Genomic DNA, 71,740 nt, shown 5'->3' on the forward strand with positions numbered 1-71,740 from the left:
GAGGACAGGAAGGTGGAGATCTTCCTGAGTTGTAACCGTTCTGAACAGACACCATCAAAAGGCAGATGGGATGGAGCAGGGATACGCCCTTGCAAACGCCCATGATCAGGAACAAGGTCAGCATTTGGAAGTGGATGCATCCTAAAACCAGGAACAAACACAGCAAACAAAGCTGTCCCCTACAGGGGTTGTTGCAAAGTGTTCATGATCATTTCGGTAGCACAGCAGAGGCAGCCTCACAGCTAACCTTGGGCCAGGTCATTTTGCCTCCTGGCCCTTTGCTTAGTCAACCAGGATAGATAGCCACGGTTACCAGCATGGACTTATGAGGCAGAAGAGCTAATGTATGAAGACTTGGAGTCCTGGGCTGTCAGATTGCCCTCTTACGTAAGATTTTCTGCAGGCAAAACACTAGTACCAACAGATCAACACAGACTTTGCCACAGAAAAAAAAAAAAAAAAAAAGAGGAGGGGGATATGGGTGGAGAGCTGGAGACCAGAAGAATGAATGGAGCCACCTTCTGCGGGACTTCACATCAACGTCTGGGTGGAAAGCCCAACACACTTGCACAGTTTGCTGCCCCAACTACATGTCACCCCAGGCTTCTTTTTTTTTTTTTAATGTTTATTCTTTTTTGAGAGAGAGAGGGGCAGAGCACAAGCAGGGGGAGGGGCAGAGAGAGAGGGAGACACAGAATGTAAAGCAGGCTCCAGGCTCTGAGCTGTCAGCACAGAGCCCGACGCAGGGCTTGAACCCACGAACTGTGAGATCATGACCTAAACCAAAGTCGGATGCTCAACTGACAGAGCCACCCAGTTACCCCACCCTAGACTTCTGGGTCTGCCTAGGCCCTGGGAGACCCGAAGCAGGGAATTTTGCAGACCTAGGGTAGGCAGTGAGCAGCCCACGGTGGCCATGCTCCCTCTGCCCCACCAAGTTGGTGTCCACAGGACAAAATAGTTGTCTCCCTCACAGGGCTTTGCTCAAGAACCAGTCTTTAAGGGGCGCCTGGGTGGCTTAGTTGGTTAAGCGTCCGACTTTCACTTAGGTCATGATCTCACGGTTCGTGGGTTCGAGCCCCGCGTCGGGCTCTGTGTTGACTGCCAGCTCAGAGCCTGGAGCCTGTTTCAGAGTCTGTAACTCCCTCTCTCTCTGACCTTCCCCTGCTCACGCTGTCTCTCTCTCTCTCCCCTAGAAATAAATAAAACATTAAAAAAAATTTTAGAAAAAAAAAAAACAGTCTTTAATTTTCTCTTTAAACTAACAGGATATAAGGGAGAGTTTACTCAGTTGATTAGTTGAAGAGCTGACTCTCACAGCCACACAGGCCCTGGAGGGCTTAGGGCCTAGGGAGGCTCTGCATGGGCCTGGTGGGGGCGCCTGGCTTCTCTGCTTCAGGGAGGTGGGGCTTTGTCTTCATGTCCTTAGCCCTGGCCCAGGACAGACCAGGTGGCCTCTCCCCAGGGTGTCCCTTCCCAGGTCCCCACATCCTTCAGCCAAGGTCAAGAATGTCCCCCGAAGCAGGACGGGAGACACTCTGGTTCTGCCAGCCTCCACTTGCGGGCCCTGGAGCAGCAATGTTGTCTCTGGGAGTGAGGCAGAGAGCAGGGGTGAGGAGGGCAGGGTCCCTCAAGGTACACATGATGAGGCCTCACCTCCTCCCACCCCAGACTCCCAGAGTCTCTACAGTGGCAGCCCATCCATGAGGGGAGCAGGGTGGCCAGGCTCTCCTTGCCATTTTATAGATAAGATAGTTGTGGCCCAGAGAAGAGGTCGCTGCCCCCTTACAAGTGGCAGATACTAACCTGGAAACCCACATCCCTTGACTCAGTGACTGTGCCCGCTGTGGCAGCTAGGACTCAGGCTGGCCCTGCACGGAGGACAGGAAAGGACCCACCTGCTTCCCAGCACTGGGGATTACTTACCCCAGTAAAGGTGAGCATCTGAGAGTGGGTGCATGTGCATATATGCACACATGCACACACACATGCACTCACGCATCCGCGTGCACATGTGCACACACCTGCACCCATGCACTCATGCACACACACGCACATACACGCACACGTACATCAGGGAAAGCCCAACCCCAGAACACAGCTCCACATGCGCACGCGGTGGCTTGGGGTGGTCCGCCTTGCTTCTGCCTAGAACAGAAGTGGACCCCCTTGCCCAACTTGGTTCTTGCCACCTCTAGGCCCAAGTGAGAGCGAGGCAGGACTTACATGGGAAATCACAGGGGACTTGTGCCGGTGGCCCTCCCCTTCCCCGTGGCTCCTTCAAGGGCCTTGACCTCCAAGGACAAAATTCGCAGAGAAGCTCAGATAATAGGCAACTCAGTTCAATGTGGGGAGGGGGGCGGGAGCGGAGAGGGGTTTCCACCCTATAGGAATGTCCGACTTCATCTGTGTTTTCTATTAAGAATGAAGAGAATATAATTCATCGAAAACTGAGCATTTGAAACTTTCCGTTCCGTAGACCAGGCAGTTATGGGGAGGGGTAGGGACAGGAAAAGGGGAGGGGGTGTGGAATACAAGGGGCTAAATGGGAAGAACAGTGTATCAGAGGGTGTCAGGCAAGAAAACAGGAACCGCTCTGTTCCTGTTTTCAGAGGGTTTAACGCGGGGAACAAGGTGCTGGTGACGCGGCCGGAGGGCAAGGATGGGAGGTCACCGGGGACTCCCAGGCCCACCCAGCTTTCAGCGGACCAGGAGCTGTCGCCGCCGCCCCAGCCGGACCTCATAAGAACTGCCAGACGTGGTCTGAGCTGCCTGCAGCCCTCGGGTGGCTGACTCACAGGACGGCCTCATCCCCTGAAGCCCGCACGCCCGGCCTGCTGGGGGCAGAGTAATGAGCCCCCTGCCTCGTCCACACGTCGCGGAGGTGCATCTCACAGAGGGCGCTCCAAGTGTGTCACAAGCTCTCCTGACACGGCTGTTCTCAGGCTTCCAGTCCCTTCCAGACAGGAGAGAATATAGAAGGAGTGTAAGGAGTGTCAGGTGCCAGCAGAGAAGAGAGAAACAGGGAGAGAAGGAAAGACAGGCAGATGATATGGAGAGCCAGAAGAAGAAGGAAGGTTCCAGTGGGGCAGACAAATGAGGCCTGGTACGCGGGCAATAGAGACAGAGGAGTACGACAGGAGAGGCGGAGGACAAGACAGAAATCAGGAGATCAGCACAGAAGGAGGACGTCGGTCCGGGGGTCTGGGCGATGGAGCCCTGTCATCGGAAACCCACTACCCCCGGAAACGTCGATTTGCCCGACACTGATATTGGGCCTGTAACTCTCAAACTTCATCAGGCATAAAAATCACCCGGGATAACATTTTAAAAAGCTTCAGAGATTCTGATCTAGAAAGTCTAGGGCGAGGCCTGGGAATCTGCTTTTATTTAAAGCTCCCTCAGTGATGCCTGTGGTCCTTGGGTGACCTTTCAGATGTTGCTGCTTTTGTAACAACACCCAGTGATGGAAGTGCCCTTGGTGGCAGCGGCCCGCATAGCCCTGAGATGCCCGATGGATTCCAGGTTAACACCTCCCACCTGCACCACCCCAGCCACGCTCTGCTGTCGGTGGATCTCCGGGAATCCCTCCTCCCGCCTCCCAGCTGCCTTCTCCCCGTCCTCCTAACTCCCCAGGGAACTGATGTCCTGCTTTATTTTTACCTCCAAACAAGCTAATTAAGCAATAATCCTAGAGGAATCCATCACTCTGACAAGGTTGTTGATTAACCATCCCCCAGCCAAGCTGAAAGCGCTTAATATCCCCGTGGAATGGTCAATAGCGGGTACAGCAGCCCTAGGCTGCGGCAAAACAGGTGACGGCTCTATCCGAGAGGGCAGATGCAGAACGGGTGATTGGGCCCGGCTTTGCAGCCTGGCGGAGGCCAGAGGAGAGGCACGGGACTGGCTTGAGGCCCCACAGGCTGGGTCATCTCTAGCAAGATTCTAGACCCTTCTTTCTGAGACCGCCCAGGGCCCCCAGAGAGTTCCTAGAGTTATGAACAACTCTGGTCCACGGGAGAAGAGCTGATGGAAGGGGGGTTGGACCTGGAGACATAATTCTCCAGCTTTACAGCTATGCCAATTATATAGCTGCTGGAGTGAGAGCAGAGACAGGCAGAACGATGAAATCACTGCCTTTGAGAGATCATTTCAAGTCCAGACGATATATCTTTCTCTTTTCCACACTTAGGCTCTCACTGTAAACACCCCCCTATTCCCCTAAAAGATTTACTTTCTTCAGCACTGGGAAAATACGCTCAGCGACCACGCAGGACGTGATAAAACACTGCCCCCTGGCGGCCACGGTTGTAGCAGCTTCGCAGCATCCACCTCCCGAAGGCTCCTTCCCTCTCAAGTAGCAGCATGGAGCTCCCAGCCAGCCTGCCCGGACCATGCACCATCTGAATTGCAACAGCTGTGGAACTGTCCCATCATCTGTCTGACTCCATTTGGGCCTGAATTCTGGTCTCCTTTCTGCCGTGTCTTGCGTAAAGAGTAGATGATATTGGCAAATACTCTGGAACGGGGAAAGGAAACTGAGCCCAATCTGGGCCACCCTGCTTTAGTCACTGACATACCATACTATCTTCCATCTTTAAGAGCATCCAATTTGGTTCAGCCACAAGGAAAAGAAAACAGCATATAGTAGGTGCTCGGTACATGCTAACGAGAGTGAACGAGTGAAAATATGTAAAGAAAGGGAACACGGTGGAGCAGACAGAGCACTGGACAAGGACTCTGGAGTGTAAGGTTCAAGTACCGGTTCTGCCTCCAGCCCGCTGTGTGTTTCCGGCCTTCTCTTTTTGGGCCCCCTTCTCTAAAATGAAGAGGCTGAAGTTGGATGTCTCTGAGGTCCCTTCCATATCACAAACTCAAAGGAGCTGAGTCCTAATGATTCTAATCCATAATCATCATTAAGGGGCAGCTATTAGCCAGGAAAAAGGAGGCTGTGGCAGCAACAACCCTTTCTGGGACCCACTCTCTGGAGAAATAAATTGAACAGTGCTCTCTCTCAGCCTGGGAGTCACCGCTCCTCTACAACGTTTGTGACCAAATTCAAAAGCCCCTTTCCTCTCCTGGGGTTGGCCATTAGCAATGGTATTGCCCTGGGGAGGCGGGATCAGGCCACAGCGGGGCCGCTGATGCTGGTGGGACAGTGACACCTAGTGGCCATCTCCACTAGTCACAGCCCAGGTCTGCGGCTCAGCACTTGCCAAGTCTACTCCCCACCGCCAAATACTAACCCCAGTGTGAGGAAAGAAGGGCCCTGGGTTATGGTCTCAGTCTTGCAACCGTCTCTCCATCTGACCTTCGTAAGTTTCTTCAAATAGGAGTTTTGCCTTTATATCCTTCCAATTGCCTTGTCCTCTGAGACCCACGGCTTATGGCTTATAGTCAGGGATGCTAGGCCCACACGAAGGGCAGGATGTCCCTGCTGGAAAGGCACAGGCCAGAGTTCACCACCGGAGCCCTGGGGTTCCACCGACGTGATCATGCCCAGTCCTGCCGCACACCCACTTCCACTCAGCCATGAGGCAGGACCACACAGACCGGCCATTGACTGCAGACGTTCTATGCCAAGGATGTCTCCATCCTGACTGCCAACTGCTGGGGTGGGGAAATGTAACAGAACCAGCCAGAAGGAAGCCTTGTTGAGCTAACTTTCTGTTGGGGTCAGGGGCAGCTCACCTGGGTTTGTCCCTTTTGGGTGTCAGAATTTTGCCCCATTGGTGGGGTCCATGGGGTTCATATATTCCTAAAGAACATTGCAGATGGATTCTTTTTAACACACTTTCCTCCCTGTACTGACTGCACAAACCACAAGGAGTGGGGAATGGATTTTGGGTAGAGGCTTCAAGACCTCCCCGCAGGGCCCAGGGGTTCACAGTTTTTTGGCAAGGCTGAGTACAAAGAGGCTGAGCTTGGTTGGGTCTTTCCTGAGTCCCACATTATTTCTGATACTGGAATAGCTGGGCTCCCCACCTCTTCAACCATGTCCCTTATCACCAAGTTTTGGCCTCTGGCTTATTAATTTTTCTCAAAGTAGAGTTTTTGAGTGGTGCGTGATTTCCACAGAAGACCTTGGTTTTATCCAATATGCAAACTGCAAAAATGCAAGACATGGCTGTGCCTGTTCCCTTTACTCCCCACCACCCCCCCCACACCGTCCCCAGGCAGTATACCGAGGTGGCACTCTGGAATCCCTTGGAAAAGGAAGTCACTGGTTCAGGCTGGGGATGCAGTTTCTAGAGATGTCACAGCTTTTGGTGGTGAGTGGTAATCTTCCCCGGTCATTAAATAGTGCACGCACTGCTTTGGAGATGGAGAGAAGGTGAACTGTCATAAAACACCTACTATCTATTAATCAGTATCCAGTCGGGAGACAAAAATCACACCTGCTGTTTGAATAGGGAAAATTTAATACAAAGAACTATTAGCTAGTGAAAGGCAGTTAACTACTAAAAGGGGCAATAGAAGACTCTAAGGAAGACAGGTGCAGAAGATGCAGGAAGCAACCGCCACCTCTAGGGCTGAGGGAGATTACCCAAAGACGGAACGAAGAAGTTGGAGGAGATTCAGACCACATGGGAGTGTAGTTGCAGCCAATTGGATACTGAAGTTCACTGGGGCACCAGCGGGCTGGAGTGGTGCGCAAGAGGCCTCCTTCTGGGTGCCGGGAAAACTCCGTGGAGAGAGCACCCCTGGGTGAGGGGGCCCAGATGCCACCAGCAGTCCACCTTGTAGGAAGAAAAAGGCACCCTGAAGCCAGGAGAGGGAGCGCTTGTCCGTATGCCTTGCAGTGTCCCTCTCGCGCCCTCTGCTGGCCACGTCTGGCATTGCATCAGCTGGGACGCCTTTACAAGGTCCAGTGTTAAAAGTAAAGCAAAGAAGCCCGGGTTTGGAGTTAGACACCTACTCCATGAACCATACAATCTCAAGCATCATTCTTTGAAACAGCAGCATTCCCATTTTAATATTGAGAAGGCCCTGAGAAGCCAAGAGTAAGCTGAGAAGGATAAGCAGCTAGTATACGTGATGCAGCTGCTCTTTAAACTGACTTGTGTGTGACTCTAGAATCTGGGTTTCCCCACCACGCTAACAGCGCCTCCTTCTGTAAAGGAAAGAGGACAGTAAGGGCCTGTTCTCCTTCCGCATTGCCTCTTAGGCTCTCTCCCTAGAAGCAGAGATTCCCAAACCAGAGACACGGGGAGAGCTGGTGAGAACGGAGGCTCCCGGGTCTACCTCTGCACTTTCCAGTTTAATAGCCTGGGGGGAGGGGGCTGGACTGGACACCCTACAAACTCCCCAGAAGGTCTGGTGCACACCAGGAGAGGAGCGTCACCTACACTGGACCAGAGGCAGAAAGCGAGTTGCCTTTGAAGGGGGAGGGGGCCTTCATGCTAACGAGCTCCTCGCAGCCCCAGCACCCCGAGGAGAGGTCAATATTGATACCTGGTTTCTGAAATGAAAATCAAATAGAGCTCATGGATCTGCTTCATGGGTGATGAAGTTGTAATGGCTGTAACCGAGGCAGGATTGATTCCTCTGTGTTGGCTGGATAATTGGAGGCTGGGATCCGGGACTCCTTGGGCCCTTTGTCTAACAGCCCCGTCAGGCATCTTTTTCTAGATGGGAGGTATTTCCGAGCTAGTGCTTGCCAGAGGTCATCCCGTCTGGCTCAGGAGCAAGACNCCAACCTTTAAACCTTCTCGTGAGCCGAAGACCACAGCTGTCCGACGAGGACGCTGACAGTCTTGCCCATGGCCACACAGATGTAAGAGGCAGCCGGGGCGTCACTCCAAAGCCATGCTCTTTCTGGGAGCCCACGTAGCCCTGGGAGAGGAGGCAGCTCCTGACTTGGGGAGAGCCAGGCCAGTCCTGAGAGGATGCTGCCCTGCGAGGACTGGTCAGCAGAGCCCAGGAGACCCCAGAAGTGTGCCCGTGGGGAGAACACCGACGTTGCAATATCTGATCAATCCTTCTGAGAAATGGCCACCTGTAAGATCACATCCAGGAAGGGGGGAAATCCAGACATGTCTCAATCAGCAGCCTGTGTTCTCCTCCAGANCCTATTGGCTGACTTGGGCTTGTCTGTGGCCCCGCCAGCTCCGCGTTCTCAGCCTTCTCTCCAGCGGCCACCTCTGCCACACAGGGCATCTTCTGCAGGAAGCCGTGTGGCCCCGTGTGGAGGGGGACGACCAGGTCCCGATTCCCGCCACCTCTCGCTGTGAGGCACGATCCTCACCCTCTGGGCCCCGCTGCCTTCATCCGGAAACAGGTGCCTCTGGTCCAAACTCGGAGAAGGTAGGCATCCGAATCGAGCCCTCGGGTAAACTGTGAACTGTGGGAAATGGTGACACCTCAGTGTAGGCTCGGCGAGCGTCACAAGGGACCCACTCTGGTGGGAGATGTTCATGGTGGGGAGGATGTGCACGTGGGGAACGGGTACGTGGGATTTCTGTGAGCCTAAAACTGTTCAAAAAACTGACGTCTATTTAAAAGAGAAAACATGCCGCCTCTTAAGGCTGAGGGAGAATTAAGGAAGAGAGTGACCTGGAAGGGCCCAGCCCTGTGGGTCCCACAGTGAGGCCTGTGGTAGCTGAGTGAGGGGTTTGTCTGAGGCCCTGGGCAGACCCCGGAGGGTCCCCATGGTGAAAGAAGGCAACCGCTCATCTCTGTCACCACCTTGGCTGCCAGGGGACCCTTCCGGAGGGTGGGGACAGGTGTACTGAGTGAATCGAGAACTGGGCCAAGCGACCTCGTTAATAAGTCAGGAGACAGGCAGCAAATGCAGCCCGGGGCTGGACATAATATCAGGCCCAGGACTAGGATTTGGGAGATCAGTTTGTCCCTTCCTCTCTCCAGAAAAAAGTGTTCGGAGCTGAATGAAAGAACAGGAAAGGCTAAAAGCACAGGTCTGGCTGGAAGTTCCCCGGCTCTAAAATCCACACTTGCTCCTCAGTGCCTTCGTCTGCACAGAGGCCTTCCCTCCACCTGGTGGACCCAACAGCCACTCTGAGTACCATTCAGGGGGTGGAAAGAGAACAGAGGGGTATCAGGAGACCCAAGTCTTTAAAAATATTTTTTAATGTTTATTTATTTTTGAGAGAGAGAGAAAGAAACAGAGCATGAGTGGAGATGGGCAGAGAGAGAGGGAGACACAGAATCTGAAGCAGGCTCCAGGCTCTGAGCTGTCAGCACAGAGCCTAATGTGGGGCTCAAACTCACAAACCACGAGATCATGACCTGAGCCAAAGGCAGATGCCTTACCGACTGAGCCACCCAGAAGCCTCAAGAGACCCAAGTCTTAAACCCAACTCTGGGGTTGCTCTGTGACCTTGGGAACATATCTCTCCCTCTCTGTGCCTCAGTTTCCCCATCTGGAATTCCTTTCTTCCTTCTTTCACTGAATTCACTACCAAATGCCAACTGTCAGCCAGACAACTTCTGAAGTCTTTCCTTGCGTTAGTATTTTCTGTACGATACAGTTCAAATGCTCTGGGAGAAATACCACACACACACAGACACAAAGCATCAACATGAAACTTTTGTTAAGGTTCCAGAGACATCCATTTCCTCCCAGGCTGTGCCTCAGAACCCACATTTCTGAGCGCGCCTTCTGTAAATGGGATGCTTGTTTGGAAAATGGCTGGACAACGTTGAAGATTACAGGGCTATGACTTTGTGCCCACTCTGTCTAGGGCAGGTGGAGGACAAAATCAGGTGCTTCCTGGCCCCAGCTCTTGATTTCCCTTGAGTCTCTCTCCTGGCCAGACCTATCCTCCTTGCCAGACCCCCTTCCCTGGCCCAGAGCCTGTGAGAGGATCGGGAGGTTCTCTGGGAAGAGCGTGAGGAGCCCAAACAGATCATTGTGCCAATCCAAGCTCTGCCATGTCCTTGCTGTGTGACCTGGGGAAGTCACTCAACGTCTCTGAACCTTACTGTCCTCTGTTTGGCAGAGAGACTAAAATATTTACCCCACAGGGCTGTGGTAAGGATTAAGTAAAAGAACACAAGTGATGTTTCTGGCCACACGGATAGCAGTAGCACTTGAGTCGATAAGAGATGTTCAGGATCTTGTCCTCGGATGAGATGCTCAGTAGATGTCATGAGGACAGGTGCAGAGAGGAGCTCCAGGTCTAATCCCCTTCATCAGCCTATGGGTTCCTCCCCTCCTTGTCGCTGTCATTTCCTTCCCTATGACCGCCAGGTGGCGGCGTGGGGCCGTGGAACCCTGGCCTCCTCTGGCTGCCCCCTCACGGATGTCTCCCAAAGATCCTTGGCAGCTGTTTATTGAGCTCTTACCATGCTGGGCGGACGCGTGGCGGGCACCGTTGTCTGCGTGGGCACAGATGGGAGCAAACCCGGTCTCCCCCGCGGCTGCCAGGCAAGTGCCCTCCAGGCTCAGGGCCCGCTGGGGTTCAGGGGCTGTACCTGCACCTGGCTGACTCCGTGAGGCTCAAGGAGGGAAACGGGTAGGAGCCAGGGCCCCAGGCCTCCGAGGGCGCCCTTGCCCCCAGGCCCGGGCTCCCGTCGGTCAAGGCCCCCGCTGCCCCGAGGCCCAGCCTAGGCCCTGTGAGGGGTGCCGAGGACCCCAGGAAAGCCGTGTCCTCTGGACTCTGCCTCATCCGACAGGACCCCTGGGGGTGTCATCTTTGCCACTGGCAGCGCGGTGGTTTGTGGGCCAGTTCCTCCAAATCTCCAGCTAATCCTCCTCTGACTGAACTCCTTTAGCAACTGCATTTGTGCTCGGCGGCCTCTAATCCCTTCATCTCCCAATGTCCCCCGGGGAAGGCACACGTTCAGACGTATGTCCTGCTGGCATGGTGGCCGGTGGGTCTGGGCCAGAGCGTGCCTGGGACCACCCGCCGGTCCCACTCAGAGTCTGCCCTTCTTTCCTCCGTCCTGTGGGTCTCACTTGACAGCGGGCTGAGGAAAAGCCTCAGGCCTGTGCCTGGCAGTGTGGGGACCGGGCAGCTGGCCAGCGGCTGAGAGGCCAGCCCCGCCCTCCACCCTAAGCAACTGTCAGGGGGATGCTCTTGTTATAAGTTAGAGCCTCGGTCTCCCCCTCTCTTATGTGGGGGTGAAAATCCCTGTGCTGCCTCATAGGGATACTTGGGAGCACTTGCTAAAGTTATCTGTTAAATGGCTTAAGGCAAAGCCTTTGGCTTCATAAGCAGTCAGAACGGGTTAGCTCTGGTTCACCTGGAGTGTCCACCTGCACCCCCAACCCCGCAGTGACTCCCTCTGGAGGTGGGGACCCCGGAGCGACAGCAGCTCCTCACAGAGCCACTAACATGAGAAAACCCTTCGTGTTGATGAGGAAACCGTCTCCAAACCATGCGTCTCCCAGTGGAAACAGAAAAGCAGGACAGTATGCGGGGTGCTGTCACCGTGTGGCAGTAAGTGGGGAAAGAATTGCCGTATTCGCTGGTCGTTGCGTAAGAGATTCCCGAACTGGTAAGAAGGGAGTTGTAACACTGGCTTTCTGCAGAGAGAACATGGGGGGAGAGGGACTGGTTGGGAAGGGAGGGAGACTTTTTATTGTATTTACTGAACAGAGACCCATGTGGTAGTCTAGCTTATTCAGAACTTAAATTTAAACATATATATACAAGAATGGGGTGCCTGGGTGGCTCAGTCGGTTGAGTATCTGACTTTTGATTTCCGCTCAGGTCGTGATCTCATGGTTCGTGAGCCCCACACGGGGCTCCGTGCTGATAGTGCAGATCCTGCTTGGGATTCTCTCTTCTTTTCTCTCTGCCCCTCCCCAACTTGTGCACCTGCATGCACTCTCTCTCAAAATAAATAAATAAATAAAATTTATACACACAAGAATAACAAAATGAAACAGTTGCATGAGATAAAAACCAAGACTTGTATTGGTTTATTTCTTTCACTACAGAGAGTGATTTCTGTTCTGGAAGAGCCCAACATGTCAAGATGTAAAGTCTATTTTAAAAAATTTTTTTAATGTTTATTTATTTTTGAGAGAGAGAGAGTGAGCGGTGGAAGGGCAGAGAGAGAGGGAGACACAAAATCCGAAGCAGGCTCCAGGCTCTGAGCTGTCAGCACGGATCCCGACACAGGGCTTGAACCTACAAACCATGAGATCGTGACTTAAGCTGAAGTCAGACACTTAACTGACTGAGTCCAGGTGCCCTGTAAATTCCATGTTTAAAGATCTCCTAACGCCACCCAATAAATTAAGCTTCTAGACTTTTAATCTCAAAAGGCGGTACAATTGATGCAAAGAGCATCACTCTTACACTTTTCCAAAAAAAAAGGCCAAACAATCTACAACATGACCCCCTTCCTCAAACCCCTCCAAGAATGGAGGTAGAGGGCATACACGTAGCTGAAATCTTAAGGAAAACAAGCACCTCTGAGGAGAGACAGGACCCAGGTGCTCTCTTACCTGTTACAGATGTTGGATGCCATACAGGCTGGAAAGAAACCGACCTAACTTCTGAACACATTGCGAAAGGCCAAGTGTGGGGCCTGCACGAAGGCACAGGCCCCTCGGGAGGTGCCGACAGGGAGCAGAGACACAGCCACCTGCCCTTCCTTCACCCTGGACCACCCCGGGCGCTCACAAGAAGGACTGTGGGCAGGGAGGCGGGGGGAGGCCCGAGCAAACCCCTGGATCTGCTCTCGGGCAGGACAGTGCTTCAGCAAAAGGACGAAGTCTGCACAGATCCTTCTCCCTGAAGCCCTTAGGAAGAAGAATATAGGCCACTGGGAAAAGAGCAGCAAATGCTGTCACCTTTAGGGCATAGGCGAGAACCCACTGCGTCGGGGAGAAGGGAGAGTAGACCCTGTGCTCCTCAGAGAGGGGTGGAAACACACAGACTAGGATCTAGGGAGGGGGAGGGCAGGGTCACAGAAGCAGCACCCCCACCAAGACACAGGGACACCGCACCAGCCTAACACTGACGCTGAGCTGAGCAGAGAGTGTCTCCCAACCCCAGCCCACCCCTACCCCCACCCCCAGGCTAAGGATCAAGAGCAGAAGAGAACATTTCTCTGAGAAACAGGCACAAAGGGAATCCCTGAAGTGGGGGCTTGTGAGGAAGTCAGCTCACCCCTAGTCCATCTGTATGTTTAGTGCACTTACAGGAAGACCTCCTGCAAAATCTCGAAAAGAAATTGACAAGCCGATGCTAATTTTCTGTAGAAACGCAAAGGAACTTGAATAGCCAAACCCACTTTGAAAAAAGAAAAGTGAAATTGGAGAAAACACATGATCTGGTTTCGAGACTTACTCGACTTGCTGTGAAACTACATAATGGGAAACAGGATTTCCTGTTTAATGCACAATGCCGAAAAGATGGAATCTTCATACCCAGAGGGAGAAAAAGGCAAACCTCCAGCCACCTCTCCCACCCTGTGCAAAAATTACCTCGAAAGGGATCAAAGACCTAAATGTAAACCCAAAAATCGTAAAACTTCTAGAAGGAACTTCTAAGAAAGCCTTGTGACTTCACTGTCTGGAGGCAACTTGTCAGTGATGTAGCTACAGACACCCAGAGTCCCGTTTCCAGGCTCCTACATCCGGATTTACTTCCTGGTTGTTGGTTATTTGAATTTAAATGCAGAACTGAAGGTGTCTCTGGAACTTCCCTAGCCATCCAGGATCTTCCTGCAGATTTCTCCCCCATGTGCTGGGCTTGGGGTCAGCACACAGGGTGCATTTGCCCAGAAGTCTCATTGAAGCCAGAGAGCAAATCGCTCATGGCAACCTGAAGCCCCTCGCCCGCCCCCAGCCTGGCGGGTCCTTCCGTCCCGCCCTCACCCGATTCCCTCATAGTGAGTGTGCAGTGAAGTTGGAAGAAAAATACAAATGCTCAAAGCCACAATTTCTTCAATGCTTTTCTCTCTATTCCCTCCATCTACCTTTTGGTCTGTCCGTCTATCACACTAGGCAGTCATGTGTCAACCACAGAGAGCCTTGGAACAGTAATTGTGGAACCGAGAATCTGCATTTCTGCCACGTGTGTGTACGTGTGTGGATCTGCGGGCGTGTGTGTCTGCGTGTGCACGTACGTGTTTGTACAGAAGGGTGAGAGCAGCAGATGAATAGGGAGGGATGAATAGGAATGAGAAGTTTCTTTTCTAGGGAAAGAGCCAGAAATTACATCCGTTCAAAAACACCCTGCCTCTCTCCCAGATAAATATAGCGACATGAGTCGATGTGTCACCAGATGAAACTTTCACAACAAATCCGGAAAGAGTCACTTGAAGGGACTGCCGGTGCTGGCTCTCTCCCCCTTGCCCTCCTGTCCCCCGCGTCCCCATGCTCCCAAGGGCACAGTCAGGAAGAAGAGGGCGGGGGGGACGTCTGTACCTGCTCCCCCCTCCGCCAGCATTCTGTCAAACGGCAGAAGCAGGAGCAGTGTGCTCCTTTGTTAAAGGGCTGCTGGCCAGAGGGGCCAGGTTGCCAGATGTCTCCCTCACAGGAGAGAACTCGAGAGGCTACTTCTCTCTGTTATGGGGGGAATGCAAGCTCAGAACAGGAGAGAAGCCCCACAGAGGCATTTTTATCAGGTGCTGTGGCTGGAGCAGGTGATTGGAGTTAAGATCACGTGACTTGGATCCAAGGATGCCATCAAAATCACTTGGCCACCAGTGCGACAGAGGCACCTACCAGCCAGAATGGACTCCTGCCCTCGCCAAAGGGGAGGTACCGGGCCCAAGTACTGCAAGCCAGACAAGACTGGGTTCCTCTTCGACCCACGTGCAACAGACCCTTCCGGCAGCCCTATGAGGTAGCTATAGCCTCCGCATCTTTCTGATGGGGAAACTGAGGATGGGAGCCACTGGGTGACTTCTCCCAGGCCCCGTGGTTGGTCATGCAGAGCTGGACTGTGCTCCTCTGGGAGCACGAGGGAGGGCGGCCCTGCCGGCTCAGCCAGCTGTGCTCACAACGGGGCAGCACTGCATCCCAGTCCCATGGGAACACAGAGCTGCGAGTCCCCTTCAAGTCAGCTCCTGGGGCCATTGCACGGTTGTGAGCGTCACTGATCTAGCACCATCTCAGCTCCTGACTCAGCCTGGAGCCCCCTCCAAGGGACTCTGCATCTGTCCCTCCAACTCTGCTGTCCCTGGCCACCTCCCTTCCCTGGCCAAGCAAGAGCTACTCCTGGGCTCCAGAGCTCTGGTGAGAAGGTTCTCAGCATCATTTGAACCTTTGGAGAGAGACAGCCCTGGGTGCAAACGCCACCTTCGCCACTCCCAGGGAAGTGGGGAGAGCAACGTCTCGTAGATCAGTTTGTTATGGCAACTGAAACAAATGACCACCAACTTGGTGCCTGAAACAACACAAGTTCTGTCCTCTCACAATTCTAGAGGAAAGATGTCAAAGTCAGTCTCCCTGGGTTAAAATCAAGGTGTCTGCAGAATGGTGCTCCTTCAGGCTCTAGGGGACAGTCTGTTTTGGTGTCTTCTCCAGCATCTAGAGGTGCCTATGTTCCTTGGCTGGTGGCCCAGCATCACTTGGACTTCTGCGTTCATCACTGAGCCCCTTCCTCTCACTCTGGCCCTCCTGCTCCTTCTTATAAGGATGCTTTCGATTCCATGGGTCCATCTGTTAATCCAGTATAATCTCCCCATCCTGAAATCCTTAATCACATATGCAAAGCTCCTTTCACTACGTGAGGGAAAACAGTTCACAGGTTTGTGGATTAGGACATGGGCATCTTTTCAGGGACGGAGCATTATTCAGCCTTCCACACCTCCGTTCCCTCGCTGGTGAAATAGGATGATAATCTGCTCGTCACAGGTCTGCTCGAGGATGAATCATGTTGCAAAGTGCCAGCTCTGTCCCTGGTACAAAGTTGAAAATGAGGTCACAAAAGAGCGTCCACTGCCCCCCTCCCTGACTGTGTCAGCTTTCTGTCCCCAGGCCTGGCTCTCAGTGGGGACTTAAAGTATCGCAGTTGAAATAAACTCCCAGTCCTGATGGATGGCTCTGACCTCCCCAGTGCTGGGCAGGGCTGTTTGCAAACAGAAAGGCTTTGGGGCAGCAGTGGGAGGAATTTGGGCAGAAACATGGAACGGTATGTTCAGGGACATAAACTTCAAGTGGTTTTTGCTGGGAAAATTGAATTGCCAACCATTCCAACTGCCCCCACATCAACTGCTGTCCCAGGTGGGCAGTCCCCAGCTGAGACCCATTCTGGCCACGGAGCACCTCTCCCTGGGGGCAGCGTGAGGCCCTCCTTGGAGCCAGGCAGCCCAAGTGCTAGGTCCCCTCCCTGCTCACTACCCAGCCTGGGAAGGTGACGACTCTGGCTGCCAGGGGCTGGAGCATGTGGCCAATCGAGGAGCACAGATCCTGGAATTCCCCATCTCCTTGGATGGAAGTCAGAGACTGGGGGAAGGGGTGAGGCTGTGTCCTTCACTACAGGGGTGAGGCAGAGGAGGGGCCAGACGTCCAGGACCCCTCCTGGTACTCCCTCCCCCAGAAGGCTACCGCTCAGAACAGTCTAAACCCATTTTAATCCAACACTCTTTACCAGTAAAACATCTTTTGGGGCACCCGGGGGGTTCAGTCAGTTAAGCATCTGACTCTTGATTTTGGCTCAGGGCAGGATCTCAAAGTTTGTGAGTTCAAGCCCCATGTCAGGCTCTGTGCTGACTGCACAGGGCCTGCTTGGGATTCTCTCTCCCTCTCTCTCTGCCCCTCCCCTACTCATGCTTTCTCTCTCTCAAAAATAAACAAACATTAAAGAAAAGCAAAACATCTTTCAGCAGGCCCACCAATAAATACTAGTTCTTCCCCAGCGGAAGGCTACCACTCAGAACAGTTTAAACCCATTTTATTTCTAAACCTTATGGTGCAAATTACTGTACCAATATATTATGCACATCAAACTTTCAGAAAGTATAAATAGAGTAAAGTAAAAGGCTATAAATACACACAGATAGGAAATCCACATTTTGATCCTTTGATTATAGAACCAATGAACCGGGGGACACACCCCACCCAAGGCCACCAGCAGCAGAAACTACACTTGCATTGGTTGTTCTTCTTTTTCCTTGAATCTTGTTTATTCATAGGTCTGATTCAGTGAGCACCTGTAATGCCAGGCAGGGCTGGTATCTTGTTTCTCCACCTGGCTTCTAGAGTTTCCAAAAGACAGGACAGTTATGTTTCATTTTATTTTATTTTGTTTTATCATTTTTAATGCTTTTATTTTTTTTGAGAGAGAGGCAGAGTAAGTGGGGGAGGGACGGAGGGGAGACACAGAATCCAAAGCAGGCTCCAGGCTCCAAGCTGTCAGCACAGAGCCCAACACAGGACTTGAACTCATGAGCTCTGAGATCATGACTTGAGCCAAAGTTGGACGTTTAACTGACTGAGCCACCCAGACATCCCTGGACATACTTTAGACAGTGCCAAGTGCAGACTCCACAGTTGGTACATAATAAAGTCATTCAATAAATAGTTTCTGAACACCTACTTTGAGCCCAGCTTTGAGGCAGGCCCAGGAGGTTCAAAGAGCCGGACCTGGTCCCGCCTTCTTGGAGGGAGCCCAACAGAGTAGCCGGGGTTTGAACCAACCTTGGGATGATGGCTTGGGCATTTGAGGCAGATGAGCAAAGGAAGAGCATCAAGCAGGGGAGGCTGTGTGCAGTGTGTGTGCCCCCCCACCTCCGCCCCATGGATGTATTTGGGGAGCTGTCACTGGGCAGTTATGGCTGGAACTCACGAGGGCATGGTGAGGGAGACCAGGAGTTGGCAGGAGGTGGGCCCGGAAGCTTCCAGGTAGGAAGAGTGTATGGTCAGTCCTGCCTCTGAGGCTTTTCCACCTTGGGGCCCACTCGAAGGGCATCTTCAGCACAAGAGGAAAGGGACCAAAGGGCCAGTGAGGAAGCATCTGGAACCATGTAGGAAAGCAGCTCAGCCTTCCATCCTCACCAGTGCAACGACAGGAGCGGACCCAGGCCATAGCCAGAGAACCCAGAGGCCTGGGTTTTATTCTGAGGCTAGCCCACAGCCCCCACCAAGCCTCCACTAACCGCCCTGTGAAGCCACCAGGCCTGTAGGTGTGAACTAAGGTCTCGACAATGGCTCTAATAAGGAGTGCAAGGAAGGCCTGCTTCGGGGCCAGCGACCTCCACCCCCACCCTCCAGTGGGTTCATGACTCCAAACCCCTTCCCTGCTGGCTGAGGCGGGGGGTTTGTGTTCCTTCAGTTTACCTCAGACCCCTGGGCAGTCTCCCAGAGCAGGGAGAGCTCTGAGCTGAGCTACTCATGTCTGCTTTGGGCCAAGGAGCTTAAAATGCTTTCATGGGAACAAACTCCACAGGCCAGGGAAGGAAAATGTGCAGATACTGGACCTCTAAAGTTGGGGCTGAGGGCTGTGCATAGAGAAAAGACCCATAGAGAGGGAGTCAAGCACCTCAAACAATCCACCCTGATGTACCATGTGGCCTGGGGCCCAGCAAACTTGCCTGCCTGACCATCTGCCTTGGGTCCCAGACCTCAGTGGTTTTAGGCCTCAGAGTCAGAGGGTGTGGACAGAAGCGGACTGGGGCCGCAGACTGAGCCTCACTCCAGAGGCTGGGAGGAGTTGAGAGAAATATCATTTATTCTTTATTTTCAGGTTGGCAAGAACATGCAGAGTCTGAAGGAACGTGGTCCCAAGGATCAGGCCGTGTCAGGCCTGAGGAGAGGGGTTGAAGGCTGTCAGTGTTGGCTCTGCCCCTGACCCGCTGGGATCCATCTTCTGACTTCTTATCCGGTCACCGAGGGGGGTAGGCTGCATGGCCTCTGGAGTCCCTTCCATCTCTGACTTGCTTGACACTACTTGGGCTCCTCCAAGCTCTGCTCAGCCCTTTTTCATCTTCCAGCCTGAGCCAATAGCCCGCCAAATGGTGGGCCACCCCCAGGTGATCAGCTACCCCAATGGGGTTTCTCAGACACAGCTCACAACTGGCAGTTTCCTTCCCCAGCAGCAGGAGAGGCAGGCTGAGCCCTGTTCCCCACCTCATCTCACCACGGGCCTGGGAAGAAACACCGCCCCCTCCTCTGTTCCTCTGGCCTCCATGGTATTCTGTGAATGAGTCTGAAAACAAACCATCAGAGAGAGAGAAAATAAGCCACTTGTCCCAGAATAGCTCTCTGAAGCTCTGCTGGCAGGCCTCACCCCATGCCTTTGCAGCAGCGACGTTCTGTTATTTTGAAAGAGCAGAGAAGGTCACCTGATGGATCTTTCTGGAGTGTCTCTCGTGGGGAAGGAGCTTGTAGTGTGTGCCTGAGCACAGGGTAGGTCAGGAGTGAGAGTTCTGGTCTTGGTGCAATGGATCAGAGACTGCAGACCTACAACTGAACCCCACAGGCTTCCTTCTGCAGCTTTCCCTGGTGGAGGGACAGATCAAGGGACGGTCTCCAGGCCAGAGGTACTTGAATCATAATCCAGTGAGTAAAATCTGGACAAATGTCCCTCCACACTGGCCATCAGGACTTAGAGCACAGAGTTAAGCACGAAGGGTCTACAGAGCCAGAAGAAAACACCAACCACCGTAGTAAGGGGGGCGAATTTGAAGAGTTAATATGTCATGTGCTGACAGGTTTACATTAGGGCCTGGGGGGCCCATAGGCAGAATTCAAGGAGTCTGTGAAAGGTCGTTACATCTCCATTTTTCACTAACGTGGACCAACTTTAACTTTTTGTGCCACGATGAATGCACAGAAGGGACCTCAGACAAAATTAGCTGCGTCTGTGATTTGTCACCAGTAGAACCCACAGATACCGCGCACTTGTTGCAAAAATCTTAAATTATTGTTTAAGCTCATCACGACTTCAGAATTACGGTGCCTGTCAGGCCTGTCACTAGATCTTGTTGATGTGTTCACAAAGGAGCACGGGCAATACGGGATCACAAATTTGAGGTTTTTAAAAATATTTTGATAACTGCATTTCAATGCAACTGGCTTCCTTTGTAATCGGATATATTCCCCTGAATGCATTTAAAAATTTTGCTTTGAAGAGGGCTTCATAAACTTCACCAGGTTGCCATTAAGAAAGAAGTTAAGGGCCCACTTTCCCTGGATAACTTGGCATCATCCTCCCGCCCAACCAGCCTAGGTTTCAATAGAGCACATCTGCAAATCATCAACCTAATGCAGTCCTCTCTAAGGGTTGTCTTAGAGAAGTGTGGCATCCCTTCCACACTGCCCTGCCCAAGGGAGGTCCCGAGGAAAAGCAGGTCTGGGGTGAAGTCAGGGGATGTCACTTATAAATGCAAGGTAAGGCTTCTGGGTGTGCGTGAAAAAAAACAAAACAAAACAAAACAGGAGAGAAAGGGGATCCTGGCCCAGGGTGCTCTGCGTTCCAATACTTACCAGCTGTGTGGCTGCAGCTTTCATCTGTAATCAGTAATAATGGCTCCCACTTTAAAAGGTTGCTTGGGGAATTAAAGGAAACAATGCATGCAAAGAGCTAAGCTGGCTCCGTAAATTCCCCCTGCTACCCTTTCCCTGGGGAAGACGTGGAACCTGCCCCAGGCCCCCTCCAGCCATGGATACAGCTTCCCTCTCAGCCTTTGCCTCAGAGGCAGCCTCCTGATAGCATGAGCTTGGAGCTCGTTTTTACCGCCTAGACCTGAAATGCCTCCGTTCTTCCCCTCTTTGCAAACATGTCACTTGGCCTCTCGGGGTGTTTTAGCAGCTGCAGAGCTCACCCGGAGGGCACACACTGTAGCCATTATTTCATCATCTAATAATTAGCTTGACATGTAGAATGGGCCTCAAGGGCTCTGGGATGACAGTGTTGTTTTCAAATGCAAAGATACTGTAATTTTGCATCTGTGCCGGGTGAGACACAAGCAGAAGGGAAAAGTGACCCAAGGCGTGCACAGAGGCAGGTTATTGGGGAGACAATGGAAGGGAGACAATCATCTTCAGGACCACTCGGTTGCACAGTCCCCTGCTTTCTGTGAAATTTGCCAAAGTAGTACATCTGTGCATGTTTTTCCTAAAGACACTCTTCCAAATGTGTAAATTTCAGGCTCCACAATACCTAACCCATCCCAGAGTTGTCCCGTGGGTCTGCGGCTGCCTGGAAGTGGACCCCCTCGTACTGTTGCCATTCAGGACCAGCAAGTAGACTTAGGGGTGCAAGTCACAGCGATTGCACTTTGGGCTGAGGGGATGTGATGATTCGCTGGAGCAGAAGGGGGCGCCATCCTCAGGGAAGTAGAATTCCCTGCTCTGCCCCCTGTGGGGCCAGGAGACTTGGTGCAGCCACATGATCTCAGAGCCTAGGAGTCCCTCCTCAGTAGATTGCAGCTGAGAAGACTGACCTGCCCACAGCGCATGACTGCTAGAAAGAATAAAGTTTATCTGTTATCTATCTGTCAGTGTACTGAGGTGGCAATGTTGCTGATGATTGTGAAAACACTCAAAACGTTGATTTAAGGATGAAAAGCCCGGAGGTAAATCCCCCACCTCCGCCCCTGGCAAGTCATGGAACAAGGTACATAACCTGTGTGTGCCTCACTTGACTAGGAAATAAAATGGGGAAATGCACAATAGGCTCTCACTGGTATTAGCAGGAGCTCAGGGGCTGGGAGGGGAAAGCAGTCTTCTCCAGCTTCTGCAGCCTCAGATCTCTTAGCGTAGCCCCTGGAACAGATGACCAGGGAAGAGCATGTGGGTGCAGGCAGGACACAGAGGGGAGGGGGAGAAGTGAAGGAATAGCTCCCGTAGCAACAAGGCTGGGCTCTGTCATTACTTCTGTCCATGGCCCAGCATCCCATCTGGGCTCAGAACCCATAGCCCTCTGATACCTTATCTTCTTTTTTCCCTACATCCAATCAGTTGGGGTTTTTAAAACTATTTTTTAAGTTTACTTATTTACTTTGAGAGAGAAAGAGAGAGCGAGCTGGGGTGGGGCGGCGAGAGAGAGAGAGAGAGAGAGAGAGAGAGAGAGAATCCCAACAAGAACGGCAAGATCATAACCTGAGCCGAAATCTAGAATTGGATGCTTAACCAACCGCGCCACCCAGGTGCCCCTAGGCAATCAGTTATTAAGTCTAAATTCCTACCCTCAATATGTGCTGTTTGGTCCCCTCCTCTCTATTTCTACAGGCCACCATTCATTTCTTATCTGGGTGAGAGCCACAGGCATCTAATGTAGGACTTCCAAACAAAAGGGCCACAGGTATGCTGAGAGTTCCATTTCCTCAGCCCTCGGGGGCGCCAGACCAGGCTGGGGAGGCCAGAGCCTCTAGACTGACACATTGCAGGCCTGGGAAACCTCTTTTGTTAATCTCCGTGTACAATTCATATGTCATCATTTTTAAATGTTGCTTCCATGGGGGAACTGGGGGAAGCACCTCTCTCCCAGGTGCCCCCCTTCTGCCTACTCAGACCCATGCTAGGTTCTCTGGTCAGATTCATCTCCACGGGGTCCAGCTTCAATAGTGCAGCTTACCTTCAGCCTGGCCGTCAAGATTCTGAATGGTATGAAAGTCACTGAGAGCTACCAGGGCAGACAAGAAGACCCCAACCCAGCTTGAGGAGATTTGTGGAGAAAGGCAGGTAGAGAGGATGTCTAGAAAGGTCACTTCTGCTCCTTTGGCTGCAATGGTGGTTCTCAAACTCCACAGTGGACAGGAATGACCCACTGCACTTCTGAAAAATTCAGATTCCAAGACCAACTTCCCCACTAAAATTTTCATTTGATATATTTGCAAACAGCCCCATGAGCTTGCATTTTCAGGAAGCACACTGATTGTGGACACAGGTGTTACACAGACCTTACTTTGAGAGGCAGTACCCAAAATGGTCTCAGCTAACTAGCAGACGTCCCCTGTCAGCTCATCTAGAAGATAAAACAATGGCACATAGGCAGGAATTTGTAGTAAAAAGCTGGGTTTCAGCCTAAAGCCTCAAATCAAACGTATCACTTTGAAAAAATATATATAAGACTAAGGGACCATGAAAATATGGAAAGCAGTTGAAAGGAAGACCATCTGGACAAACCAAAGTTACTCATCCCGGAGAACATTCTCCCAGAAAGGCAAACTGCATGGAAAATATTAAATGTAATCCTAAAGAAAAAAAAAGTCTTGAAATTCTGGAAAGAAATTATTTATAATCTCTAACGAAGGCAGCCCATTGGGCAGACAAATGCAGCAAACTTTTCTCTCAAATGTGCCAAGCTGGAAATTATACTGAAGACAAAAAGCACGTATGTGGCTGAATACTGGTGGGGGTTGGGGGGAGACAGGCATGCTTTCCTTTAGGTTTCCAGAGTTGCCAGAACTTTCTTCACGGCATTATGATCTTCAGTGTGGGCGATGCCTCAGCAACAATTCCGGCCAGCTCAGGGACCTGTCCCCCTTACTCAGCTGGATGGTTCCTCAGGCTGTCACGACTGCTTCTAATTCCCAGATGGAGGCATGGTATGCTTACAAGAATGGCAGGAACTCATCACGCAAATGGCACTGAATGTTTGTAATGCAGACTGACTTGAAAACATGGATTGCCTCTTCACCATGACTTGGGAGGGATGTTTGGATTTCCCATCCCTGCCTCCCCCCAGCCTCCTCGCACACAGCAAAAACCATTTTCTCACAGTTAAAAACTCTGCCTGGAGCATGGAAGGGGAGATTCAGGACCTATTCTGGGTTGCTAATAGGCTGTGGTAAAATAGAGACCCAAGAGTGACTGCAGCTTCCTTCAACCAGGTCAGAGGGGCCAGTCCTTCCTCTTTGCTGGAGGAAGATGGGGAGGCGGTCCTAGAATGGACAGCACTGTTGGACTTAATAGACCTGTTTTGGGCTGGTTCAACAGCAATGGGGTAAGTACCCGCTGGCACTTTCCCCAGAGGAAGCGTGGGGTTTTTTGGCTTGTATCTCCCTAAGATCTCAGCAAACTGGCTCAAGGGTGATGATTCAGGAGGAAGCTGAGAACCAGCGTGAGGAAGTGTTTAGTGAAGAAGCCTGTTTTCAGCTCTTGTGTGAAGCGCTATTTTTAACTGGGATAAAATATCTGTCAAGGAAAGAAACACAAAAGGCTCAATTAGATCCTTTTAGAGGTGTACGGAACACCCCTCTTGGCCAAATGCAGAATGGCCAAGTATTAAACATTGAGCTGGAGCCAAATGTCGCCATTATAAATACCCCATGGGATACAGTAATAAATATACAATTTTTTATGTGTAATTATTGCTGTGTTCTTATTGTGAAAATGTTTAACATTCAGATTTCTAGCTTGACTTTGTGGCGCAAGAGCAACGGCGTGGCAGCTGTGACATGACTCTGACCTTCACATCATGACACACATTTACAACACTCGCCGGGACGCTCAGCTTCACTTCCGAGGTCGCTCTGCCAGCACGGACTGGTCCTGATGGCCACATCGGCCAGCCTATCAAGCTTTCCTTTTTCTTGAACTGCAAACAGCTAAAGACAATTCCCCTTCCAAGTCCTGGATGTAAAAAAGTCTTAGCCAGGACTTCTTGAAATGTTCATGGCACATATGAAATTAAATACCTAAAAATTAAATGTAGCACTTACGGGTTAACTTACTATTACCAGTGCTTATTATACCAAAGAATTCTATCAAGATCAGAATCGTAAGCTAATCGAATCTATTATTCTTCCTTGTGGTGTTAATGTAATTGTTAAAACAGCTCTCCAGGTGGCCATGATCAGATTCACCATCCAAGATCATCTCACCACGTGGGGGCTCAGGGAGGGACGGAGCGGGAAGCCTCGGGCATCAGTCCTGCGTGGGCTTGGAGCACAGAGCCCAGCTTCTCGGACGCTGCCTGCCACCGGGTGGGCTTTATGTGTAATTATTTGCTGCCTGGCTGCCTGGCTAATTAAGGTATGGAAAGAGATACAAGCCGGAGCCGAGCAAAGAGGCATCCGCACCTGAAGGCTATGTATGCACTAGGTAAGGTAAGTAGAGGGGGCGGCTCTAGAGCAGGCAGGAGGGTAAAGTCAATCCTGTTGGGAAGCCACGATGCATACAGAGAAGACGGCTGTCTTCACATACAGAGAAGATGCATACAGAGAAGGAGGCTGTGACAGGGCAGGGTAGCCACAGGTGGGGGATGAGTGTCCAGGCAGGCAGGTCAACAGGTGTCCCGAGAGCAGGAGACATATAAGGGTCATACGGGGGACGCAGAGTCTCCGGAGCAGGACTGCAGACCCCAGCCAGGGTGAGTTTTAGAAGAAACAGAACCTGGGCGGGCTGTGAAGACCCAGAGCACCCAGATGACAACTAGAACAAGAGCTGGAGCAGGGTTTGGCCCCGGGAAGATGGCCTGTTGGTAAATGTGAGCTGCAGACCAGGCTGCCTCTGCAGCAAATTCCCCAACCCACTGAACTTTCCACTCTCCCCGATTTAGGATAGAATCTTCCCAGGGACACCACAGAGATGGGCCTACATGAAGCTGATCCAGCGGTCCCAGGGAAGGAGGAGCTTGGGAGGCTCTAGAATCATGGAGTCACACAGGCCACAGCTCTCCGCAGAGAAGGTAAGCCTAAGCTTTACAAGTCCCTTGAGGCTTTCGTTTGAACGTAATCAGCTGTCCTAGGCCCTGAACACTTTAACTGATGATCATCTGAGTTTGGGGAGATCTCCCCCCATGGCTAGCATTTTGCTTCTGTTAGTGACTGGAGGCAGGAAATGGCCACCAAACAGACGAATTTATACTAAGTCTGCATATCCTCTGGCAAAACAAGGTTGTGAGAGGGCTACAGCCAGAAAACGCTGCAGACGAGAACGTGGTCAGGGAGGAGGCGCATTGTGCCTTGGGCCTGCAGGAAGCAAGTCCTAGGAGTAGGGAGAGGGGAACATTTTACCCCTGATAACCGAGGGAAGGAAAAGGGAATTCCTCCTTGCCTGGTGTACTCGCTGAATTCCATCTCCTGGGTGAAAGCCCTGAGGCCCAACAAGGTCAGGGTCAGTTAGTGATAGAGTCCAGTGAGCAAGGGCATGCCAGTCCAGGAGCCCAAGGTCTTCCCTCATGTGAAAGAGCTGCATTAGTTTCTCCTGCTAAGTGGAGAGTTCCCTTTGGCTTTATGGTGAAGGTTTGGGCTAGTTTGGTTTGTTTGGGCTTTTTCTTTTGTTTTGATTTTTAATGTTTATTTTTGAGAGAGAGAGAGACAGAAACAGAGTAGGGAGGAGCAGAGAGAGAGGGAGAGACAGAATCTGAAGCAGGCTCCAGGCTCCAAGCTGTTAGCACAGAGCCCGATGTGGGGCTTGAACCCACAAACGGTGAGATCATGACCTTAGCTGAAGTTGGATGCTTAACCAAGTGAGCCACCCAGATGCCCTTTTGTTTCATAAGGGTTCCTGAAGGAAGGAGAGGGGAGGAAATGGCATTTTTTTTTTCCTCCAGTCGTAGGACCAGTTTTGCACTTACAGAGGCGAGAAGGCCCCTCTCTGTGCCGTGCCCGTGAGCGAGACCCGCTGTTGTCTCCTGTGGTTGTGTCCCTCCCCACAGGCCACTGCTGTTGTACTGATTTCCTGCAGTTACAGTAAGTCGCCGCAACCTCAGCAGCTTAAATTGACCCAGATTTATTATCCTAGAGTTCGTGGGTCAGAAGTCTCACTGGGTATCGACAGGGCTGTGTTCCTTTCTGGAGGCTCAATGGGAGTCTGTCTTCTTGCCCTCTTCAGCTTCTAGAGCCTTCTCTGGAGGCCACTGACGTTCTTTGACTTGTTGCGTCTTCCATCTCCAAAGCCCGTCAGAGGCCAGTCAAGTGTTTTTCACATGGCACCACTGTGCCCTTCTCTTCTGCTTCTGTGGACCCTGGGACTGCTGAACGTGACATGTCACAATGTGACATGTTCTCAGGTTCCTGGTATTAGGACGTGGGCATCTTTGGCGGGTCACTGCTCTGCCTGCCATGTTGCCAAGGTCAGAGGATTGAATATACTCTATTTAACAATCCACTGGCTTGGTGTATAATTTTAAGCATTGGAGATCTGGTGTGTGGGCTTCTGTCTGTGTCCTGCCCCAGGTGCTAGGGCCGCTCGGGTGGGGCGGCGGCCATGGGCGGGGGTGGGGTGGGGAATGGGCTGCAGTCACTTTCAGCACGTGGGCGAGCACCAAGGACTCGCCTTTGGCCAGCAGCTGCCCACCTGCACACAGCATCCAAGCCTCCCCCAGCCTGTCAGCCTCCAGCAAAACATGTCACCTTCATCATCTTACCTCTGACTCCTGACACTACTCTTCTTACAATACCGTTCCTCCCAGTGGATCTCAGTTTCCAGGTCTTTCTGCCTTTTACTTTTACAGAAGAAGGGTAGAAGCAAAGGAGGCAACCTCCAGATGATCCCAGCTCCGGTAGTACAGACACATCAAAGGACGCCAAGCCCCTCAGGAAACCAGAGCATGGCTTACATCATCCTGCAGCACATCAGTACATCGCTAAGCAACTATGGGATCAACACCTGTTTCCATGGAGATGTCACTTCCTTGCCACCCTCCAGGCAGAGCGGAGGAGCGCATCCAGGAGGAATGAGTATGCTGGGCTGTGCCAGAGAATGACGGAATCCAGTAGCAAAAGCCTATCGTCAAGATGAAAGGCTGAGGAGAGAGAGTTCTAGAATGAGGACAGGCAGGAGGACGGGCCCCGGACGGGTCCGCGGGGAATGACTGGCCCGAATCAGCCCCGGATGCACATCATCTGGCCCACCACTCTCCACGTAGGGAGCCACCGAGAGAGGCCTCGGAGTCCTGTTCAGTCCTGCACAATGAACGGTTTGCAGGCTGAGCTGAGGCTGGAACCCAATGATTGTGCCTCCCTGCACAGGGCGCATCCTATGTGAAGGAAGGCGCTAAGGAGCAGGGATCCTTTTTGTGCTGTTGGTTCAGGCAAGCAGAGATGGGTCTTGCCCTTTGGCTCCATGTTCTGGCCCGGCCTTCCTTGCATAGCACCTTCCTGGGTCATGGCTCCCACTCACCTATGACACACCGTGTTGCTGCAAGGTGCGCGCTTCCGAAATGATCCTAGCGGAGGGGAGTGGAAGGGAATGGACGCTTACTGAGCGCCCGCGATGCGCAGGCATTTGCACCATGTGCATTTTACAAGGAAGCTCAGCCAAGCCTCAAATTGTGTTAGAGCCTATTTTACAGGCAAGAAACTGGTACTCAGTGAGGTGAGGCGGCTTATTCAACAGGATGATAAGAGATAATAGCAAACTTTCAGAATTCACTTACTCTGTGCCGGGCATTGTTTTCTGTGCTTTACAAATATTAATTCATTTTGTCCTCTTACGAAATCTGTCAGGGATGGAGGCGGATTATTATCAATCCATTAATATAAGTGGCAGAGGCAAGCTCTGTAGCCTGAGGTGCCCTTTCTACTGTGTATGCTGACCCCCACTATCAACACTGGCAATAACAGCTCAGGAAGTGCAAGGTCAGGCACACGGGAATGAGCTGTCAATGGATTGGATGTTCAAACAGGATGCCACGTGGGATTCCTCCCCATGTCCCAGAACTGCAGCCGAAGACCAAAGCCAAGGGTAAAAGGCACTAAGGGCCCCATGTTCTCAGTTCAGAAATCCACCAGCAGTCCCCCCTCCCCAGACTCAGGAAGAGAACTGTCTCCCACCAAACATTAAGTGCTCTGCCCATTCAACCCGTCGGCAGTGTCAGAAGGGGAAAGAAGAGTCCTGGGGGAGGACAGGGGAGGCAGGGCCTCCACAGGCTGGTAGAACTCATGGTGAGAGGCTCCTCCCCTGCAACCTGGCAAGAGGATTGTCGCGACTCCCTGGTTACTTGAGGGTCTGAGTCAAGGAGAGGAGGCTGGCCTGTTCCAAGGCTGGACGATAAGGGGAGACTTGGGGCATGCTCTGGGAACACTTGTCTGATGTAGGTCCTCCCCCACTACGGGAGAGAGGAGGGTGCATGGCAGTTTCCACTCAGCCCCCTAGACTAGTGTCTACCTCTAGTCTAGAGGTTTCCAAAGGCAGAGGCCTGGTAACTCTCAAAGTGTCTGCATACTACTTCGTAATTCCTCCTTCCTGCCTTCCCTAGTCTCCACCCTCAATAAAACATTGATTCTGTGTTTTCATCACTATGGATTAGTTTGTGCCTTCTAGAATTTTTTTGTAAATATAGTCCTAGATTATGTATTCTATATTGTTTAGCTTCTTTCATTCCATGTAATTATTATGAGATTTACTCCTGTCCATTCCCTTTCATTGCTTAGTAGTATTCCGTTGTGTGGAATGTGTTTATCTGTTCACCCATTGATTATCTGTTCACCCATTGATGGATATTCATTACAAATAAACTGCTGTACATATTCATGCACAAGTCTTTGTTGTGGACATATGTTTTAATTTCTCTTGGGAAGTGCCTCACAGTGGAAGGGTTGGATCACATAGACACTATAGGTTTAACATCTTAAGAAATTATCAAACTGATTTACAGGGGCACCTGGGTGGTTCAGTTGGTTGACTTCGGCTCAGGTCATGATCTCCCAGTTCGTAAGTCCGAGCTCCACATCGGGCTTGCTGCTATTAGCGTGAAGCCTGCTTCAGATCTTCATTCCCCTGCTCTCTGCCCTACCCCCTCTTGTGCTCTCTCAAAAATAAACATTTAAAAAAAAAAAAACAATCTCCAAAATGGTTGTATTATCTTATATTTTTACTGCTAGTGTTCCAGTGTCTCTGTATTTTCACCAAAACTTGATATGATCAGTCGTTTCCATTTTAGCCGTTTCAATATATGTGCAGTAGGTTCTTGGTATAGTGGTTTAGTTTGCATTTTAACGTACTTGTTTTAATTTGCATTTACCCAGTGCTTTATGAGGAGGAACACTTTTTCTGTGTTTATTGGCCATCCGTGTGTCTTCTCTATTGAGGTGCCCAAGTCTCTTGCCTGTTTTTAATTAGGTTGTTTCTTATTCCTGGGTTTGAGAGTTCTTTTTATATTCTGTATACAAGTCCCTTATTAGATGTATGCTTTGCAAATACTTTCTCCCAATCTTTGGTTTAACTCTTTAGTCTCTTAATAGTATTTGATGTTGATGAGGTCAAATGTATCAATTCTTTTGTTCATGGACTGTGCTTTTAGTGTCATATTTTTAAAAAAATCTTTGCCAGCTGCAAATTTACAAAGATTCTCTCCTGCTTTCTCCTAGAAATATTGCCAGTTTAGGTTTTACATTTAGTTCTATGAATTGTTTTGAGTTAATTGTTGGATATGGTATGGATTGGAGTCTGTTTTCTGCACAGGGATATCTGATTAGTCCAACACCATTGAAAAGTAGAGTCTTTATTCTGTATTTAATTTTGAATAGTTTCTATTGCTAAGTCTTGAAGTACTCACATACTCTTTTCCATGACCCTCCACTGGCTGCTCTCAGAAAGATTGGGGGAAGGCAGAAGACCTTATGTTGGTAGCAATAAGCTTGAAACCCAGGTAATCTGCCTTGGAGGATGGGCACGAAGCCCCATTCCTATCCAGGACTCTTTTACGAGAAAGAGCCGTAAGCCACTGGAAGGGCAGGAAACTAAATACCAAGGCAAAAATCCATTACCTCTGGGAGAAAATAGAAACACACCCATTTGACATTGGAGGCCTTTCTCTTCCCTGTATACTGCTGGTGAATGACAAGAGACCACTCAGTTCCAGGACCCTGCATTGATACAAAGCAGAGGTCTACCATTACTGGGGTTGGGGGAAGGGGGAAGGCAGGAAGCCCTTCCTTGCCCAAGATGTCCCACAAGTACAGGTAGGGTTTGGCTTCCACAAATGTGACAGGTTAGAATAGTGAAAGCCAAGTTCACACAGTCTGCCTAGGACAAAGGCAAGATCAGAAACCCTAGAACCCTATCAACTCCAACATGAGCCTCACACTCAGTGCTGAGCAGTAACAATCTATAGCTGGGGAAGAATATAGAGAGTCTCCCCCTATGATTCAGGCACACAGGACCTGAACTATTGGTGGGTAGGAACACTGAGAAAACATTTGTAGCATGCGGATCTCATACTAAATACAAGAGAGCAGCAGCCCAACCCCGGAGGAATGTGAAGTCTGTGCTGCAATGAGCTAAAGTGTAACAATTACAAAACTAAAACTCAGCACAATTGCTGATTATATTTGGTTCAACTCCACGTGCTAATAGCCTCGCAGAAAAAAGAGGGATCCCCGCTTCCTGTCATAAATTCTATTTACCTAAGTCTTTACTGTTATTCTATATATAATATTTAGAACACATTTATAAGTTATAAACACAGACACACAATTAAAAGACATAAACAGAAAATAGGAAAAAATACCAGTGTATTATCAAGAGATAAAACAATTCACAGAATCAGATTCCAAGATTATACAAATGTTGGAACTATCAGAGGCTTCTAAGTAATTATGATTATTTTGTGGAAAAGGATTTAGTAGAAAAGTTGGTAAACATAAGTGGACAAATTGAGAATTTCAGCAGAAAGATATAAACAGAGTTAAATATCAATTTAAAAAGATGAAGAAATTGTCTGGTAGCTTATCAGCCGACTATATACCACAGAGGAAAGAAGCCGTGAACTTAAAGATAGTTCAATCAATAGATATTATCCAAATACAAATTAGCAAAATAATGGGAACAACCAGAAATGAGGAAAGCACCCAACAGTTATTGGCAATGTCTGTATCAATGATCTAAAATTGAGAGATCCAAAAAGAGAGAAAATGGAACAGAGGAAGTATTTGAATATATAATGTCCAAGAGTTTTCCAAAATTAATTAAAAGCAACAAACTATAGTTTATAGTTACATGAAATTCAGAGAACTCCCCCCCCCCACCAGCAAGGATAAATTTAAAAAGAAAACAAAATAAACAACAACAAAAAACCCCCTCAAACTGCGGAAACCCAAAGATACAGAGAAAATCTTGAAGGAAAACAAAGGGGAGAAATATGATATGTACAGGAGGAAAAGGTTTGAATTACAGCAGACTTTTCTTCACAAATTCTGCAATACCAGAAGTTAGTACAACATCCTTAAGCATTTGGTGGTGAAAAGAAACTGTTTAATACCACTGAAAATATTATACCACTGAAAATTTTATACCACTGAAAATATCTTTTGAAAACAAAGGCAAAATAGACTCTCTTTGAGACAAAGAAACCTGAGCAAGTTCATTACCATCAGATCTACACTACAAACAATGTTAAGGGAGGTTTTGCAGATAGAAGGAATACGATATCAGATGGAAACTTATATCTGAATAAATAAATGGGGGTGCCTGGGTGGCTCAGTCAGTTATGTGTCCAACTCTCACTTTCAGCTCAGGTCATGATCTTGCAGTTCATGAGTTTGAGCCCCAAACTGAGCTCTGCACTGACAGTGTGGAGTCTGCTTGGGATTCTCTTTCTCCCTCTCTCTCTGCCCCTTCCCCCTTTCACTTTCTTTTTTTTTTTTTTTTANCCACCCAGGCGCCACCCCCCTTCACTTTCTCTCTCTCTCAAAAAATAAATGAGTAAACTAAAAGAAAAAAAGTGAATGAAGATTTCTGGAAATGATAGAGATGAGGGTAAATGTAAAAGATTTTTTGTTCTTATTTTCCATCTCTTTTGCAACAAGTAAAATGTCTGACAACAATAGCACAAGGGTGTGCTATCCTGTGACCCCCTTTATACTATATTGGTGTAATGGTATATTACTTGAAAACTATTTATGATAAACCCTAGAGCAACCACTATTTCAAAATATTGGAGATTAGAGTGGAAAAAAAAACAAAATTTAGGGGCACCTGGGTGGCTCAGTCGGTTAAGCATCTGACTTTGGCTCAGGTCATGATCTCACCATTCATGAGTTTGAGCCCTGCGTCAGGCTCTATGCTGACAGCTCAGAGCCTGGAGCCTGCTTCAGATTCTGTGTCTGCGTCTCTCTCTGCCCCTCCCTCCACTTATGCTCTGTCTCTCTTTCTCTCAAAAACAAAAAAGAAATTACAAAACCAAAATTGAACTCACATATACCCTGACAATATACAGTTGATACAATTATTTTAAGTAAAAAGGAAGGGCTAAAAAGACTGAAAGTAGAGTAAGTTTGCTAATCACCTTGTCTATAACCTGTGATCATGAAAAGCAAACAAACATAGCACAAAAAGTATGTGCATATTTAACATGGCAAAGATAAATACAAAAAGATTTTTTTAAAACTCCTACAATGGAGTAATAATCCAATTTAAAAATGGACAAAGAACCTGAGTAGACATCTTTCCAAAGAGGATATGCAAATGGCCAACAGGTACGTGAAAAGATGCTCAATGCCAGCCATCAGGGAAACACAAATTAAAACCACAATGAGATACCACCTCACTAGTCCTAGAATGGCCATCATCAAAATGACAAGGGACCACAAATGCTGGTGAGGATGTGCAGAAAAGAGAACACTTGTACACTGTAAACTGGTGCAGCCACTACAGAAGTCTGGAGGTTTCTCAAAAAATTAAAAATAGAACTATCATATGATCCAGCAACTCTGCTTGGGGCATATACCCAAAGGAAACAAAAACACTAAGTTGAAAAGATATCTGCACCCAGTATTAATAGCAGCATTGCTTACAATAGCTAAGACGTGGGAGCAACCTAAGTGTCCACTGATGGATGAAAGGATAAAGAAGTTGTGGTGTGCGGTGTGTGGGTGGCTCAGCGGGTTAAGCGTCTGACTTCGGCTTGGGTCATGATCTCACGGTTTGTGGGTTCAAGCCCCGCGTCAGACTCTGTGCTGACTGCTGGCTCAGAGCCTGGAGCCTGTTTCAGTCTGTGACTCCCTCTCTCTCTGCCCCTCCCCTGCTCATGCTGTCTCTCTCTCTCTCTCTTTCTCTCTCTCTGTCTCAGAAATAAATAAAAACATTTAAATAAAAGAAGTTGTGGTGTATATACAATGGAGTATTAGTCAGACATTAAAAACAAAGGCATCCTTTCATTTGTGACAACATGGATGGACCTTGAAGGCATTATGCTAAGTGAAATAAGTCACACAGAAAAAAGACAAATGATCGTTATTATATATGAAACCTAAGTAAACAAAACAAAAACAAAAAAACAGGGGATCCTGAGTGGCTCAGTCAGTTAAGTGTCCGACTGCAGCTTGGGTCATGATCTCACTGTTCGTACGTTTAGAGCCCGTTTTGGGCTCTCTGCTGACAGCTCGGAGCCTGATGCCTGTTTTGGATTCTGTGTCTCCCTCTGTCTCTGCCTCTCCTCTGCTTGTGCTCCGTCTTTCTCTCTCAAAAATAAAATAAACATCAAAAAATAATTTTTAATAAAATTTTAAAAATTGAAACAACAACCACCACAGACCCATTTTAAAAAAGAGACCAGGGGCACATGCCCTGTGGTTCAATGGGTTAAATGTCTAACTGTGGCTCAGGCCATGATCTCATAGCTTATGGGATCAAGCCCCGCATCAGCCTCTGTGCTGACAGCTCAGAGATTCTGTATCTCCCTCTCTCTCTCCCTGCCCCTCCCCGACTTGTACTCTGTCTTTGTTTCTCTCTGTCTCTCAATCTGTCTCTCAAAAATAAATAAACATTTAAAAACATTTTTTAAAAAAAGAGACCAGATTTGTGATTACTGGAAGAAGAAGGTGGGAAAAGAGGGAATTGGGGAAAGGTGGTCGAAAGACACACACTTCCAGTTACAAGATGAAAAAGCACCAGGGACATGATGTACCACGCAATGACCTCAGCTAATGCTGCTGCATGAGAGACTGCAACGCTGTTAAGAGATTAGATCCTAAGAGTTCTCCTCACAAAGAGAATTCATTTATTTTTTTCTTTTTATTATATCTCCATGAGATGATGGATGTTAATTAAGCCCATTGTGGTAATCATTTCAAAATATATGCAAATCAAACCATCATGCTGATGCCTAAATCTTATATGGCGATGTGTGCTTATTATTTCCTAATACAACTGGAGGAGTAAAGATGCTTTTATTAGCCAGTGCTGTGTGGCAGAGGACAGGGAAGACGGGAAGGAAGAGGAAGCATGCTGGTTTTGTTCTTGTTTATAGAAGGAAACAAATATATTCTATCTAAAGAGAGCTAAGGATGTTATATAAAAATTTAATCATAAAGATAAATACTAGAAAACAAAAAATCATCTTTCTTAAATGAGGAGAGCCACACAGAAAATACAAGTCCAGGAAGAAAAAGGATAAGAAAAGGAAGCCAGAGTGTGAGAGACCGGAAGATACGTAGTAAAAATAAAAAGGAAAAATAAGAAACGTGACAGAAAATGGCATGACAAAACTTGGAGTAAGTATATTGTCATGTCGATAAACACAAACAGGCTAAATTCACCTCTTAAGAATATTTTCTGGGGCCCCAGGGGGACTTAGTCAGTTAAGCGACTGACTCTTGATTTCAGCTCAGGTCATGATCTCACGGTTTGTGGGTTTGAGCCCCATGTGGGGCTCCACACTGGGCATGGAGCCGGCTTGAGATTCTCAAACTCTCTCTCTCTCTCTCACTTTCTCTCTCAAAAATAAGTTAAAAAATTAAAAATAAAAGAATATTTTTAGATAGGCTTACCAAACAAAACCCAATTCTGTGCTATATACAGAAGACACACCTATAACAAAGTGGTTCAGAAAGGCTGAAAATGAAAGAATGGGTAATGCTATGCCAGGGAAATGCCAATAAGAAGAAATCAAGAGTCATGAAGCTAAAATACGGAAAGGAAGAATTCAGGTCAAAGAAATCATCAAACAAGGCAAAGACAGTTTGTAACACCAAAGGTTACAACAGCTCAGAATAATTGTGAATAAATATGCCAGTCCACATACTAGAAAATTTCATATAGCAAAAATTACAGGAAGTAGGAGAAATTGGCAACAATACAGGAGGATATTTTTGTTTCTGTCCTGGGCAGATCAAGAGAACAAATGAAATGGATCCATTTATGGTCAGCCTTAGTTCAATAATAGGGCAAACTCTGTACCCTGATAATAGAGAACACACCTTCTTTCCAATGCCCGAGTAGGTATGAACACTCATGGAAACCGTATATAAAGCCTTATATAAACCTTATGCAAAATATCACTAAATAGTATAGGTGATAGTCTCTAACCCCAGTGTAATAAAACTAAGGATTTATAGCAATAATAGAAAAAAATTCCTTTCACCTGGAAATTTATAAACTCCTTTTAAAACTGCTCTGAGGATAAAGGTGAAAATACAAACAGAATTTCTAAAAACCAGTGAAAAACACACACATTAAATCCGATGGAGTCAGAAATAGAGCAGATCTCGGGGAAATTAATAATGCTTGATAGATATGTCAGTTAAAAATTAATTAAAATAGGCGAATTAAGAGCCAACTCAGAAAGACAGAGAAAGAACAAAAAATAAAGCAGAAGGAAGGAAAATGTAAAAACAGAAAATAACTCATTTGATGACAGACAAACATAGAACTCATAGATGACTCCAAAAGCTGGTGTTTTGGAAAAAAAATGAAATACATATTAGCTAACCTAATTGAAAAATTAAAAAGATGGCACAAAAACCAAAAAAGAATAGGGTAATAAATATAGAAGAGAAAATTAAAACAATCACGTGAAACTGCTTTGCGCAACTGTTAAGTAAATATATCTTAAAACTTTGTGAAATGGAAGTCACTGCGGGCTCAGAGAGATGACATGAGTAACTGGCAAAAGCGAAGACTGCTCTTGAGTCTTGTGACCTCCCAAACCAGGGCTTTGCTATCCTGGCCGCTGCCTCTGGCCTCCCACCTGGGACCTGTGTGGCCGAAGGCTATCCAACATCTACACGAAGGACGATTGGCAGGAAGGGGTGGCTCTGTAGAGTCAGTGAAAGGAAATCATGCATCATTGTCCCAGGGACGCAAAGGACCCCACCAGGCAGGGTCCCCCTTATTTACGGCAGCCTCAGCCTTGTCTACTGGGATCAGCCAGCACCCTGGCAAAAGACGACTCCGCCGTTCACAGTGCACCCCATATCCCAGCCCTGACTGTATCCTCCATCTTGCCTGGGGTCCTCACCCCAACCCAGAATGGGCTCTGCTACTTCCTCTAATCCTCAACTTCTAGGGTTAGGTCCCAGCTGGCTGCCATGCAGGCCTTTGTCTCCTCAAGAACCCAAGAGGCAAGGAGTCATGGGGTCACACCAGCATTCCCAGCCCCAAGTGTGGAGTCCACCCAACAGACAGCGGGCTCCAAGAGAGCCGGAATATAGGCGGTACAAATAGACACAAAAGCTGTAGCCCATATGTTACTCAGTGGAAGAGAAAGCTAGAACAATGTGATTCATGTGACCCACTTTCTAAACTTTTTCCCTGCTCCTTGTAAAAGCAAAATGGAGAGACACAGAGACTGAAAGAGAGAAAGGAATAAAAATTAAAAAAGTGAGAGTAAATTTTCTCATCACCCCAAATTCCCATCCCCAGCCCCTGTGTCCAGGAGGCAAGCTCTTTTATTAGTGTCGCATGTATTCTTATTTTTCCAAAGACATTCCATACCCCAAATAGCACATACCTATCAATAAACGGGTTACGCATACACACTGACACATCATGTTAAATTTTAACACCAAATGGACTCATTCATTCATTCCTTCTGTCAGTCAGTTGGTCGTTCATTTAAAACAGACTAGGTGCTGAGGATACAGCCCGTGCTCTCACGGAGTCCGGAAGCCAGAGCAATCCCCAAATAACCACACGTATAGGTATAATCAGGGACCAAGAAACAGTGAGGAAGCACGAGTGAACTGAGAAGCCCCGCAGATGACAGCCACGTCTGTCATTGTTTCACAGACGGTCACCGGCAAGCTTGGGCGCCCAGACCTGGCCACGGACACACTGTCTTCAGCGCTTGAATCCGCTTCCGATTAAGGAGTAGAGCCGTGACTCACTGGCCTCCGCCATCTGCTGTTCTGGAAGCCCATGACTCACGCCCCCACCCCACCCTGTCTCCCCGGAGCGCTTCACAGGAATGAGAGACAAAATTATTCCATGTGACTCAGGCGGAGAAAGGCATGGCTTGGCCTGGCCCCTGCCCACCTCTCCCTCCCTGCCTGAAAAAAATGGCAGTGGGCATGGCCCTGCCTCGGCCTTCCTGGGCACATATCTTGTGAGCCTTGTGAAGGTGGGGGGAACAACCCCTCCCAGCAGGGGTCCTCAGAACACCAGTTGTGATTAGTTTCCCAGCACAGGAGCAGAGCTTGCCAGGGGAGAAGTGAGTACTCCTGGCCTCAGACCCCACCTGTGTCTGCAGGGCCCTCCCTACCCCCACCCTTCTGTGGAGAGTCCCAAATCCGGGGCTCTGCTCTGCTGTCACTCCAGGCCTGGGCTGCTGCAGCCATGCGTTTGCTGGGGGCTGCCCTTCGCCAGCCCCTCAAACGTCATGCACCCCAGCAGAACACCATCCTCTGCTCTGTCTCGTTGAATTGTTCCACCTTCGGTCCTGCATCCTGGTTGTGAAGTCCCTGTGCACAGACCCCCTCGCTCCCTCTCCCCACCCCACCCCACCCCTCAGTCTGCCCTTCCTTCCATTCTCCTGCCTCTGCCTTCTTTCATGCCCCGCCCTCCACACAGGCTTTCAGGAACCCCTCACTGACTCCAGGCTCCAGACTTCTCACTGCCCTCGAAGTATTTTCCTGAACACATCTTGGTGGCAATTCCCTCCCCACGGCTGGCATGTTCTCAGGGTCCACAGCAAAGACCACAAACTTAGAGGCCTGTGGAGGGCGGGCAGGTGACACACAGGAGGGGAGCAGGCTGAGGATGAGTTGATAAAGGGTCACAGTAGGGAGTGGCGAAGACTAGGGCAGCCTGGAGAATGCTTGTCCTGGGTAAGGATGGCCACCACCCAGCCATAGCTAAGTGTAGCCACAAGACAGCCAGAGCCTCAAGTGATCAGGCCTTCCAGGCTTTCACAAGAACCCAGATTCATTTATGAAATCCCTTGATCTATAAAAGTTGGTACCTAATTCACATTGGAAACCCTCTGAAGGATTTCCCTGTTCCTATATTTTGGAACTTCCGCAGTCATGGTGCCACCTACTCTTCCAGAACCATCTCCCATGGTGGCTCTCCTCCCTGCCTGTGGTCAAAACCAGACCACTCTCCAGGACGCATCTTGCACACCACACTGACGCTGTTTCCCCCGCATAGCCCTGTGCTTCCCCTTTGATGTCCATCCAAATCCTCCCCACCCATGAAGGTCACCTTCCCGCTGCCCCTAAGCCTGATCACTCTGTCCCTCTCTGCTCTTGTGTTGCACCTCTGTCCTTGTATGAGATACAATCTGACCTGTGTTACCAGCCATGTGCCCGCCCATCGTCCTTGAAAGATCGAACACTCTCAGATACGGATGCTGTCCTAGTCACTGAACCTGCACGTGGTAGGTGCCAAGAGACTTTTCAGGAATTGTGCTAATTAGAAGTGAAGAACAACACGATGTGGGGTTGGGAATTTGGGGATTTGGAGTCCCAAATCCATTGCACATCCCGGGGTCTGCCTCCTTGGCATGCCTTCCTGGGCTGCACCCCCAGTTTCTCTGGGGCCTCCGGGCCTGAGCCCCAACCCAGCTGCTTGTGTGTGGAGATCAGCGCCTGAGGAAGTTCTGAGTCACCATCTGTGCTTCAGCCGAATGCGCTTCACAGACCTTGTCATGAGTAACCTGGCTCGCTTCTTGCTTTGCAGCTCCCCCACCCTCACCCGTTTATGGCTAAAAACATCTGTATGAAAATGGGCCTCGCCAAGGGGTTTGTAGCTCTCCCCACCCCTCCCCCTACACCTGAAGTCCTGGTCCCCTTCCGGCCGTTTGTGACTGTTTGCTGTGGAAACGCATGGCTTCATGGCCCAGAAGGGAGCAGGTGCAGAGGAACGGGAGAGCGAACGAGTTTATGCAAGTCAATGAGCCTGCTTCTCGTTCTGACCCCAAGGAGGAGCAGAGAACGTGGGCCAGAGCAGCCAAGGGAGGATGTGGAACACAATAAAATGCGGGCTGGTTTTCTGGGGGGTGTGAGCGGGATGTGAAATGACCTCCAGATGTGGGTCTGAGAGGTTGCTGGAAATTTGAAGCAAGGCTGTTAGCAGTCTCCCTTTGGGGGACGAGAAAGCCTTCAAAAAGAGGCAGTTTTGTGTGTTTCTTTGCATGTAGGCTCAGTCATGGTCTCCACCACTGTGTGGGGCTGCTGGGCCCTGCATATCCATACAGGCCTTGGCCACTGAGACACGGGCATCTAGAAGGACACGGCGCCATCCCATCCAGTCAGCTCCCCTGCGGGGATCCCATTCACCCCTGGGTTTGGTTCACAGTTAAATTAGACAAAAGAGGGGCACCTGGGTGGATCAGTCAGTTGAGTGTCCAACTCATGATTTCTGCTCAGGTCATGATCCCATGGGCCTGGGATTGAGCTCCGTGTCAGACTCTGTGCTGAGCACGGGGCCTGCTTGAGATTCTGTCTGTCTATCTGTCTTTCCCCCTGTCCCTCTCCCCTACTCGCACTCTCTCTCTCTAAAATAAAAAATAATAAAAATAATAAATTAGAGAAAAGACCTGGGGATCAAGGGAAAGTCTCGATGGGCCCTGGAGACCATTATTTCTTATTGACGGTGGTATTCATGGGTCAGGGAGCCTTTGAGGAGAGAGAGAAAGGAGAGAAAGAGACCACGATCCACTAGCAAATGCTCTTATTCCAAGTAGTTCTTTCCCTCAACAGGCTCTTTTCAAACTCCTCCTATGGGCTGAACACTGTATGAAACTCTGTAGGAGACACAGGTGCAAGCCAGGGGTCCTATAATCCATTAGGGGGGAGGAAACATACAAATCCCTGCAAGTGCTACAGGCCTAAGAGAAGAGCTCAGGATGGGAGGAGAGCATCTACAAGGACAGCAGACCAGGAATTTGAGCCTCATGTGCAGATACCAGGGAGGGGTGCCAGCCAGCAGAGTGCTGAGTGGCAGGGAGCAGGGTAGGGGGCAGAGTTTGAGCACATGAAAGAGGTCCAGAGAAGACCACCCTTTCAAGCGCACCTGGTCAATGACTTTTGTCTTTGGGAGTTGGTGGGAGTCCTGCTTCGTGGGGTTCCCTGAATAGTCACAAACAGGAAGCAGTCGTCAGTAGAGCTGGCTGATGAAAATGGGGGTCTCCTCACTTCAGAGGAGACAGAGGCCATTTCACTATTGACATGAAATCACAATATCTGCTTTGATACTCCAACAGTATCAGTGTGCTGACCCTATGATTGAGGCAAGGCCTTGCAGCTTCTTCCTTAAGGAGATAGTCAGCTGTCAGGCTCCTTTTTCATGAATTTGGCCTTGACATTGCCAGTTCTTTCTGCTTCAAGGTTTTCCCTCCAAGCAAATAATCCCCTGGCCTCCATAGTTAGAGCCTCTGTAATCTCACAAAGCCATGCCGTTCCTATATTGGAGCTGTGCGTCTGCCTGTGTTATTTTGATACCTTCTACCTAAGGTCAAGTCTCTAGTTACACGATAAGAACTTAGATGATTTCTCATTGGTAGTTAGGAGTTATTACCTTGAACAAGAGGAGACAAGTATCTTCAGCTACGCTCTACTGTACATGCTCAAGCCCTCATGGTGAGTTCCTTGTCTTTTCTGAAGTACTCTTTCTTCAGAAGTTGAGGGGCTGACTTTTGTTGCAAGTAGGAGGGGATTCCTAATCATGGTATTAGAGGTTTAATTACTGCTTCAAAGACTCTTTACTGGGGTGTCTGGGTGGCTCAGTCTGTTGAATGTCCAACTCTTGATTTTGGCTCAGGTCATGATCTCTCAGTTTGTGGGATCAAGTCTTGCATCTGACTTTGTGCCGACAGCACAGAGCCTGCTTGGGATCCTCTCTCTCCCTCTCTCTTTACCCCTCCCCTGCTCACTCTCTCTCTCTCTCTCTCAAAATGAATAAATAAACTTAAAAATTGTTTTAATTCAAATGAATACATTTTTTAAAAAAGACTCCTTACCCATGAGTTCCCATAAGGCTTAGGAGATTTATACAAATTCACTCTCCCTCCACTTCCCAGTACTCACCTCACATGCCAGAGTCCTAGGGCAGGTTGGCAGATCAGGCGCAACTTTGACCCAAGGCCACATGTCTAATGAGGAGCAGCTTCATGACCCAGACACCATTCGTGTTCCTTAATGTCTCCCAGCCGGGCTAATAAAAGCATTACCCAAAGAGGAGCCTCATGCGTATGTGTCCTGAGCTAACTCACCCAGCACAATAGCTGTTGGGTCAGAGGAGGCCTGTATTCTACATAGACTTCTTATTTCAAGCCAAGAATGTTCTAGATATTGATTAGCTGCTATTGTTATCAACTGCATACTTCTGCGCAACCCCTCTGGTGAAATGATTAACCGCATGGAGCATTAGGAGCAGGGAGGGAGACCAGGTGTTTTCAAGAACGATCCCTCCCACCTTCAGAGAGCGAGTGCTACTAGGGTCGTGCTCCACGTAGAGCTGAGAATGACCGAGATCCTGGGAGGGTCAGCACACTGCCCGTGACTATTGTGTAAGCCAAAGGAGTCAGGGACATAATCAGCCATACCTCCCCCACCTTCCTGCCAGGTACACATTCTTTGCCAGGTGCCCGTTTTCACGTCTGACGCTGCATTACAGCTCCATTGAACCAGGACCATAGATTAAAAGTACTGCAGGCCTGGGCTGGACTTTTCTCTGGAACGATACCAAGGGATGATTGTAAAACAACTTGGGGCCCCAAATAAAAAGAGCTGTTTCTCATTTCTTTTCATAAAGAGCCAACATTTGCTTTCTGGGAGCACTCAGAGTTTGAGCCTGGTTGACCATATGGTATAATGAGCTCCATAATTTTATTTCTTCATCATGGAAAGGAGCCTTTTATTTTTTATTTTCTCTTCCTCTTACTTTCCAGACTCTACTAGGGAACGACTATACTACATCCATCCTATCCAACCATACTTTTCATGATTTTTTGTGTACTTTAACCATCTTCCCTCCTCATCCTTCATCTTCTCATCACTAATGCCCTGACTTCTCGAGTCCAGAAAGTACCAACTGGAAATGCTAAATGTTCACTGCCAGCCTCTCTACCAGGACATGCTGAGCTCAAAGTGACAAAGTTAGGCATGGCCTCTATGACATGATACAATGGATGCTTTGCTGTCATCGAGGTCAAACTGATTCTTCCTGGGTTCCTGGAAGTCCTCCAGCTCCAAGGAGACATTGGCTGCTGTCTTCTGGCTCTGTGCCTTGTCCCTTCCTGGAAGATTACAACAGAACCTGGGGCCCCACATTCACACCAGGCTGACCTGGGGGATGCAGGATGTGCCATAGGCTGTGACTTCTGGGAATCGATGTAAGCCCAATTGGGACCTCAGGAGCCTCACTTCCATCTTCTGGCCTCTCTTCAACCCTGGCTTAGGGGGATTCTTTTCCCTGCTGCTTCAGGGGTTTTTGCATTGGGCACCTGGAGCTCTGGGCTTTAGCACAGCGGCTTTCTCCTCTCCCATGGAGTCAAGGCTGTGTGGGCTGAGGGCCCTGGGGCTTTGGCTACCAGGGTGGTGGGGTCTCTTTAGATTTGGTTCATTAGGAAACCAAAGTTTCTTCCAGAGGTGGGTTCCCTGCCACAATATAAAATAGTAATCACAACTTGCACCCTTGCGTTTCCCATGTGGCTGTGTTTAGTAAGGCACCTTAACTCTGTCTCTGAGCCTCCTGGCAGCCCTTTAAAAGGATATGCATATGGCACCTGGGTGGCTCAGTCAGTTAATCATTCGTCTTCAGCTCAAGTCACGATCTCACAGATCATAGGTTCAAGCCCCACATTGGGCTCTGTGCTGACAGCTCAGAGCCTGGAGCCTGCTTCCATATCTGTGTCTCCCTCTCTCTCTTCCCTTCCCCCCAAAATGAACAGACATTAAAATAAATAGATAGATAGATAAATAGATAGATAGATAGATAGAGAGAGTGATATTCATTCCTCTGCAGACTTGCTCTTTGCTCTCCCTGAATCCTGTCTCCACCCCTTTAACTCTGCCTCCTCCATGCCGCTCCACCTGGAAAATGCCTCCCCACTTTTCAAGACACAACTGGAAACTGTCAGCACAACTTCTGCCTCCGGAGCCAGTGTAGGCATGGGCAGTGACCACTCCCTCTGTGACCCATCAGGTTTCTGTGCCCACCCTCTCCACAAGCTCTTACCATGGAGTGATCGAGATGGGGGGCAACTCGGCTCCAAAGATGACTTCGAACACTTCTGCCTCTTTCTGCACACACTTTGCCCTACCCCCACCAAGAATTAGGGCCCATTTCCTCTCTCCTCAAATTGTGGCAAAGCCTGTGGCATCTTGAGGAAATGACCCATCTGAGATGGCATCTCCTGCTTCTTCCCTCTTGGAACACTCACTGTTGGGGTGCCCCTTGGAATCTAGCCACCATGCCTTGAAAAGCCCGGACTCCTAGCAGGCCACATCTCTGTTCCACTCTGCTGCCAGCCATGTGAGCAAGTCATCTTGGACATCCTGGCCAGCCTGGCCCCCAGGCAACTGAAGCCCCAGCCAATACCACATAGAGCAGAAGAACTACCCGGCTTAGCCCAGGCAACCCACACAATCATGAGAGATAATAAAATAATTGTTCACAGCCATTACGTTTTGGGTGGTTTGTTACAAGCCATGGATAAGTGAAACAAATGATCTGTGTTGCCTATGAGACTATAAACCCATTGAGGACAGGAGTTGGGGTCTTGGTCATATCTGAGTATCCAGTACCTAGAACAGTGGTCTAGTTGAGTGGTTAGGAGCTCAGAATTTGTTTTTGAGGAGCCTGGGGTTGAACCCCTTCTGTACCCTTTACCAGTTATGTGGCTGTTATCAATCAGGCAACAGAACCAGTAAAATGATTATGGGACAAAGAGATTTATTACAGGAATTGGGACCTAAACACATTAGATCTGGGGAGGTCTGGAAGGGAAGTCAGAGGATCAGAGTTACTACCCAGGCTGCCTGAAGGGACAAGTTGGAGCTTACCAGGAAATCTGAGATGCCAAACCCACCCAGCCCTATGGTGGATGAAAAGGGGACACGTGAAGGGGTCTAGCCACCATCTCTGTGGGCCACTGTCAACCTTCTGGATGAGAGCAAAGGGCCTCTGTTGGTCAGAAGGATCAGAAGTCAGAGTGACAGGCCTGATATGAACCAGAGGAGAATAAGGGCAGGCTGGGACCTCCTAGATACCTTTGCATCTGTCGGACACCATATGAATCATGACAGCCTTCAGAGAACAATGGCCGCTGCTCCTCTCCTTCCAGATCTCATACAAGTTGCTTTTTTGGTCAACCTTATGCGTCTCCTATAGTCTAGAGTCATATAGGGAAATGAATTCTGGGAAGTGTAGCACCCCTCTTAACCTAACTGACACAGCACCGGCCCGCACAATTACCTTTTGCAAATCACTTTCCTCTGAGCATCGGTTCCTTGTCAATAGAATAGGGAAATTACAACTTACCAAATTCAGATTGTTGGGAAGGTTAAATGAGAAATATATACATAGCTTGATATGTTCTAAATTTTCAATGCCTGCTAGCTATGTTGCTTGATGTAGAAAATCCCATTCATGCTTATGCTTGTTGGATGAATGAATTGGAACTTTCTGGGGAGGCATAAAGAGGGCAGGAAATACATCGTGCCCCAGAACTTCAGGGGCACGCTGGAGCAATGTGGGCCTTTCTTGGGAAGCTCCACTTCTATCTTTAGTGGCTCAGGGAAGGAGAAGAGGGAAGAAACCAGCATCAAAGTGGTTTTGTGGGACCCCAGGGCTTCCCTGAAGGCTTTGCTTCATAATGGGAAGTTTTGCAATTGTGGAATATATCTTCCTCTTTAATTCTCCAAGCCTGCCCAGAATTTCAGAGATACTAGCTATGGTGTGTTACCCCAGGGTATCTACCAACAGTGGGTGAGGTAGAGAACAGCCGTGGGTGTGAAGGTGAGGGTAGGGGCTGTGCCTTTGGGTCTGCATGGAGCTGATGTTTGGCACATAGAAGAGTGTCGCTTGGGTAGCTGGGAGAATGGGTGAAGTCACCAGGTCAGAGGATGTCTAAAGTAGAGATATCAGAGCAGGTTTGGCAGAGGACGGGGGGGAGGTGAGATGCTGGTATTCCTCTTTATGTGGACAAGAGATGCCTTAGCCCAGGGGCTTCCCCTGAATCACCACAGTTCCACTGTTAAACCCTAGAACCCATCCTTTACACAGGGCTAACGTGATCTCTTTATTGAAAACATAAACCAGACCACAAGACTCCTGAGCCAACTCTCCAATGCACATACAATATGCCATGTACATCCTGTGTTGTAGCCTGCAGAATCCTGTGTGAAGTGGCCTCACTACCCCTACCCTCCTTCTACTCTGCACCTAGGTCTCTGTGCTGAACTGCTGCCTCCCTATTCCCCCATCCACACCCAGCCCAGAGTAGGCTAAGCAAATATAGGTTGACTGGGTGAGTGTGTGAGCAGACCTGAGCTGCTGACTGGATCATGTCTGCCTCCTCAATCTGTTCCTTTTCTCTGGCTTCATTGGAATATTATTAGCATATAACATATGTAAGTTTAAGGTGTGCAACATGATTAGATACATGTATATATTGCAGAATGATTACCAAAGTAAGGCCAGATAACACCTCTATCCTTTCACATAATGGATCCTGTGTGTATATATATTTAAAATCTACTCTCTTGGAGTGCTTGGGTGGTTCCCTTGGTTCAGCATCTGACTTAATTTCGGCTCTGGTTGTGATCTCACAGTCATGGGATCGAGCCCTGTGATCGATCAGCTCCTTGCTGAGCATGGAGCCTACTTGGGATTCTTTCTTTCTCTCTCTCTCTCTTGCTCATGCATGTGCTCTCTCTCTCTCTCCCTAAAACAATAAAAAAATATTTTTATTTTATTACAGTTTTTAAAAACATTTATTTATTGTTGAGAGACAGAGTGAGACCAGGGGAGGGGCAGAGAGAGAGGGAGACACAGAATCAGTAGCAGGCTCCAGGCTCTGAGCTGTCAACACAGAGCCTGACACAGGGCTCAAATCCAGGAACCATGAGAATTGGACACTTAACTGACTGAACCACTCAGGAGCCCCAACAATAAAATTTTTAAAAAATAAAATAAAATCTACTCTCTTAGCAACTTTTTAAAAAGCTTATTTATTTTGAGAGAGGGGCAGAGAAAGAAGGAGAGAGGGAGACTCCAAAACAGACTCTGTACTGTCAGCACAGAGCCTGAAGTGGGACTTGAACCCATAAACCATGAGATAATGACCTGAGCCAAAGTCGAATGCTTAACTGACTGAGCCACTCAGGTGCCCCACAACTGTTCAGTATATAATACAGTATTGTTAATTATAGTTAGCATGTTGGACATTACATCCCCAGAATTTACTTATCTTATAGCCAGAAGTTTGCACCCTTTGAATCAACATCTTCCTATTTTCCCTGCTCCCAGCCTCTGGCACCTACTATTCTAGTCTCTATTTCTAATGAGTTCAGCTTTTTTAGATTCTGCATATAAAGAGATCATACAGTATTCATCTTTCTCGGACTCATTTCATTAGTATAATGGCCTCAAGTTTCATCCATGTTGAAAATGGCAGGATTTCCTTCTTTTTTTGTGGCTGAGTAATACTCCATTGTCATTATACCACATGTCCTTTATCCATTCGTCCATCAATAGACACTTGAGCTGCTCTGTCTCTTGACTATCGGGAATAATACTACAGTGAAGAGTGGAAGCTATCCATCTATATGGGAATATGGATATCTATTTGAAATTGTGTTTTTCTTTCCTTTGGGTACACACCTAGAAGTGAGAATGCAAATTCAAATGGTAATTCTATTTTAAATTTTTTGAAGGTCCCCCTCATACTGTTTTACATTGTGGCTGTGCCAGCTTACATTCCCAGGGAGGGCTCCCTGTCCTCCATGTCCTCACCAATGCTTGTTATCTCTTGTCTTCTTGGTGACCAGCCACTCTGACAGGTGTGAAGTGATATCTCATTGTGGTTTTGATTTGCATTTCCCTGATGATGAGTGATGCAGAGCGTCTTTTCAGTTCCTGTGGACCCTCTGTGTGGCTTCTGTGGAAAAATGCCTATTCAGACTCTCTGCCCATTTTTAGTCAGATGGGGGGGGGGATTGTTTTGTTTTACTACTTGAGTTATATGAGTTCTTTGTATATTTTGGATATTAACCCCTTGTCAGAGAGATGGTTTATGACTATTTTCTCCCATTTGGGGAGGTTGCCTTTATAGTTTGCTGATTTTCTTTTGCAGAAGCCCCTTGATCTTGTCCAACCCCCTCCTTCTGACCAAAGGGACCTGACTTTGGGGATGTCCAGCTCTCCACTAGTCTCTGACGAGGTTTGACCAAACCCCCACTCACTCCTCCCAGTGTCTAGAAGTTCTTAAAGAGGTTCATTCAGCTCAACCTCTGTTGTGATGCAGTATTTGAGCCCTAGAGGGTGAAAGTGAGTTGGTTAAGGTTAAGGAGAGGCAAGGCTGCCCCTAGATCTGGCTGCCACCTGGAGGGCAGTGCCCCCTGCTGCCCCCTGGGCTTTGGGGCCTGGGCTGCAAGATCTGGGAGAATGGCTCCTCATCATTCCTCTGGCCCCCTGACAGGCTATGACCCTCCATGGGCTGCAGTCTAGCCTCTGCATGCCCTGGTCGCTACCAACTTCCTCTTGGCTGAACCTGAGTCCCTGCTGACACCTGGGGAAGTATTTTGAGTCAGCCCCAGGGAAGACGGTCTTAATTTTCTAGGAGCAAGAGGGGAGCAGGAAGGAAGCTGAGATGGATGATAGAGAGGGAAGGGCATCTAAGCTCACTGTGAGGAGGAAGAGAAAGATGGTTCCAGAGGGAACATTTTATAGTCAACAGAAGAGAGGGTGCTGGGGTGGGGGGTGAGGAAGCAGGATGCAGCCACAGAATGGAAGCTTGCAAGTAGCCTCACTGTTTAGAGCCAATTAGTCCAGGTAGGAGGGCATGAAAGCAGGAGCCTGGAGCCAAATCTGCCAAGACTTCCAACTTCAGTTAGTAACTCAGGGACCTTGGCCAAGTCACTTAATCCCTCTGAACTATTTCCCCACCTGTAAGGTAACACAGCAATGGTATCTATCTGTGGGAGACCGTTATTTGGTGAGCCATGCTCCTACCCTGGTGAAGCCCCTTCCAACACTGACTCTTAGGGCGATTTTGCAATGAGCTTTATCCAAAGGGACTTCCATAAGGGTGATGCAAATGGAGGTCTGCTGAGCTCCTCTACACTGGAACTTGTCCCCTTGGAACATTTCTCCTTAGAGACCACCAACCATGCTGAGAGCAAGCACAGGCAGGCTTGCTAAAAGGCCCACGTGGAGGAAAGTCAAGACCCTGGCCAACAGCCCCACTGAGCTCCCAGCCAGTAGCTGGGAAGAAAGGGTGGAAAGGGGTGATGGGTTTTCAGCAGTTTCTATAAATTCTTGGAGAGGCTCTGGTCTCTTCCCATCCCCACAGTGGCCAGGCATCTCTCACAGGACATTTTGGGGTGCACAGGAGGCCTATATGCCCTGCCCTCTGAGCACTTGGAGTCTGGGAACATCTGACCCCTGCTAGTGGCTGGGGCAAGGGCGCTGTTGGCCTGAGTCACTGAGCAGGGCTGGTTCTGGCCCCGGGCCCTGAGCAGGAGGAGTAGGGGGACAGAAGCTGTCCTTTGTTCTACCTAACAACACCCCATTTGGACCTCTGCAGGCCCCCACTCAAGGCTACCACCCCTTGACCTTCTTTTCATCCAGCCAAGAAAGATGATGCACTGGCCCAGCCTCTCCAGCCCTTGATATTTTCCTTCCCGGTCTCAATAGGAAGATTGTGAGGATTTTTCCTGCAAAGTGAATGGGGAGCACATGGCTTGGTTGAATGACATTCCCCCACCGTGGAAAGCCAATGACATCTCAGACCTCAGCATGTTTGAGTAAAGACCAGAAGGGAATGAAAGAACAAGCCACATGGCTATCTGAGGAAAGAGCTAGCTTGGTGAAAGAAACCACAAGGGCATAGAATCTTGAGGCAGCAGTGTATATACTTCCTCTGCCCCTCCCGCCCCAAGTCTTACCACCTCACATAACCAGAGCACAGTCATCAAACCCAGGAAATGGACACAGATGTGATGGTATTAACTGAGTTATACAGCACATTCACATTTTGCCAGGATCCTATCCATGATCTCACCTTGCATTTAGTTGTCTTCTTTCCTTAGTCTCTCCACTTCCCTAGTCTGCTATATCTTTAGTCTTTTTCTTTCCTCCCCTTGATGCTGTCCAGTTAGCTTGTAAAATGTTTCTCATCTTGGGGTTGCCTGAAGTCTGCTCATGATCAGATTAAGGTTGTGCATTTGTGGCAAAAATGATGCTGTGCCTTTCGCAGGGGCTGAGTGATGTCAGTATGCCTTAGGCCCAGTGATGGTAACCTAGATCACCTGGTTAAGGTGACTTTTCCTGTACTTCTCTGCTTACAGAGTCACTCTTTTTCCCTGTGTCATTACTGTCTTCTTCGGAGATACCATGAGGCTCTCTAGATTTCCTATTTCTCATCACATACTTTTTGCTCACTAACTGTAGTAGTCATCCATCATTCTTGCCTGCAACGATTATTATAGAGGGGTTTGCTGAATGGTGATTTGCCCTTCCCATCATTCCTTCCACATTTACAAATTGGAATGCTACTGTAAGGGAATGATGCTTCTCTCCCATTTGTGTATGCGTTCAGTCACTTATTGATATCAGGATGAACTTGTGAGTATAACTTTACTCATTGGGTTATCACCCATTTCCATGCATTTCTTTGTTGCTAGAATTGCTCCAGCTTTGATGTTTGGGTGTTCTGTTGGCTCCTGTGTGCTTTTACCTGCCATGCTTCTGGGCCTCCAATGTAGATATCCTGGGGTAATTGTTGGGGAGTGGGGCCTGGCTTTCTGACCTTCTTGCTACTTTCCCGGTGGCTCTACTGTACAGCTTGGGCTAAGCTCCAATGATGTAGTACAATGCCTCATTCACAGATAAGGAAGCTGAGCCTCAGAGAGGGGAAAACAGTTGATCAGAATTAAGCCATTGAGTCAGGGGGCACCTGGGACCACGGCCCTTTCTCCAGATTGACAGGCCTGCATCTCCTCACTCCTCCCTGGCTGCCAAATCACATGTCAGAGCAAACAGACATTCTGGACAGTGGCATTTATATCTGGGGACCCCTGTAAGTCATTTCAGAGAGTCCATTGGGCCAAAGCCACATTGTTCCCTGTACGCCCTGCCTTCTGATCGGGTGCCATCTTGGAATAACGCTAAGGTGCTATTTGCCTTTTTCACATCAGCTCTTGTTCATACAGACAAGTGTACAGTGCAGGTTCCCAGAGACTACATGACAGGTGATACTCAACAGATTGACTACAGAAGGAGATATGGAAATTCAGTCTTCTGTTAAGCCAGACATGAAAGAGATTGGAAAAATAAAACAACACTGTGCTTCTCACTAATTTCTTTTTGGGAAAATATAGTTATCTGTCATAAGAAATGTGTTACTTAGGTTTATTATTTTAATGAATTAATGAACATCTTAAGTATTTGTCACAGTAAATTTGGCAGATAGAGCCCATACAAAGTACTTAGGGCTTCTCAATAAGTGTAAAGAGGTCTCAGGACCAAACTGGTGTCCTAGAATATTCTACAAATGGTTTTCTGCTTTCCTCAAATATTCCAGCCAAATGAGATATAACAAATTAAAAAAGTGTTACCACCTTCAAATTCTCCAAGCTCCGGTAAAATCTCAGATGGGTTCTCTCGTTTCCTGCCTCACCACAGTGCCAGGGACATAGGCTCCTTCTCTCTGACTTCCACAGAAATAAACATAGAACTTCCCAGAACACACATGAGCAAAGAATAGTGTGCTTCACACGTTGTGAAAATAATGGAGACGTCAAAAATAAATGACAATTTGATAGTTATGGAAAATACTAGGATAATTACAATATGTGCCAAGCAGATATTTTCTAGTTCCGAAGGGGCCGTGATACAGATGGAATTCTTGAGCTGTAGATGACACCAGGGAGAGTGGAGAAATCCCACAGAGGCCCGAGTCCTTCTTTGTCACCCTGTCCTCTGGCAAGTTGGAACAGCTTGGCCTGGGGAGTCTGTGGTGTTTCAGCCCCAAGGTCTCAAGACGCAGAGATAACAGTGTAGATCACATATGGGGTTTTAGTTCAAAGGATTTGGGGGGGGATGCTTTTTGGGCTCCATCTGTGTGTCGGTGCAAAGCTTAATGAGATCTAGCCTCTGCCCTCAGGTATGTGGAGTGTGCAGGGAGAGGGAGGGAGAGAGGCTTCCAGAGCCACGTGGCGATGCCGCAGGGCTCTGCGGAGGGCTCTCTTCAGAGGAGGCTCCTCATCTTAGCCAAAGACATCTTGCAGACCACGAGCCCAGGAGAGGGTGCCTCCCAATCCGCTTCGGTGCAGCCTGGCTGGGCACAAAAACCTCCCCGGGAGGGTTAACTCAACATTGATGCCTGTGCCATCCTCATTCTGGGCAGAACTGGCTGCCTGTAGTTTTAAAAACCATCTGGTGATTTCTGTGTGCAGCAGGGCTGAGGACCATGATTCTAAATTAGACTTTCCTGGGTCTGCTGTGGCCTCCAGCAAGGACTGGCCATGTAATTCGTTGGGCCCTGTGCAAGGGGAAAATGTGAGGCCCCTGGTTCAGAAAACTATTAAGAGCTTCCAGACGGTGACAGCAGAGCGTTGAAATGAATGTGGGGCCCTTTGGAGCCCAGGGATTTGGCACAGTTGCCCAGGATGCACACCTACGAAGCCAGACCTGTCTCTGCCTATTATATCCCTGGCAACCTCCTCACAAGGACGTAGAGCCGACTTTGGCTTTCCCAGGTAGAATCATGGGCCAGCTTTTCAAGGCAGCCGGCCCTCCAGTCCCGTGTACCCTGAGAACAAATGAAGTCATCTCCTAAGCAGAAGGCAGGCGAGGGAGAGCTGGGCTCTATGTTTTCCCACTCCCCTTCTCGGAATGACCTCATCCTTCCTCAAAGCCCCATGAGTGCTGGCATCTGGCTGCAGGCCCAACTGGGCATGTCTCCCTATGCTTGCACACCCTCTGAGCATTCCGTCCGGCTCCTTCCCAGGCCCATTCCCTGGACCCAGCAGGGTTGACCAGGGGACCGAGGCTGCTGCTGGACTCCCTGGCAAGAGGTGGTCGCCAATGGCTGTCTCCTAGTGGAGGTGAGCTCTTCTCACAGAGTGAAGAGTTTAAGAGAAAGTGGACTCTTTCTCCAGCCAGCCCAGGGGATGGAGAGTTCCCGCTGTGGGCTGTGGTTACTTGTCCTTTGACCAACGTTTCTAGAAATTGCACTGCCAGCTGCTGTGAGAATCACCTGCCTAGCCCTACGGGGTGGACACAGTGGTCACAGGGCTGGTGCCTTCTGTTTGCCAGGTGTGTTCGGGGAGTCCGGTCCTGTCTGTGGCCACACTTTGACACCAGGTACAGGGCTATGCAGCAGACAGGATGCCTTCTCTTATTTACCCTCTTCCTTTCTGTCTGGTGGGCTTCACACCTGGAAGGTGGTGCTTCATAAACATTGGTTTGGGGCAAAAGAAAAAAAGCATGCATGTATTTGTGCAGGAAGGGCAAAGAATAAAGCTTATTTATCTTGGCTCCTTTCCCAGTCCTAAGCCTGGGCCCTACATCCAGTAAGTAGTTAATAAATATTTACTGAATTAAATCACCTCGTAAATCATCCCCGATTTCCAGAACATCTAAGGCCAAATGCCTTTTTTATGGATGAGGGCATGGGGGCCTACAGAGTGGACCCCCTCACTCATTGGAGTGAATTCACTCATTAGAGCCACATGGGGAGCCTTAACTACTCCTAATGCCCAGGCTGCACACCTGTGCCAGCCTCTCAGGGAGTGGGCGTGGGTGCAGGTATTAAAGCAGCTGGTCCAGGTGACCTGGTTGGAGAGCTCTGGCTTCAGAGGGAAGCAGAGACAGAGCTTACACCTGGGGACCAGTCAAGAGAGAGCACTGTCGGTGTGCCTGCTTGCTCACCACGAGCCTGTGAGGTCACTGCAAGGGGACTCCCAGGGAGAGTCTGCTGGCGGGCATCTCTTAGGAAGAAGAGCTGGGTGTATTCATGCAAGCTTGCATCTACCTTTGACTGGAAGGTCTAGAACAGGCAGAAGGGCAGCAACTTGCCCTGGGACAGGCCCCGAGCCCCGGCTTAAGGAGAATAAGGGATTCGCTCAGAGCCCCACTGCTGCAAAGAAGCTCGTACTAGATGCTTGTACTAGATGTGGCTGCCACAATCCACATCCTCTCTCTTCTTTAGACTTCCGTTCCCTTCTTCTCATCAGTCACAGGAGCTGAGACATGCATGGAGCTCTTGAGGTCGATAATTTAGCAGCAATTTAACAGTTTATTATTCAAAGTGGACACAGTTTAGGGAGACCAGAATGATGCACACTCACACGCCCATCATGAGATGCATGGCCACCACCCGGCGCTCTGCTTATCCATTCGTCATCAATCCATTCTGATTATGTTCAGTTCAAATTTAGAATTATAGGGATTTTGGTTAACTTAACAATTTCTTTATATTTATATGCTTTTCCTTTAACAAAGAAAATCTTGGTTCTTAGCAATACCTCATAATTGCTCATGGAACGTATCTGAAAATAAATGCAACAATTTCAGAAAATAGGTATCATTACTAACAGTATGATGACAAGAACAATTGGAGATTTTTTTTTTTTTGGTAATTCATTTTGTCCTTAGAACATATACCATTAAGGATATACATTATAATTACCTTAAGTAATTCCTCTATGCCTCATTAATCCACAAACTTGATATGTTAAGTTCCTTTGCTTCATTTCCCTTTTGATTTTTAGAAGTCGCTTTTTCATTTTTTTAATTTAATTCTATAATTACGTAAAACATCAACTTAGTTCCCAAGTCAACCATATACTATGAAAAAAGATGTAGTCAAGGAAGTCTAGCTTCTACTGTAGCCCCACCTGTCATGTTCCCTCCCTCCTTCATGTTGCTTGCCATTTTACTTTCATGATTTATATTTTGAAATTATTAACTTGTTTTTGACATAGCTTATGTTTGTGTATCTGTATGGCATCACCTTCTTCGATACATGGGTATATACATTGCTCTCCACCTTTCTTTTTTTACTTAACATAATATTCTAGAGAAAAGTCCCCTATCACAGTGTCTATAGATGTCCATCTTGCCACTGTATAGCTGCACAGAACTAGGTCATGTGATCACATTGTAGAGTATTCAGTTATTTCCTACCATGAGCATCTCAGTTGTTTCCAGTATTTTATTCTTACAAATGATGCTACCATGAAGAGTTTGTGCGTGTATCTTAATCATTCTTTTTGACCAGTGTTTTTGGCATAGATTTCTCAAGGTGGGACTGTGGGACAAGGTTAAATGCTTAATCATTATGTTAGAACTTGGGACATTTTCTTCCATAGGTAGAGTTGGAAGAAAGTGAGATTAGCTGGACATCTTCTTGAGGATGTACATTTAAGTCAAGTTTCTACTTTTCCTGGCCTTTTTTTAAAGCTTATTTATTTATTTATTCTGAGACAGACAGAGAGAGGATGAAGGGCGTACTCAGAGAGAGAGGAAGATAAGATAATTCCAAGCAGAATTCTGACACAAAGCTCAAACCCACATTGAGATCAGGACCTGAGCCAAAACCAAGAGTCAGATGCTTAACCAATTGAGCCACCCAGGCACCACCTACCCCAAGTTTCTACTTTTAACAGTTGACATGATAATATATTTTGGTAAATCATATCATCAATCAAGATGATTTGATTCTTGTAAAAAACAAACACCAGGGGCACCTGGGTGGCTCAGTCAGTTAAGGGTCTGATTTCGGCTCACGTCATGATCTCACGGTTCACGGGTTCGAGCCCTGTGTCGGGCTCTGTGCTGACAGCTAGCTCAGAGCCTGGAGCCTGTTTCAGACTCTGTATCTCCCTCTCTGACCCTCCCCTGTTCATTCTTTCTCTCTCTTTCTCTCTCAGAAATAAATAAAAACATTAAAAAATGAAAAAAAAACCCCAAAAACCAATGAATCATTTCCCAGAAGTAGATGGATTTGCATTTTGACTTTTTTTGTTATTTTAAATTTGTAAATTTTGCACCCAGCTAAGTTTAGAACTAAACTAAATCCTTTCTGAATGACTCCCCTGGAATCACCAGTAAGAATTTATTGTGCAAAAAGAATGGATAAGAGAAATGTGAGGCATCCTTATCTTTGCTTTCCAGAAGCTTATAATTCTAGCAGAGGCGATAAGACTGAAAAATAACCATCACATAAGATAGTATGTAATGCAGTCAAGCACGAGCTGCAGACTTCGTGGCAGGAGGACATTTTAAGCTAGATTGGTCAGGAAAACTTGAGAGAAAAAATGGGATTTGACTGGTTGTGGGTTGGTAACAGCAACACCTTTCACATGTGAAGCTCTCTGTGCAGAGGTTGAAAGGGGCAAGAGGCATCCAGGTACATTCATGTGAAACAGTTCGCACCTAGGGACAGTCCTAAGGCCTGGTTGGCTGGCTTGGGAGGAACTGGGAGAGGCGGTCTGGCAGTCAGCAGGAAGCCACTGGGGGCTGAGAGAAGGGAGTTCCATGATCAAACTGAGTTGGGTGTTCTGAGGTCGGTACATGGAGAACTTGGAGCATGGAGAGCTAGTAGCCGGTGCCCAGACTTGTCGGGTGTAATGCATTTGGAAGGAAGGGCACATGAGCAGGCAGGCGAGACTGAGTGATGGCTGCAGGAATCTGTATGTGCAGTGCTGAGACACGGAGAGACCATCAGATCTGCAGTGTCGTTACTTCAACAAATCCCCATGGAAAGAAAAACATTGTCAATACTGTCTTGCTTGAGTTTGGGTGTTGTGTGTGGAAGCAGTGACTGAAGAATTCAGATGGACCAGTTGTTGATGAGACGGTCTATGCACAACCATGGAGAATGCCTGGGTGCCCAAATACCCCCTACTGTTGATGGAGAAGGCTCCCACTGTGTAGGACGAGCAACCCGTCTGGAAACCTTGCTGAACTGCTTGGGCCACAATAGGAGGTGTGGGGGCTCTCACAGTTGAGGTGGATATCCGGCCAGCCAGCATCATTCCAGCCTGTTCTCAGTAACGGTCCTCTTAAAATCCATGCCTCCCCGACACTCATCCCCGGGGGCCAGGAACCAAACTCCACCCCTACTCCAGGAGGCGGCGAGCAAATCCAGGAACTCAACCCACACAGGGTTTCTGGGCAAGCGAGCAGTTCAGGAATAAGCACTGAAACCCAGTTTGGGATTTTTGTTGGGCCACTGGGGAAGCAGTCCCTTGGCTCTTTCCCACTGGGTTTGTACCTGGGAGAATATAGGGATGCAACAACCACAGGCATCAAGTCATCACGTGGGTCCTGTGAACCAAGTCAAGCACACCCAGGAAGGCATATATTGCCTCTTAGTAATTTACTTTAAAAATGTTTTTGGCACGAAGAGCACATTGCACACATGTAGATTAGCTTCTGTGTACATCCCAGGGCTTCCTGGCTGGCATCTGAAATGCCTCATCAGAAAGCCACTCTTCACAGGGAGCTGCTTAAGCCCTGTATACAATTAATCAGTGAAGTGAGTAATGTGGAGGACAAGTGGGTGTCTAGCAAGACTATGCTCTTCTCTCTCTCCTTTGCATAAACAGAGTGTGGAAATCCTACTCGGCTGTTGGCCCAGTTCTTGAAACCAGCTCTCAAGGTCCGGATTCCTCTGGCCCTGTGTGCCCCTTTCCCAGAGAATGACACTGTGGGCTCCCCTCAGAGTGAATCCTTCAAGCCAACTGCTTATAGAATTGGAAGGGGGGGGGGGCATGGTAGAACTTGCAGGACAAGTTCTGCAGGGGAGGAAAAATAATTTTCCCTCTACCTTTCTGAGTTCTTGGCTGAGACCCTGGTAATAAAAGATTAACAAGAGGAAGATGATCAGAAATTTAACAAGTATACATAGAGATACCCAAAGAAAAGTGAGTAACTCCCAGAGGTGGCTTAGAATTCAGGATTAGGGACACCTGGTTGTCTCATGGTTCATGAGATGGAGCTTTACAACGGGCTCTGTGCTGACATTGTGATGCCTGCTTGGGATTTTCTCTCTCTCTCTGCCCCTCCCCTGCTGTTTCTGCATCTCTCAGAATAAATTAGCTTAAAAAACAAAGAATTCAGGATTAAATAACACCTTCATCAGGAAGGGGAGAGGGGAGGGGGGAGGTGACTTAGGAGACAGTAAATGGCTTTTAGGAAAGATGAACTGGCGCTTAGAACAGATGGGAAGTATGATGTTTGGTGGCAACATTTATCTGAGTGTGGTGTTGGCTTCATCTTCTCTCCTGTGACAGGAGTCCATCCTCACTGGCTGATGAAACTCCCAGGGAGGGGATTTATGGCTGTTGAGTCCTTTTGGAGAATGAGAACAGGTCTTCAGGGAGATGAGGGCAGTTCATAGAAAGCCTTTCCCTCTGTTTGCTCCCTTTCAAGTGCTTATAGCTCAGAACCATCAACACACCCAAGTGGCATATTTTGGGGTAGCATATTCTGCTACCCTTCGGTTCCATGATTTGTGCGTGTTTGTGTGCATGTACTTGCCAGGCACATTTTCATGCACTTGGCAGGCTTGGCTCCAAGATTTGCTTTCCCAGTTACACACTCCCTGACAGTGATGGGGGAAGCAGATGGCCCCATTTACCTCTTGCAGCTGGGGGTGCAGAGATTTGCCATGACAACCCCACAGCGTGAAATGACCAAATTGCCCATGGGGCTGAACTGAGAAAATGGAGGACAACCAAGTTCTGATGACATTCACTGAGGGCCTAAATTCGACTGTGGGCCCTAGACTTTTTTCCAGTTATGGAAGCAGTATATTCCCTTTTTGTGTGGGCATTTTTTTTTTTTTAAACATCTGTGAAAGAAAGAGTCCTGATGAGGAGTTCCTTATACCACATGCTGTACAGCTTTACTAACATGGGAAAAGAAAGTAGCACCCAGTCACAGTGGCTCCGGCAGACACAGAACCATGACACATGGGCAAACTCTATGTAAGTCATTCCACTTTATTCTGGGATGTAAATTACAGATAACACAACTCACAAACATACCAGTGGACATTGAAAACTAAGGCCATTCTGTGAGTTATTTTTAAAACTTGGTGTTTTGTACATAATCGTTTAAAAAATAAATTACCAAAACCAAGATTCTCCTCTGAAATAAAAACTTAAGGTCGGTACAAGACAACTTTTGGGCCATCTCCAATCTGAAGCTCAGGTTGTGACAAACCATTTTTGTTTCCTATAGCGTAAATAAAGGCAAAGGCCACCTCAGCATCAAGTTCTCCTCTCTGGATGTCATCAAAAGTTTACCACAGTGACCAGTGTTTACAAACCATTTTCCTCCCAGTGAGTAGCAAAAAGAGAATTTTACCTAAGAAACACATCGCAGAATTCTTGGAACGAGAAAAACAAAGGGACCCGTAACTAAGGCACTGAAAGCACATTATTTATATAAAGAAATGTAAACAGTTGAATACCAACAGGCTCCCTCCAGTAGAGTGTCGATTAGAAAAGTGCAGAGGGGCATTGTGGTCAGGCCCAGAGCTCGTGGCCCCGGTGGTGACATGGGAAGGGTACCCTTTCTGCGGAATTCGGTCCTGGCCATCAACATCCGACTCCTGACATGGTGAGGAGGAAGTAACAACTTTCAGAGTGATGTGAAGGGAAGCTGGTATTTCTCCCTAAGCTGTGTGTTAGTGTTATAACAAACAAGGAAGGTTTTTAGTAGGACTTTTAAATTACGGGCGCTAGTGTGCATTTTCTTTCTGTCTCACCGTGTCCTTCTGCTGATTTGCGCAAGACTTTGGCCTGCTTCATCAGCGAGGTCTGCTAGAACTGCTAGAACATGTTACCTAACCAGTGCCGTCCCTGCCGTCTCCTTCCTATGTACAATGGTTCATGGCCCACAGAAACCACACTTCAGTTAACACGCTTCTGAACGGTCAATATGGAGCAAATTGGACAGACAGTACTGTAAACGTTTCCTGGTCCAATAGGTTGACCTTCAAGGGCCTGAGAGGTCATGAGGTGGGACGTGGTGTCTAGGCGCAGCCCGACAAGCAGCTGCCAAGTCCAGGGAGAGGGGTGGGGTCATTCCTGAGGCCTATGACAACATTAAGGTTAGATTACTTTCTGCTTGACGTTTTGCTACCGATTTTACAAATCTGTGAGTTCCAAATCATCAGCCGAACAGTTCTCGAACAATTTTTTTAAAAGAAAAAGACAAATATGTAGAAACACAAATAATTACGATTTTAAAAGACCAACCCCTCCCTTCCCAACCAAAAAACAAACCAAGAAGAAGCAACTTTTTTCTGGTTGAAGTTATCATTCCTGATTCAGCAGGTACAAGGTCTATTATCCCCCAGGTTTAGCGCATACGAATTTTGGGTAGGTAAAACAGAGTTGGCATTTTATCATATGTGCCTTTTTTTATAATCAAAAAGAAAACAGTTTCAAAAAAAGAAAGAAAAAAGATTTCCTCTTTTACGGGCCTCACCCCTTGCATGGAGGTTATACGTTAAACAAGGAGCCATGAGGAGCTGGAGGAGGGGTGGCCGGCAGCAGTATAAAGTGTGGGACGGGAAACACAGCTTTTCTCTATCGCCCCAGACGATGCGAATGCGATGCTAACTGTAAAACTCCTTCTGTGTTTCCAAATATAACCAGAAGGAAGTCTGAGAGAAACCTAAATTAGAAACCTCTTTCATTAAGGAAAAAAAAAAAGCTAAAAAAGAAAACACCTTAAAAACCATGAGATTTAACAGCTGGGTTTAGAGCAGATGTTCATAATAACGACTGAGTAGCTCTGGGCAGGATTGAAAACAGCCTGGGGGAGCAGTTAAATACAGGCTGGTACAAGTCCGCGCAACCTGGTCAGTTAGTTCTCTTCCAGTAAAGGGGACGCGTCAACAGCGCTGTGCGCACCAACGGTACTTTCTGAGAGGAATCTCCTCTGAAAGAAATCTCAGTAAGTTGGGCTCCCGATGTGCCTACCTTTCCAGGGAATGCGCGTTTCAAGTGTCGGGTTAAAGGTCACTGTTGAGCAAAAGGGAGCTGTAATTAAGGAGAAGGCATTCATGCCAAAAGAGTAATAAAGCAACAGCTTTGAGGCTGGTTCAAGGCAGGGGTGAAGTCCGGAGGCTTGCTGGCAGCTAAAGGCTTTTCACTGCCTCTTATTTCACTGCCTCTGACCAGCACCCCTGTTATATGATGAAAAGCATAGTGCTTGGCCCCAGCAGGGTGGGGAACAGGACCACGCACTTCTGCCTTGGAAGGAGACTGGTGCTCTAGGTTTTCTGGATTTTCCATGGGCTCCAAAACCAGGAATACTTAGGCAAACAACTGGTCAAAAATGGGTTTGAATTTTAGTACTGAAAGGAAGCCTGGAACTAAAAAGAGTGAGCGAGCCTTGGTTATCATTAAAAAGGGGTTCATTTTCGTGCTACCATTTTGGTTTTAAGAGTTAAATTTGTCAAGGCTCCAAGGGTTGAATAATTTAGGATAAACCATTACTGCCTTGTCTGCAAGTGCTGTTGTTTTAATGGCAGATGCTATAGATACCTATGCACGTACAGGAAAGACGATAACTTTCTCTTTGGGGGCAGGTTTTAAAGAAATATTTCAGAAGACACTTCTTCAAGAGTTTCGACTCCAAGAACAGAACCCCTTGGCTACGCCGGTTCTTCAGAAAGGTAAGTGACTTGATGTATGTCGTTTTTGACGCAGAAAGAGCTACGCCTGCCAATGAGCTGTGGCGAACCCAGCACTGAGCATGCAACCGTACATGGAAGTGAAGGACTGTATTAATTCCTAGCTTTAAAAATGCAAACTAAGGTTTCTAAGTGGAGAGTCTGTGGTTGCTCCCTGAGACACGTCCAGGTCTTCATGTGAAAAGAGGGCACAGGTGGTCTGATGTCTAGGTCAGTGCACGGCTAAATGCCAAGATTTTATGAATAATGAAGGGCTTCCTATCGAAATGGTCGGTTGGATTAAGGGCAAAGGATTTCTGATCTCTGGTCTTAAGGAAGGGTGCAATGGTCTGATTGGCTTGGAAATGAACGTGGGGACAGTGCCGAGGGAGGGAGCTGGGAGGAAGGGCCCTCACCGCAACAGTCAAGTGCTAGCACGTGATCTGAGCTAGTGCTCCCAAGCCCCAGATCTGCCTCTTGTCTGGGGAGTTGGTTAGGGAATAGGATTGAGCCTTTCCGAAAATCGTGTGTGTGTGTGTACCTTGCTTGTTAACAGCCTGGCGATTGCTTAATAAAACTCTGGTCCGAGTTACTTCACAGCGATCGCTCCCTGCTATGTGTATTGAAATTACATTCAGAGATTAAAAAAAAAAATCGTGTGTAACAATATTTTCCCACAAAACTAAGTGTAAAATATCTTTAACAAATAATGGTGGTAGTAGAAATATTTGACAGTCATGCAAAAATGCACCTCCATTTACAAAGGCTTGACACCTCTCCAAAGTACCCTTGGGTTGTTACCCTAGGAGCTCACTCATTTTTTTTTACGTTTGAATGTGGCTGCTTGTGTAAAAAACGGTAACATGCAAGTTCAATGATCTCCAGTCCACCAAATATTCTCTCTTGTAGCACAAAGACAACAATGGTGATGATAAAATACCACCGAACAAGACTGTACAAATATATGAGTAGGCACATTGCAGGGCTGAACAGGGTCCAGTAAAGTACAGACAGCAGTTTGACCACAGAGACCCTCAGCTCAGACTTGCAAGGTGGAATTACAGTCTGACCGGTGAAGTGAAAGTTCTTCTCCCCTTGGTAGAAGGAGCGCAGCCTCTCTTCTTTCTCCTCCCACCGCCTGTGGCACCAGAGCTGGAGGTCCTCCCTGGAGGTGGGGAGGGCGTCCACGGGGTAGCGGTGCACGTGGAAGTGGATCTCCTTGGGAAAGTCGCCGTAGAGAAGGTGCCTTTCTGTCTGAGGAATGTTGTGAGGGTACGCCACCGTGATGTCGTGCACAGCATCCAGGTTCTTCCCTAGGTTTAGAAAAAGATGGGAGACACAGACTGAGTAATGACCACTGAGGGCAGTAATGCTGGTTCAAACTATAAGGCAGAACCAGAAACGGGAAAAATCGGGACAGAGTGAGCCACGGTAACAAAAAAGGGCTATGTACATATGTGCAGTCCTAGCCATGAGGGTCAACATATGTACCAGTCATTTTTAGCTTTTATCTTGCTTGCTAATTACCACACAAACCTTTAGAAATTATCTTCACGGAAACCGTAACCTGCCATTCTAGAACTAAACGGATAAGCCCATTAAGTCAGGTTTGAGACTAAAAGAGCACAGGACTAGCCCTTTTATACCAGCGGGAGTCACTGCCTTACCTCTTCTTAACATACCTTCTCTCCAAATAAAAACATAACATTTCTCACCTTTAGCTCATTATTACTATGATAGCTACTGGAAGGAAACACTCAGAATTAGACTTAGTGAAGTGGTCAGAAACACATGAAAACTTCCATATGAGTTTTTTCATTAAAAATGTTTTTAACATTTTTTGGGTGCGGTTTTTCTGTTTTTTAAAACCCGTATCAGAAAGACCCTACCAGGCAGGATATCATCATCCTTAGCAGTCTCCTGATTAATTACTTTGGGGTTAAGTGCTTTCAGCAGTTACATGCCAGATACTGGAGAGAGATGAATAAAACAATCTCTAATCTCACTCAGGAGTTCATAGGGAATCTGGGGATCAGCTGCATACACAGTATCCTACCAGGGGACGTACAGGAGGGGAGCGAACTGGCTAGGCAGGTGCAGCGGGCCCAGAGAACACAGTGGGGCTGAGGGGCTCAGAAGTACACTGGAGGCATCCGGTAAAGGCCTTCACTGTCAAAGTTGAGAATCTGAACTCCATTCTTTAAGTGACCGAGAAGCACCTGAGATGCTGGAGAAGCACTTAATGGTTATAAACAGAAGGGACGAGAATGTATTTCATTTTGGCAAGGATTACCTTGGGGGCACTGACCAGAATGGTCTGGAGAGGGCCATGGGCAAGAGAGGTAGTAAGAGTAATTTGATGGTCATGACGAGGCAAGAAAGGACAGCGAGGTAGGGGCCAAAGGAAGTGACCTGTCTAAAAACCTGAGAAGAGCACTAACACGATAAGAGTGGTCAAATGGATGTCGGAGGATAAGGTGGCATGAGCTCCTGTGTTCTGGCTCAGGGTACGGAGTGGATGGTGGGGTCTTTGAGATTAGAAATGGAAGCAGGAGTATTAGATCCTTAGACACAAGGATTGCCTAGTTGAATCCTGTATACAGGCCCAGAGAGGTTAAAGTTTTTGCCCCCGCCCCCCAACACACAGCATGTTGGTATACAGTCTCTGAATGTCGCTTTCTTCTATATCATACTTTCCTCAGTGAGAGCCCTCTGATCTGGGCTTTGATTCATTACAGAAATATATGATGCAGAAAACTTTAATCTGTGGGGACAGAAATCCAAACATTGGCTGCCGTGGGGCAGGGGTGTGAGAACTGATTGGGAAGGAGCACAAGGAAGTGTTCTAGGTGGTCGAAACATTCTAGATCTTGATTAGAATGTGGAGTACATCAAGCTGTGCATTTAAGACCCATGCACTTCACTCTATGTAAGTTTTGCCTCAATATTAACAAGACATAGGGCAACTTGCCCACCTTAACTCCCCATGTTTACCCTTCCCATTGACCTTCCTATTACAGGTTGTTCTCCTTGCTTTTTAATGATTCTTTAAGTCTTCTGTAAATGTCTACTGTCTCCTTTATGATGTGATTTACCCCAGGGTAAGGACCAGGTTTCAGTTTGGTTTCATAACTGCCTGATAGATGGAATCAGCCCTTAATAAGGACTGTGGTCTAAAAAATGGAAATACCTGTGTCAACAAGGCTTAGATTCAAAACTGGAGGACAGTGTTTTACGGATGCTGAGCACGGTCTACAGGAGAGTGGAAGTGGATGGAAGGCCTGTGCGGAACGGCTTTAGTGGAGTTGGATCGGAATGCCTACAAAAAAGGCGAGGCTGCCCTTTCTGACTCCAGTGGGGAGACCACTTCATCTCATGGTAGGGGAAATAGGAAGACCCGTTTTGTCACTTGTCAGGCCACTTAGCCTCCTATTCAGTAAAAGGCGAGAGATTTATACGATCTGAAGAGAAACCAGAGTATATTAGCCTCCTATTCAGAACTGAGTGTATGTTTACTTTCAACTCCAACCCTTTCCCCACCCCTCCTGCAATCAGTCAATACTTCTGCTTCACCTACCCAGACCCTGCTCTAATGGGCTGCTGGTCTCCTCAGCCTCACTTGTCCATGGCCTCTGCATCGCCCCTCCCCCTGCAGCTGCCATCATCCTTGGTCACACCCCACTGCTTCATGGAGGAGCAGTGGCTCCTACGAGCCAGCCAGCCTTCCACAGGTCGCTTTTAATGCTCACAAACTGGTATCAAAAGGACAGGCTATACTAGGAAGGAACTAAAGTGCGCTTGCTTTCTATTTCTTCTGGACAGAGAATGGGCATGTGTGCAAACACCTGTCCAGTATACAAACGGCAAGTTTTAAGACCGTGTAGGTACCACATACAGAAATGTTCCTAAGTGAAAAATCCTAGAAATGCTGCTGTGTAGAGCATGCAGGGCTGTGGAAGGGGACTGAGATCAAATCCTAGCTCTGCCTCTTACCGACTGACTGAATGACTGGTCTCTGTAGCTTGCTCAGTTCCTGTATCTACAAACTATCTCACAGGGTTGATGAAAGCATCAAATGAGCTAATACATATAAAAATCCACAAAATAGGGTCTGATATATAGTAAGTACTCAATAAATGTTAGCTGCTAACATTGAGTGACCGAGACAACTGGGGAAGGGAGAAGAGCCGGCTTATCCCTTGTTTCTCCTTTCCCTTGAGCTTCACTGGATCCTTCAGCATTACAGAGACTCATAAATGCATTAAAGCCAGAATGAGAGAGGAGATGGAGAAAGGCTTTTACACCATGAGGTATCTTGATACTTGGTAAATTTTATATTAAGTTTCTTGTCTCCAGATATCCCAGAGCCACACATAACTCTTTATGGCCAAAAGAGGAGCCATTCCTACCGGACCCGTTAGTTTCCTCCCAGAAGGTAACAGGTGAGGGTTAAGCAGACTCGTGGGGCAGGCTTCATTCCCAAGTGACAATAATGAAATGCAGAGTCAAAAGCTGAAATGTGCCTTGATTCCATTTATCAGCTTGTAATAGGGCTAAAATAATGCAATAATTAAGTTCCTTCAAGTGCAAAGGATTTATACGGTCTTTCAATCTTTTGGTATGAAAACAACATACTTTAAAATATGTAAATTAAGATGGCTGCTATCAGTAAAATCCATTTTTAAAAGATCTCCTTTTTAGATTGCATCTAGATGTAGAATTTCAACTATCTAGCCACCTGCCATCTGCCTATATGGTGCTTAGAAAATGATCTGTTCTGTTCCTGATGCTATGTCTTCTGGGAAGTTTCAAACTTTATTATTATATTCAGCTACTACTCTGTTAGAACAACCACACTCATGTGGGCCCATAAATGTTCCTTTTCCTTTCTTGGAAGAACAAGACATTTATTACTTCAAATCTTCATTTTTAGTCTAAGGTTGAGACTGAGGGAATATTTCATACTTCATTCAGGTTACTTTAACCTGAGGTTTAAACCAATAGAGATTTAAAAAATATGACTGGAATTTACAAATGTAATATGCAGAAGGGAGCATCTCAAAGCATGTCAAGTTGAGCCCATGATTACAGGAGTCCTTGTATGAAAGGACTCACTGGAAGTGAGAAAGAACCAATTCTTTACACACTCATGTTTCAAATGAAAGAACTGAGTGAAGAAATCCTTGTCTGCCCATAGCTCCTAGAGAACACATCCAATTATATAGGTCAGTAGCACAAAAACAGAAATACAACCTTTTTCTTTTTAACCCAAAGTGGTCTTAAATTTCAGTTACTGACTTTATTGTTTCCCCATTCTACAATAAAATATATGGAGAATATACAAAAACATAATTTATTTTGGATTTTACTTTAATAGTTAAAAAAATTAAAAATACACATAAGCTGGGGCGCCTGGGTGGCTCAGTCAGTTAAGTGCCCAACTTTAGCTTGGGTCATAATCTAAGATTCGTTAAGTTTGAGTCCCACATCAGGCTTTGCTGACAGCTCAGAGCCTGGAGCCTGCTTCAGATTCTGTGTTTCCCTCTCTCTCTCTCTCTGCCCCTCCCTCCCTCATGGTCTGTCTCTCAAAAAAGAATAAAGGTTAAAAAATTTTTTTTTAAATACAAATAAGCCTATTTTCTATTATTCAGATCTAAATCCATAAATCTAACTACATATATTGAAGACTTTTAAATAAAGTAGCTTGTCATCTAAGATGCATTTGTGTTCAAAGAAAATGCTGAAGCCCCTGGTTTTGTGCACGATTTCTCAGATTAAAAAAAAATTACCCCAAGATGATAAAATCTGGACTTAGTAACTCAACAGTCATTCACTGTGGCACTTTCACACTGACATGTAATAATAGTACATGGCTAATAATCATGACAAATTGGCACTAGTCAGTAAACTTTGAAGAATGGTTTTGAATAGACAGATTTAGATATATCTTGACTAAAAATACCAATAAATAAGACAATTTTCAGCTTCAAAATAAAAGGGCATGTACGAACCCACTTAAAATCCACTGGCATTGGAACTCTGTCCCATTTTCTTAGAAAGAATACTACTTCCTACTGAGATTAATCATTTGTCCTTTTGTAGAAGTTGAGTAGTTCAGGAAGGAAAAGTAGAGGCAGACAGCTTCTGATCCTACCTCTTACCAGCTCTCTGGCCTTAGCGTGTTTACCATAAGCTTCACCTGTGTGTGCAGATAATAACAGTTCTTACCCTCCTAGAATTTTGCAAGGATCAATTAGGATAAAAACTGTAAAGTGCTCAGAGAAGGGCCTAGCATGTGGTATGTGCTCAGATTCCTGTTACTATTCTTCCAGCTGCAGCGATCACCTATAGCAACTGAAGGGTTGACTTTCCTTCCTCTAGACTTCGTCTTCCTCTGGGAGACGTTCCAAGTCAGCTCTAGCACACCTTGTGGTTTATTCTCTAACTGTAGTCATGCTTCTCTCACAATATAGAAGCAAGCCCATTTAGGAGACCGACCTTGGCTCTAGAGGGAGGCCCTAATTCCTCTCCAGATACACATATCTCTCCATCTTGACTAACTCCTCCTTAGGCATGTTCAGGTAAACATAGATATTAATCCTTTGCTGGCATTCAGAATTAGAAGGTGATGGTCTATGCTCTATGATTGTTGGCTGCCTGCCCCATCTTGCTTTTATTTTTTTAGAAGTCAAAATTAGTCAAAACCTCCTCTTTTTCTTTTTCTTTAATAGTTTATTGTCAAGTTGGTTTCCATATAACACCCAGTGCTCATCCCCACAAGTGCCCTCCTCCATGCCCAACACCCCCCTTGCCCGCCCCCCCACCCCCATCAGTCCTCAGTTTGTTCTCTGTATTCAAGAGTCTCTCATGGTTTGCCTTCCTCCCTCTATTTCCCCCCTTCTTCTCCCCACGGTCCTCCATTAAGTTCTTCCTAATCCTCCTATACGTGCAAACATATGGTAGCTGTCCTTCTCTACCTGACTTATTTCGCTCAGCATAACACCCTCAAGGTCGATCCATGTTGCTACACATGGCCAGATTTCATTCTTTCTCATTGCCATGTAGAATTCCATGGTATAGATAAACCACATCTTCTTGATCCATTCGTCCGTTGATGGACACTTAGGCTCTTTCCATGTTTTGGCTATTGTTGAGAGTGCTGCTATGAACATTGGGGTACATGTGCTCCTATGCATCAGCACTCCTGTATCCCTTGGGTAAATTCCTAGCAGTGCTATTGCTGGGTCATAGGGGAGTTCTATTGTTAATTTTTTGAGGAACCTCCACACTGTTTTCCAGAGGGGCTGCACCAGTTTACATTCCCACCAACAGTGTAGGAGGGTGCCTGTTTCTCCACAGCATCCTCTTTTTCTAAGTAAGAACCACCCTACGCTTAAAAATCAACTTTCAGGGGCGCCTGGGTGGCTCAGTCTGTTAAGTGTCTCATTCTGGATTTCACCTTGGGTCATGATCTCACAGTTCGTGAGTTTGAGCCCTGCAACAGGCTCTGTGCTGAGCCAGATTGGAATTCCCTCTCTCTAATCCTTCCCTGCATGCGCGCGCACACACACACTCTCTCTCTCAAAATAAATTATTTTTAAAAAATCAACTTTTATCTGGAAAGGTGAAACTAAAAATGGTGTATTTATGAACAGTCTTGCTTATCCAAACTGACTTTGGTTCCTACAGATAATTTCAGGGACCTATATTTTCACATTCTTCTCCTAAATCTGTTCAACATTGGTGTTTGGTATAAACGCATGAAATCTTTTCTCTCAGCCGATAGACACTGATTCTGAGTCTTCAAAAGTTTTATTTTCTAGGTAGAATGAAAACTTGTTGACATTGTCCACAATTTACAATATTGGTGTATTAATAGATCGTCTGAGGCAAGATCAGAATAGTGTGTACTTGGTGAAGCCAGACTCACATACATATAGACATATACACACATAAGCATATAAAACATATATCCTGAAAGAGATCTGTGAACTTTTAACAAATGGGACCACACTATACATACTGTCTTGTAACTTGTTTTTTCATGCATCTTTCCATTCAAGCTATTAAAGATTTTCTAAAATGTCATTTTACGGGTGCATGATATTTGCTTATATAGAATCTTAAAAATTCCTTTGTTTTCAGATATTTAAGGTGTTCCCACATAAACTACATTTAAATTGATCTTTTTACAACTAATGATAGTGATTTTCTAGAATAAATTCTAATAAATTGAATTGCTGGATCAAAGAATATGAACACCTTAACACTTTTTGCCAAATATGGGTAACTGATTTCTAGAATATTCAATTAAAACACAAAAAATGTTGGACCTGTGTTTTTCACATCTTTACTTATAATGCTTGGTATTATAATTTTTATCAAGTTACCAAAGCGTATCACTTTTGTTTTATTTTGTATGTCTTTGATTAGGTAAACAAGTCCATTGGATACTGGCCATCTCCTTGCCTGTTGTGAAAATTCAGTGATTTATCTCCTGGTTTGTAGGAAATCTACCCTCTATCCTATGTTGTAAATCTTTCACACTGATTTCATCAGCTGGTCCGCTAGTGTTTGCCTGGCCACAGTGAACTGAGTTTGTTGGATTTGCTGCTCTGTGAAAGCAGCTTCGTTTCTGTTAGCCAGTTCCTCTATGTTGTTAGTCTCTTTTTCAGTCAAATTTGCAAACCTCCTTTTTTATTATGGATTATTAATCCTCTGCATTTTTTTGTTGCAAACATTCTTATAAATCCATCACCTATGGTCTCTATTTATGGCATCTTTTCCAGTAATATCTCCCCTGTTCCTAGACTGTATGTATGTTCTAGATTTTTCTGCAAGATGGAAAAAATTTTTTCCATTTAATTTTAAAATTTGCTTCAGTAGACATCAGTTTTTCTAGCATCCTTTATGAGATAACTCCTCTTTCTCTACAGTTTTGAAGTACCAACTCAGTCAACATGTTAAACTCTCAAATACATAACCATCTAGTCTCCCTCTTCTCTTCTCCATTTATCTGTGTTTATTCTGGTTCCAAGACCACACTGATTTCCTCAGTGACTTACATCTGGTAAAGCAAATCTGCCTGTTTTCTTTTTCGTACTGTACTTGATTCCTGCTGGTAACTGTTTTTGCAGTTGAGAGCATCTAGTTCAATTCTAAAATAACAACCCTCCTCTTCCCACCCTCACCAAACTTATCCTGAAATTGCATTTGCATTACATTTACATTGTAACTTCCAAAGAACTGACACTCTTCTATTGTCTTTTCTCTAAAAAAAAAAAAAAAAATGCTTTTCTATTTGTTCAAATCTTATTTTGTCTTTCAATAAGATTTTGGTTTTCTTCGCACAGTTTCTGTGGCTTTTAAAATTTATTCCTAAATAATTTAAGAATTTTTGCTGTGATTATAAATGTGCTCGTTTCTAGGCAATTACTGCGAAAGAGAAATCTGCTGTACATTCATATGTAGCCATCTTTACAAATTTCCTTATTAAATTTGGTTGTTTAGGTTCTTTTCTACATTCTTTTTGACTTTCTAGATTTTCTGTCAGCAGCAAAACCCGTTTCGTGTTCAACTTTCTCATCTTTAAGGTAGTCTTCAATATAATGTTTTACGTTTATTTATTTGAGAGAAAGCAAGCACAAGCAGGGGAGGAAAAGAGAAGGAGAGAGAGAGAGAGAATGAATAGCAAGCAGACTTTGCACTGTCAACACAGAGCCTGATGCAGAGCTTGAACTCAGAAACCGTGAGATCATGAGCCAAAAATCAAGAGTCAGATGCTTAACCAACTGAGCCCCTAAGGTAGTCTTTTCTTAGTGCCTTCATTAACATTTATTTTCTAATAAAAGGACAGTTCTGACTTGACGATGTGGGTTTTAGCGCATTAG

At 47.4% G+C, this 71,740-nt stretch overlaps 1 protein-coding gene and 1 long non-coding RNA gene across 7 annotated transcripts in view; both read right to left on the reverse strand.

The window, feature by feature from the left end:
• Positions 1-18,581: 18,581 nt before the first annotated feature.
• LOC144239974 (uncharacterized) lies at positions 18,582-27,384 on the reverse strand. The gene is made up of 2 exons (XR_013337531.1): positions 27,189-27,384; positions 18,582-19,076 (listed from the first exon to the last, which is right to left on the reverse strand). It is a non-coding gene; the product is annotated as an uncharacterized LOC144239974 (long non-coding RNA).
• A 31,759-nt stretch (positions 27,385-59,143) lies between these two features.
• LCLAT1 (lysocardiolipin acyltransferase 1) overlaps positions 59,144-71,740 on the reverse strand; it is a 173,820-nt gene continuing 161,223 nt past the window's right edge. For all 6 annotated transcript variants that reach the window (XM_077774086.1, XM_077774081.1, XM_077774083.1 and 3 more), the window contains one exon: positions 59,144-63,163. In XM_077774086.1, the coding sequence (XP_077630212.1) occupies positions 62,661-63,163 (503 nt within the window). In that variant the 3' untranslated portion in view covers positions 59,144-62,660. The remainder of the gene's footprint in view (positions 63,164-71,740) is intronic.

This window comes from Crocuta crocuta, unplaced genomic scaffold (assembly GCF_008692635.1).
Source record: "Crocuta crocuta isolate KB4526 unplaced genomic scaffold, BGI_CrCroc_1.0 scaffold246, whole genome shotgun sequence".
Lineage (NCBI taxonomy): Eukaryota > Metazoa > Chordata > Mammalia > Carnivora > Hyaenidae > Crocuta > Crocuta crocuta.